At 43.3% G+C, this 72,089-nt stretch overlaps 3 protein-coding genes and 1 pseudogene across 3 annotated transcripts; 2 read left to right on the plus strand and 2 right to left on the minus strand.

Annotated features, from left to right (window-relative positions):
* Positions 1-22,840: 22,840 nt before the first annotated feature.
* On the plus strand, positions 22,841-22,991 carry LOC123163282 (uncharacterized; annotated as a pseudogene).
* On the plus strand, positions 22,859-29,531 carry LOC123161138 (uncharacterized). Its single transcript, XM_044578988.1, has 9 exons — positions 22,859-23,547; positions 24,168-24,229; positions 24,350-24,499; positions 25,247-25,423; positions 25,999-26,214; positions 26,303-27,984; positions 28,089-28,154; positions 28,256-28,325; positions 28,441-29,531. Exons 1-9 carry the CDS (start codon positions 23,283-23,285, stop codon positions 29,080-29,082), a joined length of 3,330 nt encoding a protein of 1,109 aa, XP_044434923.1. The 5' UTR covers positions 22,859-23,282; the 3' UTR covers positions 29,083-29,531.
* Positions 29,532-29,720: 189 nt separating this feature from the next.
* On the minus strand, positions 29,721-34,157 carry LOC123161270 (AT-hook motif nuclear-localized protein 4-like). The gene is made up of 6 exons (XM_044579123.1): positions 33,918-34,157; positions 31,967-33,843; positions 31,668-31,720; positions 30,882-31,010; positions 30,429-30,590; positions 29,721-30,073 (listed from the first exon to the last, which is right to left on the minus strand). Exons 2-6 carry the CDS (start codon positions 32,088-32,090, stop codon positions 29,939-29,941), a joined length of 603 nt encoding a protein of 200 aa, XP_044435058.1. The 5' UTR covers positions 32,091-33,843; positions 33,918-34,157; the 3' UTR covers positions 29,721-29,938.
* A 13,981-nt stretch (positions 34,158-48,138) lies between these two features.
* On the minus strand, positions 48,139-51,541 carry LOC123155590 (AT-hook motif nuclear-localized protein 4-like). The gene is made up of 5 exons (XM_044573749.1): positions 50,677-51,541; positions 50,367-50,419; positions 49,562-49,690; positions 49,111-49,272; positions 48,139-48,755 (listed from the first exon to the last, which is right to left on the minus strand). Exons 1-5 carry the CDS (start codon positions 50,798-50,800, stop codon positions 48,621-48,623), a joined length of 603 nt encoding a protein of 200 aa, XP_044429684.1. The 5' UTR covers positions 50,801-51,541; the 3' UTR covers positions 48,139-48,620.
* Positions 51,542-72,089: the final 20,548 nt, after the last annotated feature.

The raw sequence follows: 72,089 nt of genomic DNA on the forward strand, positions 1-72,089 counted from the left end.
CCCTAAGATAGTTTCATGAGCTAACTTGAGAGTGTTTAGTTCTTTAGTTAGGAGCTCAATCTTCTCCTTATCATCGTTATTTGTTTTATCTTGATTAGCATGATTAATTGACATTTCATCATAGTATTCATCACTAGAGTTGTCAATAAGTAAATCATCATCACCTAGCAAGTCATCTTCATCACTATTGAAATCAACATACTCGGGATGTGTTACCTTTGGGCCTTTAGCCATGAAGCATCTTCCAGTTCCTTCATTTGGTGAATCAAATATGTCATAGGATTTGGTTGACACAAGTGCTAGACCGGCAACACCTTCATCTTGAGCGGAGTCAGAGTGATAGCTTCTCTCGGAGTGATGCTTAGAGTCGGAACCGGATACCCATTCACCAACATCAGCTTGATGTCTTTGTTTTGTGTAGCTCCTTGATGACTTGTCCTTCCTTTCCGAATCCTTTCTTCTTCGGGATGTTCTTCGTTCATAACGATCATCTCTACTCCTTCTCTCTCTTGGCGGTGATTCTTCTCTTCTACTTCTCCTTTTAGGTGAATCTTCTCTTCTTTTGTAGGGAGCCGTACACTCATTGGAATAGTGTCCAGGTCTTCTACAGTTGTAGCAATTTCGCTCTCGACTGGAAGATCTTTTGTCATTGTAGGACCTTGACTTGGAACTTCTTTCCTTGCTTCTACTCTTGTAGAATTTGTTGAAGTTCTTCACCATTAGGCTCAATTCTTCGTTGAAGGTCTGTTTCTCACTTGATGATGTGGGAGCTTTACACGAGGCTTTGTAAGCACCACTTGACTTGTTGTGCAGCTCCTCCTTATCCTTGAGTGACATCTCATGAGCAACAATTCTTCCGATGACCTCTGTTGGCTTGAGATTCTTGTAGTTGGGAATCATTTGAATCAATGTGCACACGGTATCATATTTTCCATCCAAGGCTCTTAGGATCTTCTTGATGATGAATTTGTTGGTCATCTCTTCACTTCCTAAGCCAGCAATCTCATTTGTGATGAGAGCAAGCCTAGAGTACATTTCAGCGATGCCTTCACCATCATTCATCTTGAACTTGTCAAGTTGACTTTGAAGCACATCCAATTTGGATTCCTTGACGGAGTCGGTACCTTCATGCATATCGATCAAAGTGTCCCAAATTTCCTTTGCATTCTCAAGATGGCTGATTTTGTTGAATTCTTTAGGGCACAATCCGTTGAAGAGGATATCACAAGCTTGAGCGTTATATTGTAGCATCTTCAACTCTTCCGTGATAGCTTCACGGTTTGGTTCTCTCCCATCAAAGAATTCACCTTGAAAGCCAATACACACAATAGCCCAAACGGCGGGGTTATGTCCGAGAATATGCATTTTCATCTTATGTTTCCAACTAGCAAAATTAGTACCATCAAAGTAAGGACCTCTACGGTGGTAGTTTCCCTTGCTAGACACCCTCTCCTAGGTTGTGAAACCAAGGCTATGACCACCAAAAGCTATGGAAATCAAAGCAAATGGAGACCAAAGCTCTGATACCACTAGTAGGATCTTGAAGTATGTCTAGAGGGGGTGATTAGACTACTTGACAAAATAAAAACTTAACCTTTTCCCAATTTTAGTCTTTGGCAGATTTTAGCAAACTTAGCACAAGTCAAGCAATCTTAACACAATTCAAGCAAGCATGCAAAGAGTATATGAGCAGCGTAAAATATAGCATGCAACTTGCAAGAATGTAAAGGGAAGGGTTTGGAGATTTCAAACGCAATTTGGAGACACGGTGATTTTTGAGCCGTGGTTCCGATAGGTGGTGCTATCGTACATCCATGTTGATGGAGACTTCAACCAACGAAGGGTAACAGCTGCGCGAGTCCACGGAGGGCTCCAGCCAAGAAGGGTCCACGAAGAAGCAACCTTGTCTATCCCACCATGGCCGTCGCCCACGAAGGACTTGCCTCACTAGCGGTATATCTTCACGAAGTAGGCGATCTCCTTGCCCTTACAAACTCCTTGGTTCAACTCCACAATCTTGTCGGAGGCTCCCAAGTGACACCTAGCCAATCTAGGAGACACCATTCTCCAAGAAGTAACAAATGGTGTGTTGATGATGAACTCCTTGCTCTTGTGCTTCAAATGATAGTCTCCCCAACACTCAACTCTCTCTCACATGATTTGGATTTGGTGGAAAGAAGATTTGAGTGGAAAGCAACTTGGGGAAGGCTAGAGATCAAGATTCATATGGTAGGAATGGAATATCTTGGTCTCAACACATGAGTAGGTGGTTCTCTCTCAAAAATGGTAAGTTGGAAGTGTAGGTTTGTTCTAATGGCTCTCTCCATGAATGAAGAGGGGGTGGAGGGGTATATACAGCCTCCACACAAAATCTAACCGTTACACACAATTTACCAATCTCGGTGGGACCGAATCAACAAACTCGGTCAGACCGATTTAGTAAACCTAGTGACTGTTAGGGTTTTCGGTGGGACCGACATGCAACTCGGTAGGACCGATATGGTCAGGGTTAGGGCATAACGTAATATTGGTGAGACTGATTACACAAACTTGTGAGACCAAATTTGGTAATAAGCTAGCTAGAGAGTTGGTCAGGTAAACTCGGTGGGACTGGTTCGCTCTTTTCGGTGAGACCGAAATGTTACGAAAAGGAAACATAGAGTTTACATTGCAATCTCGGTGGGACCGATCGCTCATATCGGTGAGTCCGAAATGTTACGAAGGGAAACAGAGAGATTACAATCCCATCTCAGTGAGACCGAGATCCCTATCGGTGAGACCAATTTGCCTAGGGTTTGTGGCAGTGGCTATGACATTTGAACTCGGTGGCGCCGGATAGAAAGAATCGGTGGGGCCGAGTTGGACTTTAGGTTTAGGTCATATGTAGATGTGGGAAAGTAGTTGAGGGTTTTGGAGCATATCACTAAGCACTATGAAGCAAGAGACTCATTAAGCAACACCTCATCCCTCCTTGATAGTATTGGCTTTTCCTATAGACTCAATGTGATCTTGGATCACTAAAATGTAAAATGTAGAGTCTTGAGCTTGAAGCTTGAGCCAATCCTTTTATCCTTAGCATTTTGAGGGGTCCACTTTTCTCATACATGCCATGCCATTCATTGAGCTTTCCTGAAATAATTGTCTTGGAATAGTATTAGCTCAATGATCTATATGTTGTTAGGAATTACCAAAACCACCTAGGGATAGTTGCACTTTCAGAACCAAGTGGATTTTCAAGAACAAGCAAGATGCTCATGGGAACATCATTCGCAACAAGGAAAGATTGGTAGCACAAGGCTACTCCCAAGTCGAGGGTATCAACTACGGTGAAACCTTTGCTCCCATTGCTCGCCTTGCATCCATTCGTTTGTTGATTGCGTATGCTTCCCATCACAACTTTAAGTTATAGCAAATGGATGTGAAAAGTGATTTTCTTAATGGTCCTATTAATGAGTTGGTTTATGTCAAGCAACCCCCCAGGTTCGAGGATCCCTACTTCCCGGATCATGTGTATCAACTTGATAAGGCACTCTATGGCCTTAAACAAGCCCCACGTGCGTGGTATGACCACCTTACCGAGTTGTTACAAGATCGTGGATTTAAGGTGGGGCAAATCGATCCCACTCTTTTTACTAAGAAGGTCAAAGGGGAGTTGTTTGTATGCCAACTATATGTTGATGATATTATCTTTGGTTCCCCTAACAAAGCTTTCAATGAGGAATTTGCCTCTCTCATGACCTCTAAGTTCAAGATGTCATCGATGGGAGAGTTGAAGTTCTTCCTCGGTTTCGACATCAAGCAAAGAAGAGAAGGTACTTTCATCAATCAAGCCAAATACACTCAAGACATGCTAAAAAGATTCAAGCTAAGTGATGTCAAGCCGGCTTCTACTCCAATGCCTACCAAGTGCCAACTTGACATTGATCCCAATGGTAAAGTGGTGGTCAAAAGGTATATCGCTCCATGATTGGCTCCTTGCTTTACCTTTGTGCATCTAGACTGGATATCATGTTGAGTGTGGGAATGTGTGCACGGTTTCAAGCCGCACCGAAGGAAAGCCACTATGTGGCGGTCAAGCGAATCTTTTGATATTTGGCTCATACCCCAAACTTTGGCTTATGGTACCCAAGAGGAGCAAACTTCAAGCTTGAAGGAGATACAGATTCCGATTGGGCGGGAGACAAAGTGGATAGGAAGTTCACTTCCGGAGGGTGCCAATTTATTGGTTGCTCTTTGGTGAGTTGGTCTTCCAAGAAGCAAAGTTGTGTGTCTCTCTCGTCCACCGAAGCGGAATATGTGGCGGCGAGTAGTTGTTGTGCACAACTCTTATGGACGAGGCAAACTTTAAAGGAGTACGGTGTCATTTGTGACAAAGTGCCTCTTTGGTGTGATAATGGAAGTGCCATCAAGATTTCTCTCAACCCGGTGCAACATTTCAAGACGAAGCATATTGAGATTCGATATCACTTCATCTGGGATCACATTAGGCGAGGGGAGATCGAGCTCAAGTATGTCAACACTAATGATAACCTTGCAGATATTTTCACCAAGCCCTTGGATGAAGCAAGATTTTGCGAGTTAAGGCATGAGCTAAATATCATTGACTCGAGCAATGTATGTTGAACCCATGCACATCCCACCACATTCAACGTGTTGTCTAGTTTAGGTGTAGGCATGGACATAGAGGGAGTGTTGTTCTCTCAATGAACTCTCCCTCCCCCCATTATGCATAAATTGATCAAGTCTTTCACTTTAACCATCTTCGATGGTACTTGTGCTTCAAGGACGAGTTTTGGTCATGGGCCCAAGGTTAAAATCTTCGCGGTGCCATACCTCTTGACTCAAACATAGGTGGCCTCGGCCACCGCCCTCTCTTGAAGAGGTGTGTCTTGGCTCCTTGCTAGTGTGTTTGTTGCCTAGTCGTTTTGTCGTTGGTTTCTCTTTTTTTTAGCTTAGTCATTTTTGTCTAGTTGTCGTGGCGTGCTGGGCGGTACTATAGCTGGTGGTGCGCGGTACTACCGCTTATAAGCGGTACTACCGCCCACCAGCGCGGTACTACCGCTACGGGGCGGGATCAGGGGGTTATATCGGGGCAGGGGGAGGTTTCTCTTCCCCATACCCATTCGCTTCGCCCCCTTTCTCCTCTTCGTCTCTCCAGTAACGTCTCGCCGCGGGAGGGCTCTGGCGGATCTTCTTCTCCGAGGCATCCCTCTCCATTTCCTTCGGTGGAGTCGATCCCCACCTTGTCCTCTTGCCATGGATGCCGGTATTGCCCCTGTTCCCTCTCTCTTTTTGTATAGATTTCAGATCTAGCGTCTTAGGGGAAATAGTGGTTGCATCTCTAGATTTTTGGCTAAATCTAGGCTTGAGTAGGGTGGAGAAGGCAACTAGGCATTTTGGATTAGCGTTTGGTAGGAATATTTTTGAATTTGGTAGGCCGGTAGTGCCGGATCTGACCACGGTAGTAGTAAACCGCTGTTTCCCCGCTTCGAGCGGTACTACTACTCTCATTGGAGCGGTACTACCGCTTGGAGCGATACTGCCACCTCCAGGTCGCGGTACTACCGCTGCCTGCCAAATTCCATCATGTTTCTACTTTTCATTGATCCTTTTGTTGTGTTTGGTGGCTTATGCTCGTTCTTTCTTGTTGTTTCGCGTGTTCTTGTGTTTGGTTCCAGGTGATGAACATCCTGAGCATCAAGCTCGCCGTGTCAACCCTGGTCGTGCCACGTCGAAGCACTACCGCACATCTGAGTCAGCAGGAGGTTCCTCTAGTGCTCCACCCCCACCTCAACTCCAAAAGAAGTCTGCCGTCAAGCCGAAGCCAAAGGGCAAAACTGTGCCTCAAATGAATGCCAAGGAGTTCTGGACAAGGCGTCGCCGCAACCCCTATGTGGAAGACCAAGAACCCACTTTGGTCAACCGTCCATTCTGGAACCACTTTCAGTTTGCCATTTTCTTTGATGTGCTCAAGGCCAAGAAGAATCTCTATGTTAATGTGCGCTCCATTGACACAGACTATATGGAGAAGGATCCCGAGTACTTTGGTGAAGCTCTTCAGATATGCTCTTAGCCGAACATTCTCAAAATCATGCAGTTCAACAAGGACTATGAAGCAGATATTGTGGCTCAATTCTATGCCACTGTCCATCTAGGGACTGATGAGGACAGGACTCTGACTTGGATGACCAATGGCGAGTTGCTTTCTGTCAAGTGGAAGGCATTCATGGAGTTACTTGGGGTGGAATATCACGGGCTTGAGACTCCGGTCGGCTTTCGCCCTCACCGCAATTCAACCTCCACTCACAAGCAAGCCCTCTGGCCCTACTGCACTCAGAAGATCAACCCTGACACTAAGAAGGTAACATATGAGCTGCCTGCCTTTCTGGACATTCTTCACCGAGTCTCCGTGAGACTCTCTTCCCTCGTATCGGGAATCTGGATATGGTTCACTCCTATCTCGTGGACATGCTTCTCTTCTGCCAGCATGAGAAGGAAGCAAACACTGACGAGTCCCTGGACATTTCCCATGTTATGTGGTCTGAGCTCCTATCTGCTATCTCTGAGCGCAAGTGCCCGATATATGGTCCGTTCATCATGCTGCTCATTGAGAAGGCCTGGGATCAGGTCTATCCCAAGGTTATGCTAGAGACTGGAGAGTTGGTGTCTCATGAGATCAAGCATCTGAGGAAGAAGGACAACTGGGGCACTCAGGTCCCTAAATCTGGGGGTACATCTTATGTTGCTGCCATGGAGACCGAGGAGGAGGCTGAGGCTGAGGATGATGATGACTATGAGCCTTCTGGGGCAGAGCCCTCTTGGGAAAAGAAGCTCAAGCTCAAGATGAAGAAGCTGCTCTGCATGGAGTCTCACGGTCAGTACATGACTCATGTGGCTGAGAAGAAGGCCAAGGGACGTCACAAGGAGCTCATGCGTCAGTTGGGTGCCACCGTTAACAGTGGATCTAAGGACCAGCTTACTGAGGAGGAGGAGTGGATTCAACAGCACTGCCCGTGGACAGATTCTGATGCTGAGCAGTTCCCGACCGACGACGGCAGTGCAGATGATCCCGCTGGGATATGATGTTCGAGACCCTCGCTTGCTATCACCTAGAGCCGTAGCAACACTCTTTCTCTTTTTGGTGTCTCGATGCCAAAGGGGGAGAGAGTTTAGGGATTTGTGTTGTTGTTGTCGTTGTCTGTTTTGCGAGTGTGTCTTGTGTTGTTGTTGTCGTTGTCTGTTTTGCGAGTGTGTATTCTTTGTGGTGTGTTTTCTCACTGTTTGCTTTGCTTGGTTTTGTGCCAGTGAGACCTAAGTTCCAGACATATTGTGTGAGACATATGCTACCTTATCTTTATATTATCATTCTCTATGTCTATCTAGTCCTTCGGTACCTTATGAGTTGCATCCTTACCCTGTTATATACTTTGCTCTCATATATCCTGCTTAGGTTGTTGGTCTCTAAAATGTAGGGGGAGTGTTGATCCTAGTATGTGTGCCGTGTAGACCAAAGCACTTATCTAGATAGCACACATCTAGGGGGGGGCATCTACATTTTAGAGTTGTGGGGATTGCGCATGTCCTATGTCTTTTCCTGTTTGTGCAAATCCCGTATTGTCATCAATCCACCAAAAAGGGGGAGATTGTAAGGGCATATTTATCCCCAAGGTGTTTTGGTGATTGATGACAATGCTTTTGCGGACTAATCGTGTGCGTTGAGATTTTCAGAGATTCATCCTTTGGCACGAGACGATTCCCTCCCCTCGGTGTTTTATTCAAGACAGTGCAGCTCCTTCGTTTCTCTGTTGGTGGACTAGTTTCGTAGGAGTCACCGTACTATCTAGAGGGGATCCGCTTTGGTAAGGCTAGGGGGAATCAACACGTACACATCCTTATCGCACCCGCTGATTCTTCCCGCTTCAATGGAGTTTTCCTTCCCTTCCTGGCTTGCACTGTTTGGTCCCAGCGGTAGTACCGCGGGCCACAGCGGTAGTACCGCCGAAGCACAACAAGCGGTAGTACCGCTCTCGGTGGTAGTACCGCTTGCTGTCTTCCGCTGTAGTACCGCTGTGGCCTCGTTTTCTCGTGTCGGGTTCTGCGGCACTAGCTGCGGCAGTAGTGGCGGTAGTACCACTCTCGAGCGGTAGTACCGATCTTACCACCGCGGTAGTACCGCTCTGGGTCCAGGACCTTGCTCCCCTCATGTGCGCGGCAGTACCACTAGGTGGCACGATAGTACCGCTGGCTCAGCGGTAGTACCGCCCACCCAAGCGGTAGTACCGCTCTCTGCGGGGCTGCTTGGGGGGTAATAGTTGGATTGTTCCCCCCACTATATAAAGGGGTCTTCTTCCCCAAAGTTGACCTACCTCTTCCCCCAAAAGCTCCATTGTTGCTCCAAGCTCCATTTTCGCCCGATCTCTCTCCCTAGCCAATCAAACTTGTTGATTTGCTCGGGATAGGTTGAGAAGGCCCTGATCTACACTTCCACCAAGAGAAATTTGATTCCCCCACTAATCCCTAGCGGATCTTGTTACTCTTGGGTGTTTGAGCACCCTAGACGGTTCAGGTCACCTCGGAGCCATAGTCCATTGTGGTGAAGCTTAGTGGTGTCATTGGGAGCCTCCAATTGAGTTGTGGAGATAGCCCCAACCTTGTTTGTAAAGGTTTGGTTGCCGCCTTCAAGGGCACCAATAGTGGAATCACGGCATCTCGCATTGTGTGAGGGCGTGAGGAGAATACAGTGGCCCTAGTGGCTTCTTGGGGAGCATTGTGCCTCCGCACCGCTCTAACGGAGACGTACTTCCCCTCAAAAGGAAGGAACTTCGGTAACACATCCTCGTCTCCATCGCCTGCACTCTTGGTTATCTCGTGCCTTTACTTGTGCAAGCTTTTTGTGTTGTATCCCTTGCTTGCTTGTGCACTTATTGTTGTTGCATCATATAGGTTGTTCACCTAGTTGCATATTTAGACAACCTACTTTGATGCAAAGTTTAATTTGGTAAAGAAAAGCTAAAAATTGTTAGTTGCCTATTCACCCCCCCTCTAGTCAACTATATCAATCCTTTCAGAGGACAAGATCAATCTAAAAGAGGGAAATTTTGAGAACAATGAAAGGTACCATGGTCCACAACCGAGCAAGTGAACAAAGTTATCTTGATTAGCCAGCAACGACACCCTCCTCCGCTCACTTCTCACCCGCACTGCTACCCTTCGGTATTGATCGCCGCTCCAGGAGACAAAATTAGGGCATTTCTGTATGTTAGGCAACTCAAATAAGACAACCATAAAAAATCAAACATTGTTTTTTGTATACTTCTAGTCAGTTCCAGCTAATAGCAAAATTTGTCTCCCAACTTGTCCATGTGGCATAGCAGATAATAATCTATGTGCAGAGGACAATGAAGAAGTTACAGAATACAAGGGATTCGTGTGTGCCATGTTATCAAGATGTTAGCAACAGAAAAAAGGTGGTTGGCTATAGTAAGTAACCTCACACTGTTTCCCTGGTACTTACAATCTAAAATAAAATGAAACTGACTCACTCATTTGTACAACCTTGTGATATTTGCAACACCTAGAACGAAGCACCAGCAACCACCCTACATGTCACCGGCACGATAGCATAAATCTGCACAAGATCAATAGATGACATAATTCTTAATTCAGATCCTGTACGCAAGGATTCATGGAGATCCAGATACCATATAACAGTATAATTTTCCTTTAAAATTAAATAGAACAATAGAAATCAACCTGCAGGAGTCCCATGAAGAGAAGAAAACACCAGTAAGTCCCCTTGATTCAGTTGAGCCACTCCACTTCAATCTTCAGTATCATGTTGTAGGGCACCATGGCCGTCTCATGGTACTTGGCGGCCACTGCACAGTAAGTCAGACAAAGAAGGTGGGGATAAAAAGGAACTCATCAATTGAAGGTTGCTAAGAGCCATCTGATGGTGATTGAAGTTCACCTTTGCATGCATAATTAATACCCTTCAGAAATAACTCACTTCCTTCTCAGTAAAGTTACATTACCGTATGAAAATTCAGATGAAATCATAGAGAGGAAAGTAACATGGCCTCTGATTGCAGGTGGAAAAGGAGGAACATAGGCCTCTTCATAGTGTGCGTTGTGCTGGGCATGCTGCATGCGGTGCCGTGATCTAGGGGCACGACTGGTTCAACGATGGGCAGCCGGGCAATAGTACACTAAATGGAAAGAAGGGAGGAGTTGTTGCAGGTGGGTGTACATGCGCTGCACATGGCGAATGGAAGGGGAGAAAGAAGGTTTCAGGGGTGGTGGAAGAACTCACCTGAGACGTTGTTCTCCTCCTGGCCATGCTCCGTGGGGTCAAGCTCGTGCGCTGGCACCAGCGCCCGTTGACATCCTCGGCGGCGGGGATCTCGAGCCGCTGCTCCAGGCCTGCCCCGCGCTCACCACGCTCGTGTGCTGGACGGAGGATGTCCTGTCGCCGCTTGACGCGCACCCGTCCTGCACCGCTAGACTCACCGACCTCGACCTCAGCCTCGCCGGCGCCTCCAATGGCTTCCATGCCGCCGAGCTCAGGGCCGTCACGGCCGCGCGCCCCGGCCTCCGGGGGCCATGGCGTCTCGCGGGGTGGGAATGGAGAGAGGGAGACAGATTAGTGAGGGGATGAAGAGAGAAGGGAGGGCGTTGGGCGTGGCTGAACGATAGTGTTAGGGAACGTAGTAATTTAAAAAAATTCCTACGCACACACAAGGATCATGGAGATGCATAGCAACGAGAGGTGAGAGTATTGTCCACGTACCCTCGTAGACCGAAAGCGGAAGCGTTATGACAATGTGGTTGATGTAGTCATACGTCTTCACGATCCGACCGATCCAAGTACCGAACGTACGGCACCTCCGAGTTCAGCACATGTTCAGCTCGATGACGATCCCTGGACTTCGATCCAGCAGGGTGTCAGGGATGAGTTCCGTCAGCACGACAGCGTGGTGACGATGATGATGTTCTACCGATGCAGGGCTTCGCCTAAGCACCGCAACGATATGACCGAGGTGGAATATGGTGGAGGGGGCACCGCACACGGCTAAGGAACGATCACGAAGATCAACTTGTGTGTCTTAGGGTGCCCCCCTGCCCCCGTATATAAAGGAGGGAGGGGGAGGTGCGGTCGGCCCCCTAGGGGTGCGCCTGGAGGAGTTCTACTCCCACCAGGAGTAGGACTCCCCCCTCTTGCCTTGTAGGAGAAGGAAAGGGGGAAGGGGAAAGAGGAAAGGGCCCCCCTTCCTTGTCCTATTCGGACTAGGGGGGGAGGGGGCACGCGTCCTGCCCTGGTCGGCCCTCCTCTTCTCCCTTAGGGCCCATGTAGGCCCATTAACCCCCCGGGGGGTTACCGTAACCCCCCGGTACTCCGGTAAAATCCCGATTTCACCTGGAACGATTCCGATATCCAAATGTAGGCTTCCAATATATCAATCTTTATGTCTCGACCATTTCGAGACTCCTCGTCATGTCCGTGATCATATCCGGGACTCCGAACAACCTTCGGTACATCAAAACTTGTAAACTCATAATAAAACTGTCATCGTAACGTTAAGCGTGCGGACCCTATGGGTTTGAGAACTATGTAGACATGACCTAGAACTGTTCCCGGTCAATAATCAATAGCGGAACCTGGATTCTCATATTGGCACCCACATATTCTACGAAGATCTTTATCGGTCAGACCGCATAACAACATACGGTGTTCCCTTTGTCATCGGTATGTTACTTGCCCGAGATTCGATCGTCGGTATCCAATACCTAGTTCAATCTCGTTACCAGCAAGTCTCTTTACTCGTTCCGTAATACATCATGTCACAACTAACTCATTATTTGTAATGCTTGCAAGGCTTAAGTGATGTGTATTACCGAGAGGGCCCAGAGATACCTCTCCGACAATTGGAGTGACAAATCCTAATCTCGAAATACGCCAACCCAACAAGTACCTTCGGAGACACCTGTAGAGCACCTTTATAATCACCCAGTTACGTTGTGACATTTGGTAGCACACAAAGTGTTCCTCCGGTAAACGGGAGTTGCATAATCTCATAGTCATAGGAACATGTATAAGTCATGAAGAAAGCAATAGCAGAATACTTAAACGATCAAGTGCTAAGCTAACGGAATGGGTCAAGTCAATCACATCATTCTCCTAATGATGTGTTCCCATTAATCAAATGATAACACATGTCTATGGTCAGGAAACATGACCATCTTTGATCAACGAGCTAGTCAAGTAGAGGCATACTAGTGACACTCTGTTTGTCTATGTATTCACACAAGTATTATGTTTCCGGTTAATACAATTCTAGCATGAATAATAAACATTTATCATGATATAGGGAAATAAATAATAACTTTATTATTGCCTCTAGGGCATATTTCCTTCAGTCTCCCACTTGCACTAGAGTCAACAATCTAGATTACACAGTAATGATTCTAACACCCATGGAGTCTTGGTGTTGATGATGTTTTGCTCGTGGAAGAGGCTTAGTCAACGGGTCTGCAACATTCAGATCCGTATGTATCTTGCAAATTTCTATGTCTCCCACCTGGACTAGATCCCTGATGGAATTGAAGCGTCTCTAGATGTGCTTGGTTCTCTTGTGAAATATGGATTCCTTCGCTAAGGCAATTGCTCCAGTATTGTCACAAAAGATTTTCATTGGACCCGATGCACTAGGTATGACACCTAGATCGGATATGAACTCCTTCATCCAGACTCCTTCATTTGCTGCTTCTGAAGCAGTTATGTACTCCGCTTCACACGTAGATCCCGCCACGACGCTTTGTTTAGAACTACACCAACTGACAGCTCCACCGTTCAATGTAAACACGTATCCGGTTTGCGATTTTAGAATCGTCCGGATTAGTGTCAAAGCTTGCATCAACGTAACCATTTACGATGAGCTCTTTGTCACCTCCATATACGAGAAACATATCCTTGGTCCTTTTCAGGTATTTCAGGATGTTCTTGACCGCTGTCCAGTGATCCACTCCTGGATTACTTTGGTACCTCCCTGCTAGACTTATATCAAGGCACACATCAGGTCTGGTACACAGCATTGCATACATGATAGAGCCTATGGCTGAAGCATAGGGAACATCTTTCATCTTCTCTCTATCTTCTGCAGTGGTCGGGCTTTGAGTCTTACTCAACTTCACACCGTGTAACACAGGCAAGAACCCTTTCTTTGCTTGATCCATTTTGAACTTCTTCAAAACTTTGTCAAGGTATGTGCTTTGTGAAAGTCCAATTAAGCGTCTTGATCTATCTCTATAGATCTTAATGCCCAATATGTAAGCAGCTTCACCGAGGTCTTTCATTGAAAAACTTTTATTCAAGTATCCCTTTATGCTATCCAGAAATTCTATATCATTTCCAATCAGTAATATGTCATCCACATATAATATCAGAAATGCTACAGAGCTCCCACTCACTTTCTTGTAAATACATGCTTCTCCAAAAGTCTGTACAAAACCAAATGCTTTGATCACACTATCAAAGCATTTATTCCAACTCTGAGAGGCTTGCACCAGTCCATAAATGGATTGCTGGAGCTTGCACACTTTGTTAGCTCCCTTTGGATCGACAAAACCTTCTGGTTGCATCATATATAACTCTTCTTCCAGAAACCCGTTCAGGAATGCAGTTTTGACATCCATCTGCCATATTTCATAATCATAAAATGCGGCAATCACTAACATGATTCGGACAGACTTAAGCATCGCTACGGGTGAGAAAGTCTCATCATAGTCAATCCCTTGAACTTGTCGAAAACCTTTTGCGACAAGTCGAGCTTTGTAGACAGTAACATTACCGTCAGCGTCAGTCTTCTTCTTGAAGATCCATTTATTTTCAATTGCTTGCCTATCATTGGGCAAGTCAACCAAAGTCCACACTTTGTTCTCATACATGGATCCCATCTCAGATTTCATGGCCTCAAGCCATTTTTCGGAATCTGGGCTCACCATCGCTTCTTCATAGTTCGTAGGTTCATCATGGTCTAGTAACATGACTTCTAGAACAGGATTACCGTACCACTCTGGTGTAGATTTTATTCTGGTTGATCTACGAGGTTCAGTAACAACTTGATCTGAAGTTCCATGATCATCATCATTAACTTCCTCACTAATTGGTGTAGGTGTCACAGGAACAGATTTCTGTGATGAGCTACTTTCCAATAAGGGAGCAGGTACAGTTACCTCATCAAGTTCTACTTTCCTCCCACTCACTTCTTTCGAGAGAAACTCTTTCTCCAGAAAGTTTCCGAACTTAGCGACAAACGTTTTGCCTTCGGATCTGTGATAGAAGATGTACCCAACAGTCTCCTTTGGGTATCCTATGAAGACACATTTCTCCGATTTGGGTTCGAGCTTATCAGGTTGAAGCTTTTTCACATAAGCATCGCAGTCCCAAACTTTCAGAAACGACAACTTTAGTTTCTTTCTAAACCATAGTTCATAAGGCGTCGTCTCAACGGATTTTGATGATGCCCTATTTAACGTGATTGCGGCCGTCTCTAAAGCATAACCCCAAAACAATAGCGGTAAATCAGTAAGGGACATCATAGATCGCACCATATCAAGTAAAGTATAATTACGACGTTCGGACACACCATTACGCTGTGGTGTTCCGGGTGGCGTGAGTTGTGAAACTATTCCGCATTGTTTTAAATGTAGACCAAACTCGTAACTCAAATATTCTCCTCCACGATCAGATCGTAGAAACTTTATTTTCTTGTTACGATGATTTTCAACTTCACTCTGAAATTCTTTGAACTTTTCAAATGTTTCAGACTTATGTTTCATTAAGTAGATATATCCATATCTGCTCAAATCATCTATGAAGGTGAGAAAATAACGATATCCGCCACGAGCCTCAACATTCATTGGACCACATACATCTATATGTATGATTTCCAACAAATCTGTTGCTCTCTCCATTGTACCGGAGAACGGCGTTTTAGTCATCTTGCCCATAAGGCACGGTTCGCAAGTACCAAGTGATTCATAATCAAGTGGTTCCAAAAGCCCATCAGTATGGAGTTTCTTCATGCGCTTTACACCGATATGACCCAAACGGCAGTGCCACAAATAAGTTGCACTATCATTATCAACTCTGCATCTTTGGCTTCAACATTATGAATATGTGTATCACTATCATCGAGATTCAATAAAAATAGACCACTCTTCAAGGGTGCATGACCATAAAAGATTTTACTCACATAAATAGAACAACCATTATTCTCTGATTTAAATGAATAACCATCTCGCATCAAACAAGATCCAGATATAATGTTCATGCTCAACGCTGGCACCAAATAACAATTATTCAGGTCTAAAACTAATCCTGAAGGTAGATGTAGAGGTAGCATGCCGACCGCGATCACATCGACTTTGGAACCATTTCCCACATGCATCGTCACCTCGTCCTTAGCCAATCTTCGCTTAATCCGTAGTCCCTGTTTCGAGTTGCAAATATTAGCAACAGAACCAGTATCAAATACCCAGGTGCTACTGCGAGCATTAGTAAGGTACACATCAATAACATGTATATCACATATACCTTTGTTCACCTTGCCATCCTTCTTATCCGCCAAATACTTGGGGCAGTTCTGCTTCCAGTGACTAGTCTGCTTGCAGTATAAGCACTCAGTTTCAGGATTAGGTCCAGACTTGGGTTTCTTCTCCTGAGCAACAACTTGCTTGCTGTTCTTCTTGAAGTTTCCCTTCTTCTTCCCTTTGCCCTTTTTCTTGAAACTAGTGGTCTTGTTAACCATCAACACTTGATGCTCCTTCTTGATTTCTACCTCCGCAACTTTTAGCATTGCGAAGAGCTTGGGAATAGTCTTTTCCATCCCTTGCATATTATAGTTCATCACAAAGCTCTTGTAGCTTGGTGGTAGTGATTGGAGAATTATGTGAATGACGCTATCATCCGGAAGATTAACTCCCAGCTGAATCAAGTGATTATTATACCCAGACATTTTGAGTATATGCTCACTGACAGAACTGTTCTCCTCCATCTTGCAGCTGTAGAACTTATTGGAGACTTCATATCTCTCAATCCAGGCATTTGCTTGAAATATTAACTTCAACTCTTGAAACATCTCATATGCTCCATGACGTTCAAAACGTCGTTGAAGACCCGGTTCTAAGCCGTAAAGCATGGCACACTGAACTATAGAGTAGTCATCAGCTTTGCTCTGGCAAACGTTCACAACATCCGGCGTTGCTCCAGCAGCAGGCTTGGCACCCAACGGTGCTTCCAGGACGTAATTCTTCTGTGCAGCAATGAGGATAATCCTCAAGTTACAGACCCAGTCCGTGTAATTGCTACCATCATCTTTCAACTTTGCTTTCTCAAGGAACGCATTAAAATTCAACGGAACAACAGCACGGGCCATCTATCTACAATCAACATAGACAAGCAAGATACTATCAGGTACTAAGTTCATGATAAATTTAAGTTCAATTAATCATATTACTTAAGAACTCCCACTTAGAAAGACATCTCTCTAATCCTTTAAGTGATTACGTGATCCATATCAACTACACCATGTCCGATCATCACGTGAGATGGAGTAGTTTCAACGGTGAACATCAATATGTTGATCATATCTACTATATGATTCACGCTCGACCTTTCGGTCTCCGTGTTCCAAGGCCATATCTGTTATATGCTAGGCTCGTCAAGTTTAACCTGAGTATTTCGCGTGCGCAACTGTTTTGCACCCGTTGTATTTGAACGTAGAGCCTATCACACCCGATCATCACGTGGTGTCTCAGTACAAAGAACTTCCGCAACGGTGCATACTCAGGGATAACACTTCTTGATAATTTTAGTGAGAGATCATCTTAAAATGCTACCGTCAATCAAAACAAGATAAGATGCATAAAGGATAAACATCACATGCAATCAATATAAGTGATATGATATGGCTATCATCATCTTGTGCTTGTGATCTCCATCTCCGAAGCACCTCCATGATCACCATCGTCACGGACGCAACACCTTGATCTCCATCATAGCATCATTGTCGTTTACGCCGTCTATTGCTTCTACGACTATCGCTACCACTTAGTGATAAAGTAAAGCAATTACAGGGCGTTTGCATTTCATACAATAAAGCGACAACCATATGGCTCCTGCCAGTTGCCGATAACTTCGGTTACAAAACATGATCATCTCATACAATAAAATATAGCATCACATCTTGACCATATCACATCACAACATGCCCTGCAAAAACAAGTTAGACGTCCTCTACTTTGTTGTTGCAAGTTTTACGTGGCTGCTACGGGCTTAGCAAGAACCGTTCTTACCTACGCATCAAAACCACAACGATAGTTTGTCAAGTTGGTGCTGTTTTAACCTTCGCAACGACCGGGCGTAGCCACATTCGGTTCAACTAAAGTGAGAGAGACAGACACCCGCCAGTCACCTTTAAGCACGAGTGCTCGTAACGGTGAAACCAGTCTCGCGTAAGCGTACACGTAATGTCGGTCCGGGCCGCTTCATCTCACAATACCGCTGAACCAAAGTATGACATGCTGGTAAGCAGTATGACTTGTATCGCCCACAACTCACTTGTGTTCTACTCGTGCATATGACATCTACGCATAAAACCTGGCTCGGATACCACTGTTAGGGAACGTAGTAATTTAAAAAAATTTCTACGCACACGCAAGGATCATGGTGATGCATAGCAATGAGAGGTGAGAGTATTGTCCACGTACCCTCATAGACCGAAAGCGAAAGCGTTATGACAACACGGTTGATGTAGTCGTACGTCTTCACGATCCGACCGATCCAAGTACCGAACGTACGGCACCTCCAAGTTCAGCACACGTTCAGCTCGATGACGATCCCCGGACTCTGACCCAGCAGGGTGTCGGGGATGAGTTCCGTCAGCACGACGGCTTGGTGACGATGATGATGTTCTACCGATGCAGGGCTTCGCCTAAGCACCGCAACGATATGACCAAGGTGGAATATGGTGGAGGGGGGCACCGCATACGGCTAAGGAACAATCAAGAAGATCAACTTGTGTGTCTTAGGGTGCCCCCTGCCCCCGTATATAAAGGAGGGAGGGGGAGGTGCGGCCGGCCCCCTAGGGGTGCGCCTGGAGGAGTCCTACTCCCACCGGGAGTAGGACTCCCCCCTCTTGCCTTGTAGGAGAAGGAAAGGGGGAAGGGGAAAGAGGAAAGGAGGGTGCCCCCCTTCCTTGTCCTATTCGGACTAGGGGGGGAGGGGGAGCGCGGCCTGCCCTGGCCGGCCCTCCTCTTCTCCCTTAGGGCCCATGTCGGCCCATTAACCCCCCCCCCCGGGGGGGGGGGGGTTCCGGTAACCCCCCGGTACTCCGGTAAAATCCCGATTTCACCCGGAACGATTCCGATATCCAAATGTAGGCTTCCAATATATCAATCTTTATGTCTCGACCATTTCGAGACTCCTCGTCATGTCCGTGATCATATCCGGGACTCCGAACAACCTTCGGTACATCAAAACTTATAAACTCATAATAAAATTGTCATCGTAACGTTAAGCGTGCGGACCCTACGGGTTCGAGAAATATGTAGACATGACCTAGAACTGTTCCCGGTCAATAACCAATAGCGGAACCTGGATGCTCATATTGGCTCACACATATTCTACGAAGATCTTTATCGGTCAGACCGCATAACAACATACGTTGTTTCCTTTGTCATCGGTATGTTACTTGCCCGAGATTCGATCGTCGGTATCCAATACCTAGTTCAATCTCGTTACTAGCAAGTCTCTTTACTCGTTCCGTAATACATCATCTCACAACTAACTCATTAGTTGTAATGCTTGCAAGGCTTAAGTGATGTGTATTACCCAGAGGGCCCAGAGATACCTCTCCGACAATCGGAGTGAAAAATCCTAATCTCGAAATATGCCAACCCGACAAGTACCTTCAGAGACACCTGTAGAGCACCTTTATAATCACCCAGTTACGTTGTGACGTTTGGTAGCACACAAAGTGTTCCTTCGGTAAACGGGAGTTGCATAATCTCATAGTCATAGGAACATGTATAAGTCATGAAGAAAGCAATAGCAGAATACTTAAACGATCAAGTGCTAAGCTAACGGAATGGGTCAAGTCAATCACATCATTCTCCTAATGATGTGATCCCGTTAATCAAATGACAATACATGTCTATGGTCAGGAAACATAACCATCTTTGATCAACGAGCTAGTCAAGTAGAGGCATACTAGTGACACTCTGTTTGTCTATGTATTCACACAAGTATTATGTTTCCGGTTAATACAATTCTAACATGAATAATAAACATTTATCATGATATAGGGAAATAAATAATAACTTTATTATTGCCTCTAGGGCATATTTCCTTCACAGAGGAGGTTGGCAGCGGCTCGCAGGAGCGCGGCGGCGACGGAGGCAGGGTCAACTCGGGGTGGATCAGGGGTAGCGCGCGAGAGGAGGGAAAGGGAGGAGCAGCGGCGCAACATGCGTATCGGATCTTCTGGAGGCCAGGGAAGGCAACGATTCAGATGGAATCTATCTGAAAATTAGGGAGCCGCGGAGGGACGCGTAGTAATCGATTGTGGCAGACGACAGCGTCTGCCGGGCAGAACATTTAATTTAAGACATTCATCTAGATGGCAGACTATTGACATAATACGGACCATAGGATGTGTTTAAGTTTATTTGATCGGAGGGTCTTGGTTGTCCTCCTGTGTATAGTTTATTGTGTGACTTTAGAAAAACATATGTTTGCTCTTTTAATAGTAGTATAGATAACGGTGCAGCTAGCTGCAGGAGCCACGTTTGCCTCACGTTTGAAACGGTGACGATAACCGTCTAACGTGTACCCGAGGTGGAGGCGATTTGCCAACGAGATAACGCTCGCACCGTTTCCACGTCACGTGTATCTTCTGGTGCTGTGAAATCAAGAAGAATGGCTGCTCGTCAATTAGGAAACCCGGTATGATGCTGTGAGCCCTGAAGTCATCTCCAGTGCAGGCCAACCAGTTTAACCGTGCGAGTGGTCAGAAGAACTTGCAAGGGCATGACAAGAGTTTATCCACTCTAAAGACTACTGTAGCATCATTACCAATAAGCTCCGTACATTCCTTCGAAGTGGCAAATAAGATGACAACATACCGAGTCGGTTCTCGCGTCACAAGTGGTCTACTTCATTACGCCTTTTGTCCTTCGTCCAAGCATTCTACGCACCATCGACAAGCTAGAGAGGGTGTTTCTTTAGGCCGGCTCGGACAGGACGACCAGAGCCAAGTGCAAGGTGAATTGGGAAACGTTGACTTAGCCATATAATTACAGTGGGCTTGGGGTGCTCAACACGGAAAAATTCGCGCATGCCTTGCGTTTGCGTTGGCCATGGTTTAAATGGAAGGAGCCTTCTAAGCTCTAGGTTGGGCACGGGAACCCATGCGATGCCGAAGATCTCAACTTCTTCTATGCTTCTACCACCATCAATGTGGGTAATGGTGCGCGAACGCCATTCTGGGACTCTCCTTGGCTCCTTGGCCGCAAGCCCAAGGACATTGCTCCGCTCATCTTCGAGGCCGCGTCACGAAAGAATTGGATGGTGCGGGAGGCCCTCAGGAACAACGCTTGGATCCTTAGGATCAAACCCCCATCAGCAGCTGTGTTCGCCGAGCATATTAGACAGTTGTTCTCCCTTCGGATGCTCCGCGACGAGGTCCAGCTTGATGAGCTTACCGATGATGACATCTTGTGGAAGCACACGACCTCTGGCCAGTACACGGCGGCCTATGCTTACAAGGCACAATTTTTGGGCCCGGTTCTCTCCCCCATGGACCAAATGGTTTGGAAGGCATGGGCGCCACCGAAAGTGAAGTTTTTTGCTTGGCTTGCGCTTCAGGACAAATTTTGGACTGCCGACCGGTTGGCCAAGCGAGGGTGGCCAAATTGCGGTCCTTGTCCATTGCGCAAGGGTGTGCAGGAATGTGGACCACATCTCCTCTTCAAGTGCCGCTATTCCCTGAGGCTCTAGAGATTGGTCATTTAGAGATTCGGCATTGACGACATGGACACAACCTCATGGCAGTTGATGGACTCAGTTGAGAGCTGGTGGGCGAGTACATGCGACGTCGGCACTTCGGACATGAAAGCCAAGGTGTCGATTATCATGCTTGTGTCATGGGTAATATGGAACGAGAGAAACGCAAGAGTGTTCCGGCACAAGAGCGCTCCTCCGCCAATTCTGCTCAACACCATTGTAGCTGAGGCAAACCTTTGGGTCACCCCAGGGCAAAGAAGTTAGGCTCTTTTATTTTGCGAGAGTATTTGCCATGTCGCGTTAAGGGTGTGTGACGTAAAAAAACCCCTCAATTCTCTCCTTAATTAATAGTACATGAGGCAAAGCTTTTGCCTCCGTTTAAAAAAAAAGCTACGTACATCTTCTCTATCTCTACTACTTTCTCTACTACTTAAAAAAAATGTAAAATTCTCATTTCATCTTTCTTTTCACTACATCTTTGTTCAATCTTTCATGTATATGATAATCAATCACTTTAATTTACTTACCAAACTTTTAATCAAAATATAAGGTAATTCACGAGCAGAATTCGATGAACATTTATTTACACAATCGCATTATTTTTGACAGGTAAATCATAAATTAACATAATAGAATATTTATATCCCGTTGTAAGGCACGGACATTGTTCTAGTCTAAGGAAAAAGTGGGCACTGGGTGCGGGTGGTGATAGCTCCATCTACGGCGTGAACCGAAAGTTCTCTTCCGAAAGTTGAGAGGTAACAAAACGATTGAACAAAATGCCAAGGCACAGCCTGAACTGGAATGGATGACAGAGATGGCCGCACGTACTGCCCCTGCCTGCGTCTCCCTCCTCCAGCTAGAACCGGATAGGAATAGGATAACACCGGCTTCATCAGCAGCCCGCCCTGTAGGAGGATGATGACATGCTGAGGAGGTTGCCGTCCGAGCTGGCCCGGGCAATCCACGACGGCGACGCCGAATGCTGTCGTGCTTGTGCAGCTTGCATTGCACCCCTGCAGAGGTGGTTTGCAAATTGCAACTGACTGACAATGACTAAGCTAATCTTGCCTAGCTTTATCAGCAAACCTAGTAACCCATCCCGTCGATGTACCACTCGCTAATAAACTAGTACTCCCTCCGTTCCTAAACATTTGTCTTTCTAGACATTCAAATGAACTACAACATACGGATGTATGTAGACATATTTTAGAATGTAGATTCACTCATTTTACTTCGTATGTAGTCACTTGTTAAAATCTCTAAAAAGACAAATATTTAGGAACGGAGGAAGTACTAGTATCCCGTACCAACTTGCCACTACTAATAAGCAAAGATCAAACGGAAAGCGGCCGCTGGATGATACTAAACGTCCTGGACAAAAAGTTCTTCTCACAAAGAACATAAAAAATCGCGGGCCCCGACCAGAATGATGCGCGCATGCATGCCACTTGCGATTCTCCCAAAAAAAAAAAACCCAAAAAAACACACGGCCTTCGAACCCTCGATTTCTCTCCTTCGTTCTCTTCTCAATGTCCCAATTTTTTTTTCGAGGGGAGGCGTAGGCTGCAAGTGGCAATGTTGTCCCATATCAGGCCCACGGTACTCGGCAGCCCACGCGCGAGCGGAGAAGCGGCCCACGCTCGCTTGCCCGTCCCGTCCGTGAGGGACGTCGGTTGGCTTGCTGGTGGTGCGATTAGTCCCACCTCGCTCGCGGAGGTGGGTGGCGAGGGGCGAGCGGGTATAAGATGGGGTTGCGGGCGGACCGGAGAAGGCATCTTTGCGCTTGGGGCAATGACGCAGCTAGTGAGGTTATACCGAGGCGCGTCAATTGCTGGTTGAAAACTATTTCCAAACCCCCTCTTTGGCCCTTATGGGCCACTGAGAATTTCTGGAAGGGCTCCCTCTCTTCGGAGAGGGGAAAGCCCTACAAATCTAATTCAAAATTTACCTCTGACCTGATTGAACTCTGCTATGGCATGATTCTGAAACTAAGATGCATTTAAGTTTTTTCTGTCAACGTGTATACTCTTGAGCGAGCCGTCGTGGGATACGTACGGTCGGAAAAACCGCTTCCCATCTAAACGAAAAGCCGCTTACCCTGCTGTGTTGGCGTAGTGCCCGTTGCCGCATACGCATCTCCGACGACTGGACCAACTAACCCCAAATTCCCAAAACGTTCTCCCTTTCGCGCCTCCTCCGCACCGCACCAGCCTCCATGCCGCCGCCGTCGGTGGCGCGGCAGGTGGCGGAGATTGCGGCGGAGCCCGACCGCGCCGCCGCGTACGCGCGCCTCCTCCACCTGCAGCGCGCGTGCGCCGACGACCCCTCCGCCGCGGCCGACCTCGCGGCGGCCTCCCCCTCCGCCCTGCTCCCGCTCCTCCTCCGCGACGCCGCGGACCATGACGAGGGCGTCGCCGCCTCCGCGCTCAAGTGCCTCGGCTTCGCGCTCTACCACCCCGTCCTCGTCTCCACCATACCAGGTAGCAGCGCGGCACCCGCACCCATTTCGTCAGTTGAATGTGCTGTTCGGGTTCTGCCGGGCTAGGGTTGGAAGAAGCCGAGGTAGAATGCAGATAGCCCGAAGATCGATTTAGTTGTCAGACTATTGTGCGTTGTTCAGTCCAGCATTGCCCTTGGGGCTAACACTCGCTATGTCGTTCTGCTTCGTCGATGTCCTTGTTCGGCTGTACATTCACTTCCAGTATTCTTCCACTAGATGTATCGATAGTAAGCTCTTGGGTCAAATCCATTTTCCTACGATCTTGCAGTATCAGGCTGACGTATTGGCCTTTTTCCAATAAGGTACTCCGTCTACATATGTTAGAAGTCAGAGCTGATAATTTCTTGTTTTGACAGTTCATGATTTTCTACAATTAAAGAGACTGTCTATTTTGCTAGTATTTTAAATCACTATCCATTGCTGTCTCTTATTTTTTGATTGCCCTCGAACCGATTAATGTGCTCAGTTGCTCATGCATGCCCCTGAACCATCAAATTACTTTGTATAAAGCAGGGCGCTGAGCCATTCATCTAACAAAACCATCAAATAACTTGCTGCTTTAAAGGATCAGTTATAATATTTATTTTTCGTACCCTGCAGGACAGTTGGCTCAATTGGTATTGGCTACTTTGGTTCGGCTGATCATGACCACCAAGATGAAGGTTTGTTCTGCTCACCATTTTTTGTTTTCAGGTTCTTCTTTTGTTCAGTTTTACTGTGGAGAATGTGTGTGCTCGTTCAGTAATTGAGTTCCTATTTCTTGTCTTAATTTGTTATTACAGGCTATTTGTAATCTTGCAGTCTGGTGCATTTCTGTTCAACAATTGGAGGCTTCGGTGGTAGAGGATGGAGTAACTCCCTTGCTCAATGCTATTGTTTATGCCCTTGATAATCCATTTGGTTCTTTGTCTACAACATTTGAGGCTGTTCAGGTTTTCTTCCCACTTAAACTGCGTTCTATTGCATTACCTCTCTTTTGTTTGGTGAACTAAGTAATTAATCTCATAGTATGCCTATCTGGTTTGTTGAACAGAGTAATTAATCTCATAGTATGTTTCTTATAGCAATAAAACAGTTCATGTGAATGATTTCTTTGCAGCATAATGTATTGCCAGTGATCAACATAGTTGGCATCTTTTTACAATTGCTGTAACTGAAGGGGTTTACCTCCAACCCTGCAAGACATCTGTGTAACCTTTTCCAAACAGGCTCAAGTGTTAAGACTGCCGTATTAAGATACATTTTTTCTTATGAAAACAGTTTAAGTTACTAATTAATATATGCCCACTCTCTTGCTAATGAACTTTGAGTGAATCTGTTTAATTCTTTCATCACTTATAATTGCAAAGGCAACACTCTTCCTTGAGAAGTATGTTAATTTAGTAAAATATCTCGGTAATTATTAGATTTCATTACTCTTATATTTCACGTCTTCATCAGGAGGAAAAACAAATTGTTCGTAGATGATGTCATTAGATTTTTTCCATGCCTCACTAGTTTATTTTATGTTGCCGCACCAGCTAGAAAATCATCCAAGTCGGAGGGTTTTACCTTTTAGTATGAGCACTTTTGGCATAAATGTGAAGCACACACTTGATTGTTGTTCCTTTTTTGTGGTTTAATGTTTTACCTGCTAGTAATACTTGAACTAAGCCCTTCTTTGAAACCTCTTTCTCAAGGCTACCATGAAACTTGCTAGTCAATATCCAAAAGGAATGAGAGACCAATCAAGCATATGGGTTCCCCCAATATACCGAAGACTCTTAAGTGCTGACAAGCCGGAAAGGGATATGTCTGAAAGATGCCTCATTAAGGTGTCATCAGTTATTTTACCTCCTCAATCTCCTCTTTCTAAGGTAATTGAATAATGACTCCTATAATGATTTGGAGTTAGATGTTTCTAACTGCTGACATTAGTTTCCTCATTGCGAACTATAGTAACCAGATTGTGTCTTTATAACTGTAAGTCAGGTATCACAGACTTAGTTGCCACTAAGCACTTGGCTGTTAACTGTTGAAAATGTTTTGGATCGAGTCTGTTACTGAATACAAATATGCTCTGGGAGCTTCATAGAAAAACAAAAGTCAACATATGCTTTTCTGTGTAGCACTGAAATGGCCTGCAGTTTTATTTAGTTTGATATGATCATAGAAATCATTTAAGAAAGCAGACTGAAAGTTACAACAGATTAACCAAGGCCAGTTTATATCTGGCACAGTACAATAATGCTTCTCAGTTACATTAATGTTTATGCTAGATTTGAAATGTTGTATCTTCATATCGTTGAATGATTTAGTCATCTCCTACTACTTTCCCCGTTGCAATGATCCTTGTGTTATTACAACAGTTGTTTACCAACCTCTTATTGTACCGTTTTACTTGCTAGTGTAATAGAAAATTCCAATTTCAAATCCTTTATGTATTGTGCAGGAAGTAGCTTTTGACCTTGAGCAAAAGCTACTCTGTTCTATGCTTGATATGCTCAATGACCCTTCAAAGAAAATTCAAGCAGTAAAGTCATGGGGATGGTTCATATCCTTACTTGGCGCAAGTGCAGCGAGCACTAGACCTCTACTTAACAAAATGCTTAAAGTCCCTGAGCAATTATTTACTGATCCTGATCCTCAAGTTCAGATAACCACAATCGTGAGTTAAACCATTTCCTTAAGTACAGTTGTTTTCTTTTAAAACAAATATATTCCAGTATAAAATGATGATATTTTCAGAATCGCAGGTTACCTGGAGAAATTTGGTGGATGCATTTTTTGGGCCACAAGCTTTAGAAAATATGGATCAGGGGACAGTGATGTCTCCTATTGAACCCAGAGCACAAGCTAGTGCTCAGATGAAAAAGATAAGGCTAATTATGATGCCTTTATGTGGAGTTCTGTCAAGAAGTCATAATATTGCTTTAAGTTCCTCCTGCTTGAGCACATGGCATTACCTTTTATATAAACTTGGTGATTTGATTAACCATTTATCCATTCTGGAGGCTGCTTTTGGGCCAGTACTCAAGATAATTTTCTCCATTGGACTTGCTAATCAGAACAAGCCACTGTGGTCATTTTGCATCAATCTGTTTCATGACTTTATTTCAGTAAGAGTTAGGCATTTGATCTCACATGATGAGAATGTGTGTGTTCCACTGAATCAGAACTTGCTATCCCAAACTTGTACGCATCTCAAGGCCTTGTTTGATGTTTCTCAGATCAAATGGTTACCATGGGATGTTACTAGCTTTGATTTTCAGTTGGAGATCCTTGGCTCAATTGTGAATCCAGAACTACTTCATAACATGACTGCTGACATGGTCGTAACTATTATGGACTCCACAACACAAACTTTCAGGTTGCTTCTACAGGGAGTTCGAGTTCAGTGTAACTCAAAGTTTGCTGATGACAATGTCATGATATGCATTACTAAGGTATGCAAGTTTGTAAAGAAGGTGTTTCTGGATATGGTAGGAAAGCAAAAGAGTAACAGTTCCGCAGTGTTGGTACAGTTTTGTCTTCAGTTTGTGAAGTGTACTGTAGAGGAACTGGATAATTCTCTGTTGGCTTCTGGAAAGTACGAGTTATGCTTAGACATCGAACAAATAAAGGAGATTGAATATGCAGAATGCAGTCCGAAGTTATCTCATCCAAGAATCAGGCCACTTGCTTACCTGGAGTTGGTTTCTCCAGCAGTTTACTTGACTGCATTATCTCTGTCAATCGTAGCTCAGTTTACTGGAGAATTATCACCTGGAGATGCCGAGCAATTGGCTTCAATTATCTGTCCACCTGATCTACCGGAGAACTTTCATGCTGTCGTTGCTTTTTTGTATATGCAGATCATGCGTCCAGTAGATAGTCGGCTAAGAATAAAATGGTTGGTGGTGTGGAACAAAGTGTCAAAGCGCTTGAATGAGCAAATGATCTCTTACTTAAAGGTTGGCTGTGGTGCAAGTGGCCATGATGTACTCTGTCAGTTCTTCTGTTACCCATTTTTTGCTCTCGTATCCCCTGGGAGTATATCTGCTCATTGGAATGCTGAAATTAGTTCCGAGGGTTACCTTAACATGACACAAGACTTAGAGGTGGAGCTGGTTATTGAGGTTTATCTATCCTTTTGTACAAACTCCAGTTATTGTTCAGAGCCTGCTTACATGGTTTTCCTAGAGCACTTTTTTGAATATTTGATCCACATAGTTGATAAAAACATGTCCTCAATCCAAGCCAATCTCAAGTATTGCTTAGAGAATAAGTCTAAAAACATTAATATCCTATCTGTTCTTGGCAACGTAGTTATTGGACTACTAGAGAATGCCCAAATTTTTAATTATGCTAACAAAGAGAGAGAAATAACGACAAATGAGGATCCTGCTGGATGCAGCGGACCTAACCTTTTCTTGGGTAGCTTGAAGCTTGCTAACAGGTGCGTTGAATCACACTTCTAGATGAAACACATCTAGTTATTCTGCCTACCTTAAAAAGATGCCAAGCTCAGTAATCTCTAATCACTATGTAATATATATGCAGGTTTATGAAGCTATCAGGTCTTGCTTTCAAAGAAAATCCAGCTGCACAATACCAAGTCACAAGCAGGTAAGTAACCAGATTCACAATATTGTAGATTAATTTCAATAGCAGCAAGCTGGACTTAGTCTATTACTCTATTTACATCTGTGCCTTCCGTTATGCTTCAGGTATTTCTCATCTTTATCTGATTTTGTTGGACATCTTACATCGACCAAAGACATTCTTCTACTCTTTGAGGTTTGTGCCATCTCCCCAGTCTCGAAGGGCATCATCTTCATATGTGTTGAACTAATACAAGCATATACTTTGTGTGAATGCTAACTGCATGATAAACATCACATCATCCGTGCAGATAATTGGGGATCAATTTACTGAATGGCTCACCTTATCTAGCACATCGTACGGCATAATACGTCAAGGAGAAACCATTGACCAGCTTGAGAAACTCTGGCTCAACACTGTCACATGCCTGACGACGAGCCGGCTCATCAGTGACTGCCCCTTCCTTGAGAAGCATCATCTGCTTCTCCAAGCGGCGATTAATCACCCACATGGCCCCATTTCAGCTGCAACCACGGCAATGCGGAGATCGCCAGGATCCAGCAACGCAGGCCTGCGACACGCTGGACGTCGGTCAGTTTCCAAGGCAGATGAGCTGTCTCTAGACAGGTCAGGGAAGGATCCTAACTGCGCCAGCGACGCCGAGAGGGCCTTCGCGCTCGAGGAATTCAACATTTCAAGGATGTCCGTGGCGCCTGTGGTGTCAGGTAGAGGGACTGTCAGGTCAAGCACGACTGACCGCGGCCAGAGTAATGGTGAATCGCTCAGGGTCTCCGCTGGTTTGGGGAGGAAGAGGCTGAAGATTATGAGGTACTCAGGTAACGGGAAGGGGCTTGGCAAAGTTACCGACGCCTCCTTCTCGCCGGGGTGGGCGGAAGGTGAAGTTTGCAGGAAACCAGAACTGATATTGGAAATGCTCAAGAGGAAGAGATAGTAGCTTCAACCCATCGCCATGTATGTATGCCATGGTTGTGTACTTGTATATGTATCAACGTGAAGCCTACGCCTGACCTCCATTAGGAAAATAGTGTACGCCTAACAAGAAGTGATGCCAAGAAATCACTGCGCTTTACGCCATCATCCAGCTAGCAGGGCGAGGAGCGATGCCGTCTCCAACCTGCTTCGCATTGTCCGCTCTCCATTCGTCAGCATCATCAGCACCAGCCAGGGTTGAAAAACATCATGCTCACGTATAGATTCAAATTCAGCATCATTTTCCAGCGACTTCACATTTTTCGCATGCTTCACTTCTTATTATTGCTGAGTTTGTTTTTCTCGTAGCTCCCTGAGCGAGATTGATTTGAAACTGAAATTTTACATGTTTGCAGAACATCAAACTGTCCAACACACTATTTTCTTCCAGAATTTTTGAGAGATCATTTCGACGAGATAGTTCCTCTTGACTTGTGAGCAGTTATCAGTTGCTACTTGCAATTGATACTGAAAAAGCTAAGTGTTTGGAGCTAGGAGTTATCTAAGCATTTCAGAACTGATACACATCAGATGTGTAGGAGTTATCTAAGCATTTCAGAACCGGTACTCATCAGATGTGCGCAATACGACCATGAAACATTTCATAATAACTATAATAATATCATGAAGCATCATCCAGTTACAGAAAACATAACTTGACCACATCCAGGGTCCATACATCATATAACGGCACTGAAAAGTTCAACAAGTACGAGCAGAAAGCTAAGCATTTGGTAATAATAGTAGGAACGAAAAGCTAGGAAATTAAGCTGGCTGGCATCTGGAAATAGGAAGCTGGTGTTGAATGTGCGAGCACTCTAGTTTGATGGGCTTGCTGGACCACTAGAGGATCCACTCGCAGAACCACTCGATTCAGTAGCACCTGGAGTTCCACTGGCCACATCCTGTTTCATCTCCTCTTTTTCATCAGCTGCAAACCTTCCAATGACCACCTGCGCATCAGCACAACAAAATGCAAACCATTAAGAGAAAGCACAAGGTTCTCAATTGCAATATATGTATGTTTTCGTGAAACGATGCTATTTCCCAAACAAGCTATTTACCATAAAAAGAAGCACATCATTGATTTTCAGTAGGAATATTAATACATGTACAATGTAACTCATTTGGCAGCACACATTTTGTTTTCGAAACATAGGAAGCACATATAGACTTAATAAATACTTGAACAAACGAAGCAAGATACAATGGAAGCTATTGGTATATATGGAACAAAGATCTTAGTTGGTCTTTTGGTAATCTGCTATTGGTATATATGGAGCAAGATACAAGGTGAAAGATGGCAACCTGAACAGGTGATGCTGCAATCAGAGGTCCTGCTAACCCACCGCCGAAGATGCGGCCATCAGCACCGACAAGCGAAATAGCGAACCCACCTTTTAGAGAGCTCACTCCATCAGTTTTTGACGGCAGATACGAGCCGGTCATAGAGACAATGTCAAAACAACCCTGCATATTACATGCTAAGGATTAGACAGTGTTTAGAGCTGGTAACAAATCTAGAGGCCAAACACCGATATTTCATTTTTAGAAGACCAGAACTACAAAACGCTATGTTTCCCTTGCGATATTCTCTATGCTGGTAAAGGAAGCAATTAGACAATCTCACTACTACCTCACATTTCATTTTGCTTTTATAGTTCTCTTGATTTGGTTGGAGCTGAACTTTTATTTTGAAAATATACCAGAAAAAACGGGATTTCTAGCGTATAGATTCCAAGCTAAAACAATAGAGCAAACCTCATGAATAACTGTTTCAAGCGGAGAAGCTGGTTGATGCAGTGTCACATTGGACACGGCGCCCTCGGCAGACATGATAAAAACTGCCCAACCATTCCCACCATACGACTTGACTTCCATTGCTACATCCTGAAACCATGGGTTCCTTATTAGTAGAATTTTACAATACATGCATAATATGGGGTGGAATAGAGAACTTATGAAAATGATGCGAAAGGCAATGAAAAACTGGAAAAGAGAGGGACAACACCAAGCTCTCTTCAACATATTGTAGGATGGATATAGACATAACCGGTTGAAAAAATGTGCTGAACAATAAATCAAGAAAGAGCCAAATGTTATCTCCAAATTTTACACCAAATAAGCATTGCTATCCCGATATTTTTTCTCCGCTTCTAGTCTGAGTCCGATCCGGATCCGGTCGTTATCCACTTCGAATCCAATAAAATAAATATGGTAAAGGATATGTGGAAATCATTACTAATCCGATCCGATCCTTTACATCCCATCTGCCCAGAGCCAAAAAGTCTCTCCCGCTTTAAAAAATATATCAAGTGCAAGTCATTTCAATATACATATGTACGACGCACATATCGTTAAGTAGAGGCAACTTTGGTCAATTTTTTCTAATATTTAACAATAAATACATCCACAAAATAAACTTTATTTTTTCTAAAAGGAACCACTTCAATTGGATATTCTAATATCTAGTATCCAGATACTATGACGAAATATTAATAGAGCACTGAATGTCTCTAGGAGCATTACAAGAGTAGGAAAATTTACCTGTCCACCTTGAACTATGATGATCCGAGGAACTATTTCAGTCCCACACGGCTCTGCCAGATAAAAAATCCATTTCAAATTAGTTTTTTTGGGAAATATATTGTAATTAATGCTGGCGAACTGATGATAGCACTCATGTGCATGCGCCTATAAACAGTACTACATGATCTGAAATAAACTAACATCCTAGAAATACAATTTCAAAGCTTCAGGAAATACGCCGGGTGACTCATAGCTCGTGCAGCGCCGTTGGGAGCCGCAAGACACGACGAACATGTTGCAGGAGTAGGAAGAGCTACCTTGTTCAGCATTGACCAGGCGGGCCCCGACGATGGGCTGTGGCTGTGGATGAAGTGGACTCTTGGGCATTCCAGCGCCATAGGCCGCCTTGCCCGCACCCGCCGGGATGGCTCCTCCTTCCATTGCCTTCACGAGCAAAAACAACACACACACTGACACAAACAAAAGAAACCGTCACTTGTTTTACTGGTAACTCGATACCTGAAAATGCACAAACCCAGGGCTTTTTATAGGGCAGTGGGTGGGATGCGATTTTGACGTGGGTATTCTTTGGGGTGCCTTTAGATTCATTAATTACTTGTTTCCTTTTGGTTCTCAGAGGAAGTTTTTTTTGGAAATTTCTTGATTGGTCACTATGGATGTGTTCAGAACTTCAGATGATGAGCTAGGTTATTTTCTTCCTATTTCATGGACTTTCAAACGCAAACATGACAGAACTATAAATGAAAAATCTAAAGTTGGCAAAACAATTAATGAAACTCCAAAGATAACACAACAGTGTAAATGAAATCCCAAAGATGGAAAACAATAAATGAAAATCCAAAGATAACCCTATCTTTGGATTCTCATTCATTGTTTGCCATATTTAGATTTTCATTTATTACTTGCTATCTTTGGATTTGGATTTATTGCTATGCCATTTTTTGAATTTCATTTATATGTTGCGCGATATTTGGACCTTTCATTTATTATTATGCCAAATTTAGATTTTCATTTATTATTATGCCATTTTTGGATTTTTAATTGTTGTTATGGACTTTGGATTTTTATGGGCATTCCTCCGCTCGAGTCCACCTATTGCTATCTTTTCAAGTGGGCCATGTTTGGATTTACAATGCATGAATGATATGTTAGAGGGGGCAGTTACCGTGCACTCTCAAGCCGACTTTATACATGAGATGGTTTAGGTTCGGAAGGATCGTAATTTTTCGTAGTAATCGTGCATCTTCATTACTAACTAACAAGTGCACACAAAAACACACTAGAGACTACTAGAGACCGAGAGAAGGCATGCAAATTGGATTTTTTGTCTAGGAAAGCCCCCAAAAAATAGAAAAGTAATATTAGGTGCTTTAGAGGTAGTCGCACACACCACAACCATCGGCTGCCACCAACCTCATTCACCATTGAGGTGCTCATTGGAAGAGATTCCAAGCCTCCATTGTCGGAACTAAGGAAGTGCCATCGCTAGAGAGGATTTGAAAGGCGAAGAATACACACTTGCAAGTAGTCAGGCAGATTGAATTGTAGAACAATCCCGCGTTGACTTGGGCTTAGATCTGTCTATATATCGTCCCAATGACATTATGAAAGAACGCTAGATCCGCCAACTTTGAACGACTGTCGCTCCAAAGCCACTATTGATTTCCTATCGGTTGCTTGCCTCCGAGAGGCAACAACTACCATCAACAAATTAAAAAACAAATCTCGCTACCTAGCGGAATAATGAGCCCACGAGGCCACCAGATCTTTGAAGTCACCATGGCAAGGAAGAACCGGGGCAAGATTATTAAACACTAGAGAAGCAGGTTTCCCCCACCCATCGTGGGAGCGGTGGACATGCGAGGGGGGGGGGGACTCAGGTTTTCAGCCGAATTTTCTAGATAGAAGGGGAGAGAGTGAATAAAGACCCAAAAACATAAGAATTGTATCAAGTAGGTGTTCTAATGCCAGAAAAAAAATTACTCCACTGGCCTATTCCCCTTATGCTTCATCAATGACTTTACTCTTCAATACCTCCATAGCAGGTCGTTGCAATATTCCACAATACAAATAAAGAGATGCAAAAGAGTAAGGATATCACCAAGTTTATAGTGTTGCCGAAGAGATTGGAGGTGACACCCTTCCTTAATTCCGTAATATGATCATCGATGAGCTGATCCGCCATGAGATTAGAAATCTTGGAATCAAATATCTAAACATCAATGAGTCGATCCACCATATGCTTACCCGCCTTAAACTCAACAATTTGATTGCAGAGACAAATTTTATGTGGTTGTACACCTTGTGCTCGCAACCATTGTGACGGGGCGGATCTACGTTGTACTGACATAATTAAACTAGGAGAGTTGATTCTTTTAAGATGCAAGGAAGAAGTGACTTCAAACTTAGATGGGATGGTGTCAGAGTCGAGATTGAAAGTGGAGAACAGGAGGTTTGGGGCGAGATATTAGGGGCTGCGGCGGCGGCGGCGGGGGGGGGGGGGGGGAGTTTTGAGGGAACACTTAGGGTTGAGGGGAGCGGTGAGTCTTTTATAATACTCGGTATGCGGTGGCCCCACCTAGAAGAAGGCAATGAAGAATTATTTTTATGTGTCGTATGTCGGCTACATTGTCAAGAAAACAGTATGACATGGCAGTAAGGTGGAATATGACATGAGTTCTTCTTTCGATTTTTCGACGGGTAGTCTGGTCCAACTTGCCTCATATGCATGATAAGCTTTACGATCCTAAGGAACATATGACCCAACCATTAGAAGTGGACGATGATGGTGGGGATTGCAGACTAGGAGGGGAGTATAAGATAATAATTGCGGGATGGGCGATCTAGTGACACCAGTTCACACTATTTTTCTTTGAATGGGAATGGTTGGAGTGTTATATTTTGTTAAGATATATGTGATATGGTAAGCTTTTCATTTCATAGACACCAAGAGTTTACCATTTCAAATGGGACAATCAACCTTCTTTGAAAGACTCCGGAATCAATCTATTAAACTCATTTGAGAGCTAAATCAAACATGTAGAGTTGTTATAAGTTGTTGAGAAAATGCAACATACCAAAAACTTCCAAAATTTGGAATGTTATGAATTATTAATAAGTTAATTTTCTCTAGGTTTTAGAACATTTTAGAGGACTTGCTGAAACTTTCTGAGTAGATGAACGTGGCTCTCTTATATATCCTTGATGAGAGGTTTACAACCAAGTTCCAACTTTGGTTTTGAGACACTAAAATTGAAAGTGCTAGTTATGGACTAGAGGGGGGGGGTGAATAGGCGATTTTCCTGAAAGTCTTCAAAACAAGCAAAGTTTTCGAAGACATACGGTGAAATAACACCTAAACATGATGCAGTGGAAGATAAACTACACTAGCCATGCCATAATCAAATAAACAGTATAGAGAGAAGCACGAAGACAAATAGCAGCTAGGTAGAACAAATCAGAATGGGAAGACAATATGAATCCAAATACACAATCAAAGTAGAATGTATTCACACAGTGAATTCAATGAAAGTAGGCAAGCAATGACTTCACAAAGCTAAACAGTAAGTAAAGGGTGAAGTGATAGAACCAATAGCTTGACGAAGATAAGGATTTGGTAGACCAGTTTTAGTTGCTGTGACAACTGTACGTCTGGTTAGGGAGGCTGAGTTTGAACTCAGAAGACCACGTCTTCACCTTATTCCCCTTGAGTTAAGGTCACCTAGTCCTCGCCCAATCACTCAGGTAAGTCTTCAAGGTAGACTTCCAAACCTTCACAGACTTCGTTCACTGGCAATCCACAATGACTCTTGGATTGTCGTCGGAAACCACGTCCACCTATGCAGCCATGAGCCCCTTTTGGTTTGGTAGGGGGAATGAGCACGTTGCACAAAGAGTAGAGAACGTCGGGAAGCATGACAGAGATCACACGAGCAGTTTTTACCCAAGTTCAGGCCGCCGCAAGGCGTAAAACCCTACTCCTGCTTTGGTGGATTGATGGTGGACTGTGGTGGAGAACGCAGTGCTCTTGCCCGACAGGGTTGCCTTGGGGCAGGAGTAGCTACGCACGTATGAGTGTAAAGGGGTGCGAATCCTTTCTACGGTTGCCATGTGCCTCCTTTTATAGATCAAGGGGTCACCATAGTGGCAAATCAGTCATGATGCACTGATTAGACAGCTAACAGTGCTATATACCTAACTCTGCAGATAGGGCAGAGCGCATTAAATGCGCCGCTTAGCATCACATCATGGAATGCCCAGCAAGCCTTGCCGGGCTGTTTTGCCACCTTCTTGCCTGTCTGCTTGACACGTTGCTGGACGGGTGTCATTTGGAGGTGTTTTCCGTAGGAAGTGGCTTCCATGTGGCAGAAAACAACCACTTAGTCACTTGGGGGATTGACACTGCACCGTTCAAAGACTTGTGTCGCTGTGAGGTGGAGTGGTGGAGCCTTGGCGGGGTGGTTTGCCTTCGTTGTGCCCGGTAAGACTGCTGGGACGACCTTGATGCTTACTCTTGGGGCCACCTCAACCTCACCTGGCTCGCCTGCCCGGCAAGGGAGGTTTTCTCTTAATGATATCTTGCTTCCTTTGGCTTGACTTGGTCCTCTTGTTCTGCACTCTGACTTGTCAAATAACTGATCTCTTGTGCTTGGACTTGTTTTGGTCATTTCAATCTTGCTCTTTTAGGCCTGTGCACGGTCTGGGCAACAAACCAAGGGTTTGTTGCACAGACAGAAACCCTCGGGCCTGGCTCGAACGCACTGCCGTGCGTCATCGGGGTAGGCCCTAACCAGTTCATATGCCATAGGGGAGTAACTATGCTTCTTCATTAACCTGTGCCCAGGTCAGTTTCCGGTTCTCCGGCGCATCGTGTAACACCAATTTTAGCGGGACCATTACAACCGTGAATGACTTTAACGCATGGGTGAGTAACTGCCAATTCACTCTTCCCACCACACCCTTATACTTGGACACATATGTTGCATGCATTGTGTGGGGTAGGTAGCGGAGGCGCGTGGTGCGGGAGAGCGTCAAGGCAGGGCCCCGACCTTCTTGGATTGGTGGAGGGATGGCGGTTACCCACCGGGGATCTGCCCTTAGTCCAGCCTTGTCTATAAAAGGAGGGGAGGGGGAGGAGCGGGAGTATTCATCTACACACCCCCTCCTCCTTTCATTGCCTTCTTTCGGTTATGCCGAAAGGGAGAGCCTGGGGCCATGCACACCCTGGCCGTCTGGTTCTCTGGCCACTCCTCCAGGGAAGGCGATGGGCCAGGAGCCCGATGCCTCCCTAGAGTGGTGGTGATGGAGAGAAAACGAGGGAAGATGGAGAAGGCGGGTGGCAGGGCGTCAGGTCGGAGTACGATGGTACTGATGCCTTCATCTCCTACTGGTGACCTGCCGCCTCAGCTTTTCGGTCTTCCCCTCCCTCCCCGACACCATCATCACCGGCCTCTTGGCTGTCGGGGAGGGGATCGGTCTCTGGGTGCCTTCGCCTCCTCCAACAGTCTTCCACCTGAGCTTCGGCGGGTCCTTCCGCCGGCGCCCGTGCTGCGGCTTTTCGCTAGTCCAGTAGGTGGTGACCAGGGCAGCGCCGAGCTGCTCCTCCCGTCCCTCTCCTTCGCAGCCTCACCACTCCCGATCTTGTCAGGCTGCGCTCGGCAAGCCTCTGACGAGACCGGGTGGGGCGTCCGCTTCTCTTCCCATCATAATACCCAAGGGAGGAGGAACAAGAAGGGGGATTACGGGGCACTTATCTTTTTCAATCTAAAACTTTTAGGCACTTGCCAAATTTTAGTTCAAATTATGTAATCTCTTTTATCCATGTTTGTGTTCTGTAAGATGTGTACTCATTGATCAGCATATTAATGAAAAAGATAAACCTTGCTGGGTACCTGTGCATGTAACATGTCAATGCAGAGGTGGGATGCCTCTATACATTTAAGTAAACAAGTTTCCCCCGGTAGGCTATCCTGCCAGTACCCTCAGTTTGTTGCCATGGGGCTAGGCTTGCCGGGCAGAAATTGTAAAGAGGGACCAGCCCCCCGCTAAACCCTTTCGTCAGAGGTGGCTGCGACCATCCTGACCGAAGCAACATTTGAGTCAAGGGATTGGAGCACATAAGTTTTAAAGGCAGCGAGGTTTTCCTATGCACAAGTCCTGTCTACAGAACACGTATGGATAAAAGATAGAATTTATCTGTTTGGCTTGCCGGGTATCGCAACATGGGCTCGTCTTCTCTTCTCTTCTTGAGACCAAGTCCACGGCAGGAGCCTGCAATTTTGTGCAGATGAAAATGATGCCACATGCAATCTTATCTATGTGAACATACATGCTCATGATATGTGATACGTCTCCAATGTATCTATAATTTATGAAGCATTCATGCTATTATATTATCTGTTTTGGATGTTTATGGGCTTTATTATACACTTTTATATTATTTTTGGGACTAACCTATTAACCGAAGGCCCAACCCATATTGCTGTTTTCTTGCCTATTTTAGTGTTTCGAAGAAAAGGAATATCAAACGGAGCCCAAACGGAATGAAACCTTCAGGAGCGTTATTTTTGAAACGGAAGCGATCCAGGAGACTTGGAGTTGAAGTCAAGGAAGCTTCAAGGTGGCCACAAGGGTGGGGGGCACGCCCCCTACTGGGCGCGCCCCTGTCTCGTGGGCCCCTCGAGGCTCCCCCGACCGACTTCTTTCGCCTATATATTCCCATATACCCTAAAACATCAAAGACAATAATAGATCGGGAGTTCCGCCGCCGCAAGCCTCTGTAGCCACCAAAAACCTCTCGGGAGCCCGTTCCGGCACCCTGCCAGAGGGTGGATCCCTCACCGGTGGCCATCTTCATCATCCCGGCGCTCTCCATGACGAGGAGGGAGTAGTTCACCCTCGGGGCTGAGGGTATGTACCAGTAGCTATTTGTTTGATCTCTCTCTCTCTCTCTCGTGTTCTCTCTATGGCACGATCTTGATGTATCGCGAGCTTTGCTACTATATTTGGATCTTATGATGTTTCACCCCCTCTACTCTCTTGTAATGGATTGAGTTTTCCCTTTGAAGTTATCTTGTCGGATTGAGTCTTTAAGGATTTGAGAACACTTGATGTATGTCTTGCCGTGCTTATCTATGGTGACAATGGGATATTCACGTGATCCACTTGATGTATGTTTTGGTGATCAACTTGCGGGTTCCGCCCATGAACCTATGCATAGGGGTTGGCACAAGTTTTCGTCTTGACTCTCCGGTAGAAACTTTGGGGCACTCTTTGAAGTACTTTGTGTTGGTTGAATAGATGAATCTGAGATTCTGTGATGCATATCGTATAATCATGCCCAGAGATACTTGAGGTGACAATGGAGTATCTAGGTGACATTAGGGTCTTGGTTGATTTGTGTCTTAAGGTGTTATTCTAGTATGAACTCTATGATAGATTGAACGGAAATAATAGCTTCATGTTATTTTACTACGGACTCTTGAATAGATAGAGCAGAAATGATAACTTTGAGGTGGTTTCGTACCCTACCATAATCTCTTCGTTTGTTCTCCGCTATTAGTGGCTTTGGAGTGACTCTTTGTTGCACGTTGAGGGATAGTTATATGATCCAATTATGTTATTATTGTTGAGAGAACTTGCACTAGTGAAAGTATGAACCCTACCCTTGTTTCCTACCATTGCAATATCGTTTACGCTTACTTTTATCATTAGTTATCTTGCTGTTTTTATATTTTCAGATTACAAAAATCTATATCTAGTATCCATATTGCACTTGTATCACCATCTCTTCGCCGAACTAGTGCACCTATACAATTTACCATTTTATTGGGTGTGTTGGGGACACAAGAGACTCTTTGTTATTTGGTTGCAGGGTTGCTTGAGAGAGACCATCTTCATCGTACACCTCCCACGGATTGATAAACCTTAGGTCATCCACTTGAGGGAAATTTGCTACTGTCCTACAAACCTCTACACTTGGAGGCCCAACAACGTCTACAAGAAGAAGGTTGTGTAGTAGACATCAAGCTCTTTTCTGACGCCGTTGCCGGGGAGGTGAGTGCTTGAAGGTATATCTTTAGATCTTGTAATCGAATCTTTTTGTTTCTTGTTTTATCACTAGTTTAGTCTATAAAAGAAAGAAATGGAATTGAGTTTGTCTCATACACTTCATCTTTTTAGTATCTTTCGTAAGTATGATGAAAAGGAAAATTGTGCTCAAGTTCTAGAAGAAGAAGTCTATAAAATGTTTGATACTAAATCTTTGAATGATGAGCATGATTGCAATGCTGTTAGTATGAATTCCTTGAATATTCATGATGCTAATGATATGCAAAGCCACAAGCTTGGGGATGCTATGTTTGATGAAGATGATATGTTTAGTCCCCCAAGTTTTGACGAGAATATTTATTATGATGATAGCATGCCTCTTACCTATGATGATTATATTGATCAAAGTGGGTTTGGAAGAGTGTCAACTTTAGGAAGTAATGATCCCACTATTTTGTAGGATGTGAATCTTATTGTGATGAATATGAAAGTGGATTTGGAAGAGTGTCAACTTTATTTAGTGATGATTCCACTATTTTGGAAGAGGTTTCAATTGATTATGATGAGAACCAAATTGCTACTTATGATGATTATTGTGATGAAACTTATGCTATAAAAAGTAGTGATGATTATATTTATAAAACTTGTCATGATTATGATTACCCTTTTCTGAACATTACTCTTTTATTGTGGAAACAATTTTTAGTATTCAAGTCTCTTATGATACTCTCACTATTTCGAATGAGAAGAATTTTGCTTATGTGGAGAGTAGTAAATTTTATATGCTTGTAGATCATGAAAAGAATGCTTTAGGTGCTGGTTATATTGTTGAATTCATTCATGATGCTACTGAAAATTATTATGAGGGAGGAACATATGCTTGTAGGAATTGCAATAATGTCAAGTTTCCCCTCCACGTGTTGAATATCTTGAAGCTATGCTTGTTTTGCCTTCCTATGCTAGTTGATCATTGTTCCCATAAATTGTTTGCTCAAAAAATTCCTATGCATAGGAAGTGGGTTAGACTTAAATGTGTTAGCATATTCTTCATGATGCTCTCTTTATGTTTCAATTCTTATCTTTTATGTGAGCATCATTGTCATCATCATGCCTAGCTAAAAAGGCATTAAAGAAAAGCGCTTGTTGGGAGACAACCCAATATTTATCCTTACTGTTTTTGTGTGTCCACATGATTATGCTACTGTAGTAATCATGTTTTATAGCTTTTGTTTCAATAAAGTGCCAAGTAAGACCTTTAGGATAGCTTACGGTGATACTTGTGTTGATCCTGCTGAAAATCAGAAACTTTTGCATCCAGTAAATTAGTTTTGATAATTAACAGAAACGTGCTTTTGATCTGATTCTTTTTGCTCTGGATTGGTACACAAATTGCTTAGGACTTCCTAATGTGGTAGAATTTTTGGAGTTCCAGAAGTATACGCTTGATACAGATTACTACAGACTGTTCTGTTTTTGACACATTCTGTTTTCTATGTGTTGTTTGCTTATTTTGATGAATCTATGAGTAGTATCGAAGGGTATGAACCATAGATAAGTTGGAGTAAAGTAGATATTACACCAATATAAATGTAGAATGAGTTCACTACAGTACCTAAGTGGTGGTTTTATTTTCTTATACTAACGGAGCTTACGAGTTTTCTGTTGAGTTTTGTGTTGTGAAGTTTTCAAGTTTTGGGTAAAGATTCGATGGACTATGGAATAAGGAGTGGTAAGAGCCTAAGCTTGGGGATTCCCAAGGCACCCCAAGTTAATATTTAAGGACAACCAAGATCCTAAGCTTGGGGATGCCCCGGAAGGCATCCCCTCTTTCGTCTTCGTTCATCGGTAACTTTACTTGGAGCTATATTTTTATTCACCACATGATATGTGTTTTGCTTGGAGCATCATTTTATTTTGTTAGTATTTGTTGCTGTTATTTATAATAATGTTTTGCATCTTTAGTTTCAATAAAAATGTCAAGGATAGCCTTTACCATGCTTATTTTGCTAGTATACATGTTGCTGTTTGAAAACAGAAAGTTTACCACTGTTGGAAAAATTCCCTAGAAAAGTCAGAGAATGGTATAATGTTGAAACATTTTGCATAATGAGATCTGATAAATCTTCTACAGCGTATATTTTTCTCATAATTTTTGGAGTTAGGGAAGTATGATGAATCTTGCATTCTTTACAGACTGTACTGTTTTGGCAGATTGCTGTTATGTTTGCATTATTTGCATATGTTTGCTTGTTTAATGATTCTATTTGAGGATAGGAGTATTAAATATGCAGAGAAATTTAGTATGCAATGTGTAACAATAATTTTAGTGATTTGTTACAGTAGACAATGATAAGGTTTTGCATTGGTTTATACTAACTTATCTCACGAGTTATTGTTGAGTTTGGTGCGGATGAAGCTTTCGAGATTTAGGAAACCGAGATATAAAAGGAATTAAGGAGACACAAAAGCTCAAGCTTGGGGATGCCCAAGGCACCCCAAGATAATATTTCAAGAAGTCTCTAGCATCCAAGCTTGGGGATGCCCCGGTAGGCATCCCACCTTTTTTCTTCAACAACTATCGGTTAGTATCGGTTGAGCCTAAGTTTTTGCTTCTTCACATGAGTTGTGCCATCCTTGCAATGTCATTGTATTTTGCTTTGCTTGCTGTTTGAATAAAATACCAAGATCTGAAATTCTTAAATGAGAGGGAGTCTTCACATAGTTACACAATTATTTAGCTACTCATTGATCTTCACTTATATCTTTTTGGAGTAGTTTGTCATTTACTCGTGTGCTTCACTTATATCCTATGAGTAAATGGTTGAATGAGTTGAATGTCATAAATCTGAAATTATATATGTTTCATTTGCTTATCCCATGGGGAGTAATGACTTCACATCTAAGAAGTAGAGGTTGTAAATTTATTGAAGGTTAGCAAGCATTGTATTGGTCATTTGAACAATTCATGAAAGAATATTGAAGGAAGAGAAATTTCACATATAAATATACTATCTTGGACTTCTTTTATAATTGTGAGCACTCATTAAGTATGACATGCTAAAGAGTTGATGTTGGACAAGGAAGACAATGTAATGGGTTATGTTTTCTCACATCTCAATTAAAGTATATTGTCATGGATCATTCAAACATGTTGAGCTTTCCGTTCCCCCTCATGCTAGCCAAAATTCCTTGCACCAAGTAGAGATACTACTTATGCTTCCAAATATCCTTAAACCCAGTTTTTGCCATGAGAGTCCACCATACCTACCTATGGATTGAGTAAGATCCTTCAAGTAAGTTATCATGTTGCAAGCAATAAAAATTGCTCTCTAAATATGTATGACTTATTAGTGCGGATAAAATAAGCTTTATACGATCGTGTGATATGGAAGTAATAAAAGCGACAGACTGCATAATAAAGGTTCATATCACAAGTGGCAATATAAAGTGAAGTTCTTTTGCATTAAGATTTTGTGCATCCAACCCTAAAAGCACATGACAACCTCTGCTTCCCTCTGCGAATGGCCTATCTTTTACCTTATGTCTTTTACTTTATGCAAGAGTCAAGGTGATCTTCACCTTTCCCTTTTTCATTTTATCCTTTGGCAAGCACCTCGTGTTGGAAAGATCCTGATATATATATATCCAATTGGATGTAAGTTAGCATGAACTATTATTGTTGACATCACCCAAAGGTGAATACGTTGGGAGGCAACACTATAAGCCCCTATCTTTCTCAGTGTCCGATTAAAATTCCATAACCATAAGTATTGCGTGAGTGTTAGCAATTGTAGAATACTATATGATAGTTGAGTATGTGGAGTTTGCTAAATCAAAGCTCTGACATAGACCCTTCTTGAAAATAAGATGAATTGCAATTGTTTGATGACTGAGAACATATTTTGCTAGTTTTTAAGAAAGTTTATGGTCTATGCTTTAATATGTGAATAGCTTGTTACTTGATCTTGAGAAGTTTTATGAGATGAACTACTATTATGACATATAATCATGCTATAAAGGTGATTGAAATTATCATTGATCAAACTTTTGCACCTGCTAGCATTCACACTTCATAAATTCTTTCTTTTATCATTTACCTACTCGAGGACGAGCATGAATTAAGCTTGGGGATGCTGATACGTCTCCAACATATCTATAATTTATGAAGCATTAATGCTATTATATTATCTGTTTTGGATGTTTATGGGCTTTATTATGCACTTTTATATTATTTTTGGGACTAACTTATTAACCGGAGGCCCATCCCATACTGCTGTTTTCTTGCCTATTTCAGTGTTTCGAAGAAAAGGAATATCAAACAGAGTCCAAACGGAATGAAACCTTCGGGAGCGTTATTTTTGGAACGGAAGCGATCCAGGAGACTTGGAGTTGAAGTCAAGGAAGCTTCGAGGTGGCCGCGAGGGTGGGGGCGCGCCCCCTACTAGGCGCGCCCCCTGTCTCATGGGCCCCTCGAGGCTCCCCCGACCGACTTCTTTCGCCTATATATTCCCATATACCCTAAAAACATCAAAGACAACAATAGGTCGGGAGTTCCGCCGTCGCAAGCCTCTATAGCCACCAAAAACCTCTCGGGAGCCCGTTCCGGCACCCTGCCAGAGGGGGGATTCCCCACCAGTGGCCATCTTCATCATCCCGGCACTCTCCATGACGAGGAGGGAGTAGTTCACCCTTGGGGCTGAGGGTATGTACCAGTAGCTATGTGTTTGATCTCTCGCTCTCTCTCTCTCTCTCTCTCTCTCTCTCTCGTGTTCTCTCTATGGCACGATCTTGATGTATCACGAGCTTTGCTACTATATTTGGATCTTATGATGTTTCTCCCCCTCTACTCTCTTGTAATGGATTGAGTTTTCTCTTTGAAGTTATCTTATCGGATTGCGTCTTTAAGGATTTGAGAACACTTGATGTATGTCTTGCCATGCTTATCTGTGGTGACAATGGGATATTTACGTGATCCACTTGATGTATGTTTTGGTGATCAACTTGCGGGTTCCGCCCATGAACCTATGCATAGGGGTTGGCACACATTTCCGTCTTGACTCTCCGGTAGAAACTTTGGGGCACTCTTTGAAGTACTTTGTGTTGGTTGAATAGATGAATCTGAGATTGTGTGATGCATATCGTATAATCATGCCCACGGATACTCGAGGTGACAATGGAGTATCTAGGTGACATTAGGGTTTTGGTTGATTTGTGTCTTAAGGTGTTATTCTAGTATGAAATCTATGATAGATTCAACGGAAATAATAGCTTCATGTTATTTTACTACGGACTCTTGAATAGATAGAGCAGAAAGGATAACTTTGAGGTGGTTTCGTACCCTACCATAATCTCTTCGTTTGTTCTCCGCTATTAGTGGCTTTGGAGTGACTCTTTATTGCATGTTGAGGAATAGTTATATGATCCAATTATGTTATTATTGTTGAGAGAACTTTCACTAGTGAAAGTATGAACCCTAGGCCTTGTTTCCTACCATTGCAATACCGTTTACGCTTACTTTTTTCATTAGTTACCTTGCTATTTTTATATTTTCAGATTACAAAAACCTATATCTACTATCCGTATTGCACTTGTATCACCATCTCTTCGCCGAACTAGTGCACCTATACAATTTACCATTGTATTGGGTGTGTTGGGGACACAAGAGACTCTTTGTTATTTGGTTGCAGGGGTGCTTGAGAGAGACCATCTTCATCCTATGCCTCCCACGGATTGATAAACCTTAGGTCATCCACTTGAGGGAAATTTGCTACTGTCCTACAAACCTCTGCACTTGGAGGCCCAACAACGTCTACAAGAAGAAGGTTGTGTAGTAGACATCAATATGCTTATGCATGCATGCAATTTGTTGGGTGCCCCCAGCGCTTCATTTTTTTCTCTGTTGCTCAGGGTCTACATCTGGCTTTGTACAAGGGGTTACATGCAAATGAGGCAAGGCCTGTACAAAAGGGTGGCTGCCGGGAAGGGCCCGACTGCTGTGCCTTACGGGTAGAACTTGCGGAGATGCTCAACGTTCCATGAGTTTTGTGATTTTGTGCCATCTCCAGTCTCCAGACGGACTGTGGCAGGTCTGGTGACTCGTACTACCCGGTAAGGGCCTTCCCACTTTGGCGTCAACTTGTTTGCACCTTTGGCGGACTGAACCCGCCTAAGGACAAGGTCGCCGTCCTCAAAACACTGGGCATGAACCCTGCGGCTGTGATAGCAACGTAGGGCTTGTTGATAGCGTGCAACACGCGTAGCAGCCCGGAGACGGTTCTCCTCGAGTAGCACAGCATCGTCACACCAATGCTGTTCCTGCGCTACTTCATCGTAGGCAAGCACTCAAGGTGACCCGTAAATGAGTTCCGTGGGGATAACTGCTTCTGCCCCGTATACCAGGGAGAAGGGAGTCTGCCCAATAGCTCGATTTAGTGTCGTTCTAAGGGACCAAATAACCACCAGCAGCTCGTCGGTCCACCGCCTGCCACACTTCTGCAGCTTATCAAATGTTCTCGTCTTGAGTCCCCGCAACACTTCAGCATTCGCCCTCTTAGCTTATCCGATGCTCTTTGGGTGAGCAACAGAGGCGAACGAGATCTTGGTTCCGAGGGCATGAACGTATTGCATGAAGGAGCGGCTCGTGAATTGGGTGCCATTGTTAGTGATGATCCGAGCTGGGACTTCGAAGCGGCACACAATCCTTTCAAGAACTCGATAGCTAACTGAGGAGTCACCTTTTTCACGGGCTCTACTTCCGGCCACTTTGTAAACTTGTCGATTGCAATGAACAAGAATTCAAAACCCCCGACAACATGACAAAGGGATTATCTGAAGAGCTTGGGCATGCAGGTGGATATTCTTGGAATGGAACTAGCAGGCTTCATGTGACCAACTCAACTGCATCTTGGAGGGCTGTGGGCCAGTAAAATCCTTGCCGGAAGGCCTTCCCAACCAGAGCCCTCGATCCGATGTGTGAGCCGCACATGCCCTTATGTATTTGTGCCAGCAGTTCCTTTCCTTCTTCCCGGCAAATGCACTTCAATTTCACACTGTTGGGCCTTCTTCTATACAACGTGTCATCCTTGAGCGAGATTGATTTGAAACTGAAATTTTACATGTTTGCAGAACATCAAACTGTCCAACACACTGTATTTTTTTCCTGAATTTTTGAGAGATTGTTTCCAGCAGCTATCTGTTGCTACTTGCAATTGTTACTAAAAAGCTAAGCGTTTGGAGCTAGGAGTTATCTAAGCATTTCAGAACTCATACTCATCAGATGTGTGCAATATGACCATGAAACATTCACAACTGTATTATCACAAAGCATAATCCAATTACAAAAGCAAATAACTTGACCACACCCAGGGTCCATCCATCATCCAATTAGACTAAAAAGTTCAACAACAAGATAGGAGCGAAAGGCTAAGCAATTGGAAACAGTAGAGAAAACTAAGCATTTGGAGGTGGGGAGCGAAAGGCTAAGAATTTAAGCTGGTTGGCATTTGAAATGGCAAGCGACACTCTAGTTTGATGGGCTTGCTGGACCACTAGAGGACCCACTCGCAGAATCACTCAATTCAGTAGCACCTAGAGTTCCACCAGCCACATCCTGTTTGATCTCCTCTTTTTCATCAGCTGCAAACCTTCCAATGACCACCTGCACATCAGTACAACAAAATGCAAACCATTAAGAGAAAGCACAAGGTTCTCAATTGCAATATATGTGTGTTCTCGTGAAACGATGCTATTTCCCAAACAAGCTATGTACCATAAAAAGAAGCACATCATGATTTTCAGAAGGAATATTAATACTTACAATGTAAATCATTTGGCAGCACACATTTTGTTTTCGAAACGTAGGAAGCACATATAGACTTAAGAAATGCTTAAACAAACAGAGCAAGATACAATGGAAGCTATTGGTATATATGGAACAAAGATCTTAGTTGGTCTTTTTGTAATCTGCTATTGGTATATATGGAGCAAGATACAAGTGAAAGATGGTAACCTGAACAGGTGATGCTGCAATCAGAGGTCCTGCTAACCCACCGCCGAAGATGCGGCCATCAGCACCGACAAGCGAAATGGCGAACCAACCCTTTAGAGAGCTCACTCCATTAGTTTTTGACGGCAGATACGAGCCGGTCATAGAGATAATGTCAAAACAATCCTGCATATTACATGCTAAGGATTAGATATTGTTTAAAGTTGGTAACAAATCTAGAGGCCAAACAACGATATCATTTTTAGAAGACCAGAACTACAAAACACTATGTTTCCCTTGCGATATTTCCTATGTTGGTAAAGAAAACAATTCAACCTCATAGCTCCCTGAACTGCACATTTTTTGCATGCTTCACTTTTTGTTATTGCTGAATTTGTTTTTCTCATAGCTCCCTGAGCGAGATTGATTTGAAACTGAAATTTTACATGTTTGCAGAACATCAAACTGTCCAACACACTGTATTTTTTTTAGAATTTTTGAGAGATCATTTCCAGGAGATAGTTTCTCTGGACTTATGAGCAGTCATCAGTTGCTACCTGCAATTGATACTGAAAAAGCTAAGTGTTTGGAGCTAGGAGTTATCTAAGCATTTCAGAACTGATACACATCAGATGTGTAGGAGTTACCTAAGCATTTCAGAACCGGTAATCATCAGATGTGTGCAATATGACCATGAAATGTTTCATTAACTATAATATCATGAAGCATCATCCAGTTACAGAAAACATAACTTGACCACATCGAGGGGCCATACATCATATAACGAGACTGAAAAGTTCAACAAGTACGAGCAGAAAGCTAAGCATTTGGAAATAATAGCAGGAATGAAAAGCTAGGAATTTAAGCTGGCTGGCATCTGGAAATAGGAAGCTGGTGTTGAATGTGCGAGCGGCACTCTAGTTTGATGGGCTTGCTGGACCACTAGAGGATCCAGTCGCAGAATCACTCGATTCAGTAGCACCTGGAGTTCCACTGGCCACATCCTGTTTCATCTCCTCTTTTTCATCAGCTGCAAACCTTCCAATGACCACCTGCGCATCAGCACAACAAAATGCAAACCATTAAGAGAAAGCACAAGGTTCTCAATTGCAATATGTGCGTTTTTCGTGAAACGATGCTATTTCCTGAACAAGCTATGTACCATAAAAAGGAAGCACATCATGATTTTCAGTAGGAATGTTAATACGCATAATAATGCAAATCATTTGGCAGCAGACATTTTGTTTTCGAAACATAGGAAGCACATATAGACTTAAAAAATACTTACACAAATAGAGCAAGATACAATGGAAACTATTGGTTATATATGGAACAAAGATCTTAGTTGGTCGTTTGGTAATCTGCTATTGGTATATATGGAGCAAGATACAAGTGAAAGATGGTAACCTGAACAGGTGACGCTGCAATCAGAGGTCCGGCTAACCCACCACCGAAGATGCGGCCATCAGCACCGACAAGCGAAATAGCGAACCCACCTTTTAGAGTGCTAACTCCATCAGTTTTTGACGGCAGATACGAGCCGGTCATAGAGACAATGTCAAAACAACCCTGCATATTACATGCTAAGGATTAGATATTTTTTAAAGTTGGTAACAAATCTATAGGCCAAACAACGATATCATTTTTAGAAGACCAGAACTACAAAACGCTATATTTCCCTTGCGATATTCCCTATGTTGGTAAAGAAAACAATTCAATCTCTCTAACTACTATCTCACATTTCATTTTACTTTTATAATTCTCTTAATTTGGTTGAAGCTGAACTTTTATTTTGAAAACATGCCAGAGAAAAGGGATTTCTAGTGTACAGATTCCAAGCTAAAACAATAGAGCAAACCTCATGAATAACTATTTCAAGGGGAGAAGCTGGTTGATGCAGTGTCACGTTGGAAACGGCGCCCTCGGCAGATATGATAAAAAATGCCCAACCATTCCCACCATACGACTTGACTTCCATTGCTACATCCTGAAACCATGGGTTCCTTATTAGAATTTTACAATATATGCATATATGGGGTGGAATAGAGAACTTATCAAAAAGATGCGAAAGACAATAAAAAACGGGAAAAGAGAAGGACAACACCAAGCTCTCTTCAACACATTGTAGGATGGATATAGACATAACCAGTTGAAAAAATGTGCTGAATAATAAATCAAGAAAGAGACAAATGTTATCTCCAAATTTTACACAAATAAGCATTGCTATCCCGATATTTTTTCTCCGTTTCTGGTCCGAGTCCGATCCGGATCCGGTCATTATCCAGTCCGCTTCGAATCCAAAAAAAATAAATATGGTAAAGGATATGGGGAAATCATTACTAATCCGATCCGATCCGTTTACATCCCATTGCCCAGAGCCAAAACGTCCGCCCCCCCCCCCCCAACCCCCTTAAAAATATATATCAAGTGCAAGTCATTTCAATATAAATATGTACAACACACATAGCGTTAATTAGAGGCAACTTTGCTCAATTTTTTTCTAATATTTAACACTAAATACATCCACAAAATAAACTTTATATTTTTCTAAAAGGAACCACCTTCAATTGGACATTCTAATATCTAGTATCCAGATACTACAACGAAATATTAATAGAGCACTGAATGTCTCTAGGAGCATTATAAGAGTAGGAAAATTTTACCTGTCCACCTTGAACTGTGATGATTTGAGGAACTATTTCAGCCGCACATGGCTCTGCCAGATAAAAAATCCATTTCAAATTAGAATTTTTTTGGGAAGTATATTGTAATTAATGCTGGCAAACTGATGATAGCACTCATGTGCATGCGCCTATAAACAGTACTACATGATATGAAATAAACAAACATCCTAGAAATATAATTTCAAAGCTTCAAGGAATACGCCGGGTGGCTCAGAGCTCGTGTAGCGCCATTGCGACCATTGCAAGCTGCGGGACACGATGAACATGTTGCACGAGTAGGAAGAGCTACCTTGTTCAGCATCGGCCAGGCGGGCGCCGACGGTGGGTTGTGGCTGTGGATGAAGTGGACTCTTGGGCAATCCAGCGCCATAGGCCGCCTTGCCCGCACCCGCCGGGACGGCTCCTCCTTCCATTGCCTTACGAGCACAACAAACACACAGACACAAACAAAAGGAAACCCTCACTTGTTTTACTGGTAACTCGATGCCTGGAAATGCACAAACCCAGGTCTTTTTATAGGGCAGTGGGTGGGATGCGATTTTGACTTGGGTATTCTTTGGGGTGCCTTTAGATTCATTAATTACTTGCTTCCTTTTGGTTCTAGGAGGATGTATTTTTTGGAAATTTCTTGATTGGTCATTGTGGATGTGTTCAGAACTTCAGATGATGAGCTAGGTTATTTTCTTCCTATTTTTTGGATTTTCAAACGCAAACATGACAGAACTATAAATGAAAAATCTAAAGTTGGCAAAACAATTAATGAAACTCCAAAGATGGCACATCAGTACTAAATGAAATCCCAAAGATGGATAACAATAAATGAGAAAAAAATCCAAAGATAACCCTATCTTTGGATTTTCATTCATTGTTTGCCATATTTAGATTTTCATTTATTACTTGCTATCTTTGGATTTTGATTTATTGCTATGCCATTTTTTGAATTTCATTTATGTTGTGCGATATTTGGACTTTTCATTTATTATTATGCCAAATTTGGATTTTCATTTATTATTATGACATTTTTGGATTTTTAATTGTTGTTGTGGACTTTGGATTTTTATGGGCATTCCTCCGCTTGAGTCTACCAATTGCTATCTTTTCAAGTGGGCCGTGTTTCGATTTACAATGCGTGAATGATATGTTAGAGGGGTGGGTTTACCATCCACTCAAGCCGACTTTATACATGACATGGTTTAGGTTCTAAATGAACAGAATTTTTCGTAGTAATCGTGTATCTTCATTACCAACTAACAAGTGCACACAAAACACACTAAAGACTACTAGAGACCGAGAGAAGGCATGCGAATTGGATTTTTTCCAGCAAAGCCCCCACAAAATAGAAAAATAATATCAGGTGCTTTAGGGGTCGTTGCACACACCACAAGTCCACGACCATGGTCTGCCAACAACCAATCACAACCGAGGTGCTCATTGGAAGAGAAACCAAGCCTCCACTGCCAAAACTGAGGAATTGCTATCACTAGAGAGAATTTGAAAGACCAAGAATACACATGTTGCAAGTAGTGAGGCACATTGGTTGTGGAACAATCCCACGTTGACTTGGGCTTAGATCTATCTATATATCGGCCCAATGATATTCTGGAAGAACGCTAGATTTGCCAACTTTGAACCACCATCGCTCCAAAGCCACTATTGATTTCCTCTCGGTTGCTTGCCTCCGAGAGGCAACAAATTCCATCAACAAACTGAAAAACAAATCTCGCTACCTAATAGTACGATGAGCCCACTAGGCCACCAGATCTTTCAAGTCACCATCGTGGGAGCGTTGGATGCGCTGGGGGGGGGGATTCACGTTTTCAACCGAATTTTCTAGATAGAAGGGGAGAGAGTGAAATAAAGACCTGAAAACATAAGAATTGGATCGAGTAGGTGTTCTAATGCTAGAAAAAAAACTACTCCATCGGTCAATGACCTTACTCTTCACTACCTCCATGACAGGTCGTTGCAATATTCCACAATACAAATAAAGAGATGCAAAAGAGTAAGGATCTCACCAAGTTTATAATGTTGCCGAAGATATTGGAGGTGGCACCCTTCGTTAATTTCGTAATATGATCATTGGTGAGATGATCCGCCATGAGATTAGCAATCTCTGAATCAAATATCTAATCATTAATGAGTTGATCCACCATGCGCTTGTCCGCCCTTGAACTCAACAATTTGATTGCAGAGACAATGTTTTATGTGGTTGTCCACCTTGTGCTCACAACCATTATGACGGGTGGATCTACGTTGTACTGACATAGTTAAACTAGGAGAGTGGATTCTTTTGAGATGCAAGGAAGAAGTGACTTCGTCGGAACTTAGATAGGGATGGAGGTGGTGTTAGAGTCGAGATTGAAAGTGGAGAACAGAAGGTTTGTGGCGAGACATTAGGGGCGGCGGCGGTGGGGGAGGGGGGGGGGTTGGGGGAACATTTAGGGTTGAGGGGAGCGGCGAGTCTTTTATAGTACTTGGTATGCGATGGCCCCACCTAGAATAAGGCGATGAAGAATTATGTGTCGGCTACATTGTTGAGAAAACAGTATGACATGGCAGTAAGGTGAAATCTGACATGAGTTCTTTTAATTTTTTGACGGGTAGTCTGGCCCAACTTGCGTCATATGCATGATAAGCTTTACGATCCTAGGGGACATATGACCCAACCATTAGAAGTGGACAATGATGGTGGGGATTGCAAACTAGGAGGGGATGATAAGATAATAATTGCGGGAATGGGCGATCTAGTGACACCAGTTCACACTATTTTTCTTTGGATGGCAACGGTTGGAGTGTTATATTTTGTTAAGATATATGTCATATGGTAAGCTTTTCATTTCAACGCCAAGAGTTTACCATTTCGAATGGGACAATTAGCATTCTTTGAAAGACTTCGGAATCTATCTATTAAACTCATTTGAGAGCTAAATCAAACATGCAGAGTTGTTATAAGTTGTTGAGAAAATGTAACATTCCCAAAAAATTCCAAAATTTGAAATGTTATGAATTATTAATAAGTTATTTTTCTCTAGGTTTTAGAACGTTTTAGAGGACTTGTTGAAACTTTCTAAGGAGTAGATGAACGTGGCTCTCTTATATATCCTTGATGAGAGGTTTACAACCGAGTTCCAACGAATGAGTTCTCCGTCATTAAATATGCTATGCATGATCAAATAGTTGACATTGGACAATGAAGACAACATAATGAGTTTTGTTTGCTTATATTCATATAGAAGTTATATTGTCACGTATCCTCTAACATTTGGTGCTTGCTCATACTCTTTTGCTAGCCAAAATTCGTACTAAATAGAGATACTAATTGTGCATCCAAAATCCCTTGAACCTAGTTTATTGCCATGAGAGTCCACTATATCTATCTATGGATTGAATAAGAGCCTTCAAGTAAGTTATCATTGGTGTAAAAGATAATAAAAATTGCTCCTAAATATGTATGATCTTTTATTGTAGGGGAAAATAAGCTTTGTACGCTCTACTGGTGGTAAAGAAATAAAAGCGACAGACTGCATAATAAAGGTTGCTATCACAACGTGCAATATGAAGTGACGTTCCTTTACATTAAGAGCTTGCACATAAAAAAAGCGCATGACAACCTCTACTTCCGTTGCAAAGGTCCTATCTTTTACTTTTCTGTATTTACTTTTATGCAAGAGTCAATACCGTTCATCTCTATTCCATTTTTATTTTTTTTCTCTTGGCGAGCGTCATGTGATGGGGAAAGATCCAGACACATATATCCAGTTGGATGTAGGTGATCATGAGTTATTATTGTTGACATTATCCTCGATGTAAATGAGTTGGAAGGTGAAACTATAAACCCCCATCTTCCTATGTATCTGGCTGAAACTTTTGTTCAATCAATATGTCGTGAGTGCCGGCAATTGTAGAAGACTAAATGATATTTGAGCATGTGAACTTTCTAATCAAAGCTCTTACATAGACTCTTTCTGATAATATAAATTACAATTATTTCAATGATTGAGATCATAGTTTGTTAGTTTTCAACGAAGTTTATGGTACAAACTTTATGTTGTGAATGAATTGTTAATCGATCATGAGAAGTTTTATGATGATATATTGTTGTTATGATAATGATCATGATGCTTTCAGGTCCATATTTTGCTTTATCGACACCTCTCTCTATAAACATGTGGTCATGATGATTATCAATTTCGGCTTTCGCTTGAGGACAATGAGGTCTAAGCTTGGGGGAGTCAATATGTCCATTTTGCATCATGTTTCCGTACTGTTATTTATAATATTTTGGTCATTATTTCACTTCATGATGCAATTCTAATGCCTTTTCTCTCATAATTTGCAAGATTTACATGGAGATGGAAATTACAGGTAGCTAGAATTCTAGACCTAAAATAGCTACAACAGAGATAGCTATTCTACATAGCTCCAATTGGCCTGAAACTTCACAGAGATTTTTTATTGAATATATAAAAAAACTGGAGCAAAGAAATAACAGAGGGGGGCCACCTACTGCTCACAAGGCGACAAGGCGCGACCACCCCCTGGGCGCGCCCTGATGCCCCGTGGGGCCCACAGTCGGCCTCTGCCCCCTCCTTCTGCTATATGAAGTCATTTGCCCTAAAAAATTAAGAGGAGGACTTTCGGGATGAAGCACCGCCGTCTCGAGGCGGAACTTGGGTAGGAGCACTTTTGCCCTTCGGTGGAGCGGTTTTGTCGGGGATACTTCCCTCTGGGAGGGGGATATCGAAGCCATGGACATCCCCAACGATCCTCTCATCGTGGGAGGACCAATCTTCATCAACATCTTCACCAGCACCATCTACTCTCAAACCCTAGTTCATATCTTGTATTCAATCTTTGTCTCAAAACCTTACATTGGTACATGTGGGTTGCTAGTAGTGTTGATTACAACTCGTAGTTGATGCTAGTTGGTTTATTTGGTGGAAGATCATATGCTCAGATCCTTAATGATATTCAATACCCCTCTGATCTTGAAAATGTACATGGTTTGTGAGTAGTTATTTTTGTTATTCAGGACATGTGAGAAGTCTTATCATAAGTAATCATGCGAATTTGGTATTTGTTCGATATTTTGATGATGTGTATGTTGTTCTTCCTTTAGTGGTGTCATGTGAACATCGACTACATGACACTTCACCATACTTGGGCCTAAGGGAAGGCATTATGGAGTAATAAGTAGATGGTGGGTCGCGAGGATGATAGAAGCTTAAACACTAGTTTGTGCGCTATTCCGTAAGGGGCTGATTTGGATCAATATGTTTCATGCTATGGTTAGATTTATCTTAATTCTTCTTTCATAGTTGTGGATGCTTGCGAGGCGGGGTAATCATAAGAGGGTTGCTTGTTCAAGTAAGAACAACACCCTAGAACCGGTCCACCCACATATCAAATTATCAAAGTAGTGAACGCAAATCAACTAAACATGATGAACATGACTAGACAACAATTCCCGTGTGTCCTCAAGAACGCTTTGCTTTATATAAGAGAACTTTTCATTCTGTCATTTACTATAAAAAGGATTGGGCCATCTTGCTCCACCTTTGTTACTATTGTTACTTGCTACTTGTTACGAATTACCTTACTATAAAACTATTTGTAACCGCTACTTTCAGTACTTGAACAGAATACCTTGCTGAAAACCGCTTATCATTTCCTTCTGCTCCTCGTTGGGTTCGACACTATTACTTATCGAAAGGACTACTATTGATCCCCTATACTTGTGGGTCATCAATGGCTTTACAAAAAGCCACCAAAAAGGGGTTGTACCCTAATAGTGTTGCCTGCATCATCATCCCATGATTCGTGGGATCTTGTCCCCTCACACTGGGACAAGATTTTTCCGTGATCATTCTCTCTGGAAAAATTCCTGAAGGTTCAGAACATTTTCGACTCCCCCTTAAATAATTCTAGACGCATTCCGAAACATTTTCGATATGATGATTTTACTCCAAAACCTTTTTGATTTTCCTTCCCAAACTTCTTGGTTGTTTGTGAAAATTTTCCGGTTTCTTCCTCTTAGACTCCCTGTCTAGTAATTAGCAGATATATGAACCTTAAGTGGGTGACCTAGTAGGTTTGGTGAAGTATAAACATGACCAGAACACTTTCCGATCAATGATCAATAGAGGAACCGTGGACAACCATATTGATCCATGTACCTACACGAATAAATATTCGAGCGAACTTGAACTTGTAGTTATTGAATGTTTTTCCTGTTGATTCGTGATATGTTAAAAATACCCAAGGTGAGATTTAATTACATTCCCATGAAACAACAACTTGTTCATTATGCCAGTTACCTCATTACCGGTTTTGTTCTCTTTTCTTGTTCTGGCGTCCCTGTGGTCATCACATTGTGTCTGGCTAGACGATGATGGATACTTGATGAGTGATGATATGTTTACACTCATCTACCCTCTGTTTAAACCAAGATATTCGCTCCGATATTGCTACTAATGACTAGATTCCATGAATCCTCTCTTTATCGTGTTTCCAGAGGAAATGGGCTAAATATGTACGAAATCAAGTGAGAACATGGAAAGGAGTGAAGGAGGAGATAGAAGAAATCAAGAGGAGGCGCACTAGAAGAAACCATGCAAAAGACGATATTCCATGCGATACCGCTCACATGAGTAGTCGTATGGCATGAAAACCGAGGCCTCTCATCCACTTGAACAACTTTTATAAAGGGGTCGAGGCCGAAATGTCAACAGAAGATCTGCGAGCTAAGCCAGAACAGAGTCATCCTCATCCATGTTCATCAACCCTAGTCACTGCCATTTCCATCTCCATAGCCACCATCACCACCATAGTTCTTCTTCCGCTAGATCATACTTGTAATCATGCAGCTCACACGACATTCATTGTAAGACATATTACCAATCAATCAATCTCCATGATGTGTTCTTCATGTGATCCTATCTCCATGTGTGAGTAGTTCAGTAAAGTATGGATTGAGGCAAGAGCCTTGTAACCCTCTGTATTTCTTGTGCAGATCAATGGAAGTGCTTTGAATTAACATCTTGTATCTGTGAAATAGAATTGTTCCGTAGATGTCTATTGTCTTGTCTGCGTTCTTCATCCCTGCAGGTACTCAGGATCATGGAGAGCGAGTCACAGAGAGGCTAAGGGAAGGGAAAACGGGAAGTGTTATTCTTAACATCAGTGATAGAAGGGTTTAGTGCAGTAACACGGATCCTATCTCTGGCGATTCAAGAGGTGTAGTCATTAAACGTCCAAAGCTCACTACTGGAATCAGCTACTTTGCCATCTGCCAGCTCTTTGCCGTCAGCTAGCAGACGGCAAAGAAGCTCTTTGCCATCAGCTACCCGAAAGCAGACAGCAAAGAACAGGCTGATGGCAAAGAAAGCCTTTGCCATCAGCCTGTTCTTTGCCGTCCGCTAGCTGACGGCAAAGAATCTTTGCTGTCCGCTAGCAGACGGCAAAGAGGGAGGGGGGGCCCCACTGAGGAGCTGGTTAAAAAATACTTAACGTCCCCCCGCTTTGCCGTCTGCAGCAGACGGCAAATATGAACAAAAGCGGACGACAAAGGAGGGCGGACGGCAAAGGCTACCCTAACTAACCTAACTAACGGCCGAGCCCCCTCCCCCGCCCGTTACTCATCTCTCTCCCTCGACCTCCTCCGCCCCCGCCCCCGCCGCCCGGCGCCGCCCCGCCCTCGCCGCCCCCGCCACCGCCCCGCCACCGCCGCCCCCCACCCCCTCCCCCACCCGCCACCGCCCCCACCGTCCCGCCGCCCGGCGCTGCCCCCGCCCCTCCCGCCCCCGCCCCCCGCCCCTCCCGCCCGGCGCCGCCCCCGCCCCCGCCGCCCGGCCATCCCACTGCCCTGGAGCCCGCCGCCCCCCACCCACCCACCACCCCGGCGCCAGCGTCGCCCCCTGCTCCGGTGAGTTTTTTTTCTTTTTTTCTTTTTTTGCTGTTTAATTCTTGTTTAATTGTTAGTGTTAGTGTTAGTGTTAGTGTTAGATTTAGTGTTAGAAAAGAAGAAAATTTAGTGTTAGTGTTAGAAAAAAGAATATGTAGAAGAAAAGAAGAAGAAGTGGAAAAAAGATGAAAAAGAAGAAAAGAAAAGAAGTAGAAAAAAGATGAAAAAGAAGAAGAAGAAAAGAAGTAGAAGAAGAAGAATAGAAGAAAAGAAAAGAAGTAAAAGAAGTAGAAAAAAGATGAAAAAAGAAGAAGAAGAAGAAAGGAAAGAAGAAGAAAGGAAAGAAGAAGAAGAAGAAGAAAGGAAAGAAGAAGAAGGATAGAAGAAGAAGAAGAAAGGAAAGAAGAAGAAAAAAGAAGAAGAAGAGAAGGAAAGAAGAAGAAGGATAGAAGGAAACACCCCGACCACTGACCCCGACACCCCGACCCCGACACCACACCCCGACACCTGACCCCGACACCCTGACCTTGACACCCCGACCCCAACACCACACCCCGACACACAGACCACGACACCACACCCCGACACCCCGACCCCGACACGACACCCTGACCCCGAAACAGCACCCCGACACCGACATGACACCCCGACCCCCTAAACCTCCCGAAAAGGTGCTCTTTGGCCTTCCAGAGGCCGACGGGGTTATATATTTGTGAATTATTAGTTAGGTCATATATTTTTCGATTTTGTTATGAAAAACATCATATATAATTGTGTTGATCGGGTAGATTTAAATGTGCAGTTGTTTCATCGCTGCGAGGTTTGGTGTTCGACGACCTCGCCGTGCGTTTGACGAGCTCTGCCCCTTCGTTCGTGGGTGAGCACAAATGACATGTCCTTCTCCCCCATTAATTATTTGCACAAATGACATGAAATTTGGTAGCTAGCTATATATGTGTCTTGAATCATCAGTATGCGTAACCAATATGTGTCTCCCGTTCGAAAGCGTCATAGTTATAAATATGCATGCATTTGCATATTTATAACCTTGATTCTTTCGAATTGTCCAACGCTATCCATGGACAGCCCGAGTATGTGTAGATTGGGTTCGTTTTCCCATATGCTTTGCTCCGGATCCGACGCATAAATTTCGTCAGTGCCTCCCCTGTTGTTCTCCGGGTACACATCCTCTCTGTTTATTGCAGAGACGTGTATCAGGAGAACAGCGGGGAGGTGCTGCCGAAATTTTGCGTCGGATCCGGAGCATAGCTTGGGAAAATGAACCCAATCTACACATACTCGGGTGGGATTAGGACCTATCATTACCTATTAGAGTGTAGGTTGCATGGACGTAATAAAATTGACAAAGTAGATCAACTGATGAATATATACATGGTGAATTATATATATAATTGTTGTGTGTCCAGTAGCTCTGAAAGTCAAGATGAGTGATCGTGCGTGGATGTATACCGGTCACACTGGTCAGAACAAATGGAGCGCTGAATGGTTCACAAAAACCAAGGGGTTTGTGCAAGCCGCATTTGCAAATGGCCAGAGGAAAACTTGGTGCCCCTGTTTCCGATGCGGCAATTGGGAAAAGAGGACAGAGGCTGAAATGGGTAAACACCTGCAGAAGAATGGTTTTACGCCCGATTATACGGTGTGGACATTTCATGGTGAGTCTGCCCAACGTGACCGAGCTGAGGTGGATCATCGTCGCACCGACGAGCATGGTACCGGGATGGAAAACATGGTGCAAGACTATGATGATGCTCGGGATTCGGACGAGGAGATGGAGGAATCTGCAAAGGCCTTCAATGAAATGTTGGAGTCTTCAAAACGTCCGCTCCACGAGCACACTGAGCTTTGTCAGTTGGATGCCATCTCACAAGTAATGGCTTTGAAGGCTCAGTTCAACTTGGGCAGAGAATGCTATGACGCAATTATGACAGTATTTGGACGCTTTCTACCCAAAGGCCATGTAATGCCTGCAAACCTGTACCAGTCGGACAAAATCCTCCGTGCACTGAAGATGCCCTATGAGAAGATACATGCCTGTGAGAAAGGATGTGCCTTATTTAGGCTTGACTATGCGGACTTGAACTATTGTCCCATTTGCAAGTGTTCCAGGTATATTGTGGTAGACAACGGTATGGGTGAGAAGACACAAACCAAAATCCCTGTTAGTGTTCTTCGGTATATGCCAATCGTACCAAGACTTCAACGTCTTTTCATGGTCGAAGAGACGGCCAGACAGATGACATGGCACAAAACAGGCAAAAGAACCGAACTAGATGCAGATGGTAATCTGATGATGGTACACACATCGGATGGTGTTGCGTGGAAAAAGTTTGATGAATTACATGCTGACAAAGCGGCAGATCCGAGGCATCCTCGAGTCGGCATCAGCACCGATGGGTTCAGTGTGTTTGGTATGACGGCAGCCCAATACAGTTGTTGGCCCGTATTTGTCTTTCCACTCAATCTCCCCCCCGGACAGATTATGCAAAGAAAGAACATTTTCCTGACGTTGATAATTCCAGGGCCCAACTATCCGGGGAAAAATATGAATGTGTACATGCAGCCGCTTAAGGACGAATTGCAAGAAGCCTGGGATAATGGGTTCAAGACATACGACGCCTATAGCAAACGAAACTTCATAATGCGTGTCTGGTACATGTACTCGACGCATGACTTGCCGGCGTATGCGCTATTCGTTGGCTGGTGTGTGCATGGAAGGTTCCCGTGCCCCACATGCAAGGGAGCTCTTGAGTTTCGTTGGCTTCAGGCCGGTCGCAAGTTTTCTTGCTTCGACATGCATAGACAGTTCCTGGATCCTCGCCATAAGTTCAGGAAAGACAAGAAGAACTTCATCAGAGGTAGAGTTGTAAAAAACTCTGCACCACCTGCGTTGACAGGCCAACAGACCCTGGATCAGTTAAACGCTCTCGAGCCAGATCCAGAGCGTCCAGGGTACTTCAAGGGGTATAATTCTGAGCACGCCTGGACTCACAAAACATGCTTATGGGATCTGCCTTACTTCAAAGACCTCCTTTGCCCACACAACATCGACGTGATGCACACTGAGAAGAATATCGCCGAGGCACTTTTTGGTACATTGTTCGGCATAGATGGGAAGTCAAAGGATAATACTAAGGCTAGAGTCGATCTGGAGGCGCTATGTGATAGGCCGTTACAAAACATGAAAGAACCGAAAGGAAAGCAGAACTGGACGAAGCCAAAGGCATGGTTCAATCTTGGAAGGCCAGCTATGAGGGAAATTATCTTGTGGGTGAAAATGCAGTTGATGTTCCCCGATGGGTATGCAGCGAATCTAAAGAGGGGAGCGAGTCTTGATAAATTGAAGATATTTGGTCTCAAGAGTCATGATTGGCACATATGGATTGAGCGGGTAATGCCGGTGATGTTGCGTGGCTTCATCCCTGAGGATGAATGGCTAATACTGGCAGAACTCAGCTATTTCTTCCGTGTTCTTTGTGCGAAAGAACTATCGCCTGGCGTGCTAGAAGAAATGGAAGAGTTGGCGCCAGAGTTGATCTGCAAGTTAGAGAAGATCTTTCCACCGGGCTTCTTTAATCCAATGCAGCATTTGATTTTGCATCTCCCGACCGAGGCAAGATTGGGGGGGCCCGTGCAAAATCGTTGGTGCTACCCAACTGAGAGGATGCAGAAGACGCTTCGAGAAAAATGTAAAAATAAACGTAGAATTGAAGCGTCTATGGCTGAGGCATTCATCACTGAGGAGGCGGCAAACTTCGTGACAGCACACTACGAAACCAAAAATCGTCATTTGCATAATCCGAAGCCTCGGTACAATGCTGACGAGCCTAAAAAGGGTGGATCCAACCTCAGCCTATTCAAAGGCAATCTCGCACCAGCCAGTGTTTCAAATCCAGTATCTTTGGATAACGAAGAATGGCGGACCATTTCGTTGTATATCTTCAACAACCTGATAGAAGTGCGGCCGTACATCGAGTAAGTTCTCGGTACATTGTTTCGCAACTTCTATTTCCTTTGAACTGCTCTTATTCCTGGATATTTCATACAGTCGATACGTCGCCCTATTCTCGTATGGAGCGGTGATCCAAAAGGATTCCGTCGAAGAGTATGAGCTTCTCGCAAAGCAAGGAGGCGGCTATCCCGGTTTCATCTCTTGGTTCAAACAAACGGTAAATTCTATTAGACAATTTCATTTCATTCGCTAATTTGTGCGTAATGCAACAATCCTTTCATATTAAACTTGTAGGCTAATTCAGAGTCTATGGACGCCGAATTGAGACAAGTCGCTAATGGTTTTGACTATAAGGTCCGTTCATTTGACAAATACGACATCAACGGGTATCGTTTTCGTACCTATGGCAAAGAGCTATCTATGGCCGACCGAAAGTCTACAAATTGTTGTGTATCTGCTATCGGCGAAGGAGGTACCGAGTATTATGGGAGAGTTGAAGCAATTTATGAACTTCTATTCTATGGTGAAAACCCACCGAATGTCGTAGTCTTCAAATGTTATTGGTTTCAGCCGAAGGAGACTAGAAGGACTCATGAACATATAGGGCTAGTTGAAATCAACCAAAGCACCCATTTAGATGTTCCTGATGTCTATATTATGGCTCAACAGGCGACCCAAGTATTCTATCTACCCTGGGCCTGCCAAACTAATCCAAATCTGAAAGGTTGGGATGTCGTTTATGAAGTGCCGCCACGTGCTAGACTATCTCCCCCAAAGGAAGAGGATTATGAACCTCACATTAACCCAGACACATATGAAGGAGAATTCTTCCAAGAGACACGTCTTTCCAAAAAGCGTTTCAAGAACCGGTATACTTCACCCCAAAACATTGAAGTAGACAGCGACAGTGAATCCCACATCACCCCAGAGGAGGAACAAGAAGAGCCGGAACAAGAAGAGGTTACTGCTGCGGACGACCTCTCAATGCTTGACCGATTACGTAAAGGTGGCCTTCCACATGTTGATGCCACTGAACCCTATGAGCCCGTCATTGATTATAGTGATGATGATGATTATGCATTTATTGATGATACTGATCGAGATTATTAGTAGTGTCAGGTATTCAATTTTTTTATGTTGTACTTGATGATGATACACTTAAGTGATATACATATTATTATTCATGTCGGTATTTTTTTTATGTTGTACTAATTTCGTTTACTCTTTGTCATGGCAGGTGTTGAAAGATGGAAGGGGAGCCGACTGAGGCCAAGGACAAACGTGCCCAAATTGAAGGTGTGCCACACCATCAAGGTAGCTCCAGCTTATATCAGTTCGGGCGGAATTGGGTAATGTGGTTTGCTTCATTATTAATGCAATTCATTCATCATGCTAGCTTGAGCCCTTTAATTACTAATTTACTTTGTTTCTCTCTTTCAGGCATGCTACAATAAGACGGATAAGGTGCCAGAGGGGTACGACCTGTATGCCATGGCCCACACTGCCTCTTACAAGCAAGTCAAGGGGAAGGCGAGGAAAGGGGAGGAGTTTAACCCGAGCCAGATCCCCTACAATCCAGAGCAGGTGATGATATCTAGTGGCGGGAGGTCCCGTGGCTCCATAGCCATTGATCCAGAGATTGCTCCTGAGACCACGGTGAGTTTAATTTGAATGGACGTTACTTGCTAGTCTTAACATTTGAGTGTCATCATGCTAACGAAACATTGGAAATGATCTTTGGTGCAGCGTTACTCCACACAAGCATCACACGATCCTTCTCCAGCTACTGGCCTGAGCCAGCCCGCTCCCACACCTCCATGATCAAGGTAAGTTTCTCTAGTTTTTTGCTTAACAAATGCATAAAGACCTAGACTTAGCTTTATTTCATCCAATATGCTTACCTTAATGACCTAGACGTAGCTTCTTTTCCTGCAAAATGACTTAATAAGCTTACTGACCTCCAAAACCAGCCATTTTACCTAAGTTAGCTCTAAAACGATCTATACTTAGCTTTGTTTCCTCCAAAATGACCTAAGTTAGTTATAATATGCTTAGTTAACTAGGTTTGCTCAATAATGACATGTACTTACCTTACTTATGTAAAAAACGGCATAATTAGCTTAGTTAGCTCATAAACGATCCATTTTACCTACATTAGCTCTAAAATGATGCATTTTACCTAAGTTAGCTCATAAACGATCCATTTCACCTAAGTTACCTCACAAACGATGGCGTGCTTCTTCTTCTAGTCTTCTTCTTCTAGTCACCTTTTCCTAACTTTCTTATTTGCCATTTTGCAGATTTCATTCACTTCTCGGAAGCTAGCTTGCTATGATGGAGTGCTTGTTTTTAATTTCATTCTCTTCTAGTATTCTTCTAGCTTGCTACGATGGAACTTCCTATCTTGATGAAACTTTGCATTGTAATATGTATGTGCAACTTTGCTATCTTGATGGAACTTGCTATGTATGAGTGGATGGAACTATATATGTATGTACGATGAAACTTATGTGCTGTTAAATAGCTCTGTGAAATATATCTATATATGTCATATATATTTGCTGTGAAAATTGTTGGATTTAAAAAAACAGAAAAAAGAGCCAATATGCAGGCTCTTTGCCGTCATCCACCGACGGCAAAGGTCTCTTTGCCATCAGCAGCGGACGGCAAAGAGGCCACGTGGCAGGCAACTGTGCTTCCTGGGAGGCTGACCTATTTGGTCAGTTTGCCAACAGTGGCTGACGGCAAAGAGAAAAAAACTTTGCCTACAGCGGCGGACGGCAAAGGCCTTCCGATGTTTGCCGTCAGCGGCCGACGGCAAAGGCTTGCCGTTAACCACCTAACGGAGTAACAGCGCAATTATTGCCGTCAGTATTCTTTGCCGTTGGCAGCTGATGGCAAAGGATCCTTTGCCGTCAGCCGCCCGAAGCAGACGACAATGTAGCTCTTTGCCGTCCCGTACGTTGCCGTCCACTTTTACCGTCCGCGGCGGACGGCAAAGACCTTTGCCGTCCGCCATCCATGCCTTTGCCGTCCGCCGTGGCTGATGGCAAAGTAGTTGATTCCTATAGTGGCTCTTGTATGATTATTAGAATCTTAATTATCGAGGCAAACCTATGAGGCGGATAGGGCCTTCGGTTGGACAACTGATTCTTCATGCAGGACGCGTGTCGATCATGTTGTAATTGGACACATCCCCCACTTTGGTTCGTAACAAGCACGTCTCGATGGGTAACTTCCAGCGCACAAATTAATATCATGTTTGGTCCTAGCACAAATACATGGTTGTAAGCTTTAAGTGTTGGGAAACGTTGCATGGAAAACAAAAAATGTTTTACGCAGACACAATGATATATCCATGGAGATGCATAGCAATGAGGGCGAGAGTGTGTCTACGTACCCTCGTAGACCGTAAGCGGAAGCGTTTCACAACGCGGTTGATATAGTCGAACTTCTTCTCACGTCAACCGGTCAAGTACCGAACGCACGACACTCCGCATTCTGCACACGTTCAGCTCGGTGACGTCCCTCGCCTTCTTGATCCAGCAAGTTGTCGAGGTAGTAGATGAGTTTCGTCAACATGGTGATGATGATGGTGAAGTGATCCTCGCAGTGCTTCGCCTAAGCACTACGAAGATGTGACGGGGGGTGTAAACGGTGGAGGCGGGGCGCCGCACACGGCTAACAATTGATCTGATGTGTGCTAGGGCGCCCCCGCCATATATATATATAGGTGGGAGGGAGAGGGGAGACAGCCAGGAGGCGCCCCAAGTAGGCCGAATCCTACTTGGGGTCCTCCCAAGTGGCGTGCCCCCTGCCTTATTTGTCGGAGGGGGAAGGAAAGAGGGGGAGGGGGAAACGAAGGGGGAATCCTATTCCCTTTCTTTCCTTTCCTCCTCCCTGTTTCCTTCTCCACCTTGGCCGGCCCATATGGGGGGCGCAAGGGCTGGTGCGTTTCCCGGAATCTCCCATTTGACGCGCTCTGCGTTAATTTGTCGGGGCGCCGCACAGGTATCGACCGAGGCGGGCCAGCCCATTTAAAAGACAAGCGTGTGTTGCATTGATCCTGGTTTTGGGAATGTTCTGGAAAGTTCCACCTAGTTTTCGCGGTATTGGGAACCTTCTAGAATGTTCCTGAACCGGATTTTTTTCTGTTTCTTTTTCGGTTTTCTTTTTTTCTAGGTTCTTTTTCTTTTCCATCATTTTTAGTTTTTCTTTTTTGTTTTCCTTTCCTTTTGCATCTCTATTCTTTTTTGTTTCACTTTTCATTTCTTTTAGCTCCTTCTTTATTTTATATTCATTTTCAAGTTCATTTTTCTTTTTCAACCAATTATCAGAAATTTAAAAATGTATCCATCTTGTACATATTTTAAAAATGTTCCTATTTTGAAAATTTGTTAAGAAATTCCAAAAGAATTAGGATTTCAAATATTTGTTTGCTTCTTATAAAAATGTTCCAAAACTTTCTATATAGAACTTGAAATTTTAAAATGTTCATGTTTTTAAAAAAATCAAAAAAATTTCCCACTTCAAAAATTTGTTCAGAAATTTAAAAAATGTTCATGTTTTTAAAATATATTTGCAAAGTCAAAAAATGTTTGGAAATTTCAATAAATGTTCCCACTTTCAAATTTTGTTCACAAATTGTAGAAATGTTCATGTTTTGAAAATATATTTGCAAATTCAAAAATTGCTCGGGAATTTCAATAAATGTTCCCACTTTCAAATTTTGCTCAAAATTTTAAAAATGTTAATGTTTTGAAAATGTTTGGAACCCACTTTCAAAATTTGTTCACAAAGCTAAAAAATATACATATTCCCAAACAATTTTTAAAAGTGTTCTCATTTTCAAATTTTGTGCACAAAGAACATTTGTCGCAAATTCAAAAAATGTTCCAGCTTTCGAAATTTGTATTTTTTTCATGTTTTCAAATTTTGTTCGCAAATTAAAAAATGTTCATATTTTGGAAAATGTTTGCATCTTTTTAAAAATTGTTTGTAATTTCAAAGAATGTACAGTGTTTTAATTTCATTCCTTTTTCATTTCTTTTGAGAATCCCAAAAAATGACGCTTGTTCATAAAATGTTTGAGTTTTTAAGTTTTGTTCACAATATTGAAAATTCGCATTTCAAAATATATTTACCTTAAAAAAGGAAATTCACGTTCAAAATTTAAATAAAGCTTAAATCTGCCGCTGCTTATAGTTCATACTGAAGGGGCTGCCATTTGAGACGTAGATACGCTAGAGTTATAGTGGCTAGCGACCATGATCAGTACCAGGAGGGCGAATGTTCAGCTTTTGGTCGGTGTTGTCCGTTGCTTCATGTGTTGCGCTGTCTGCCTAGCACAACACATAGAAAACAAGAAGTCATGGGTTCGAATCACAGCGGTAGCACTCTCACATTTTGTCGTTTTCCCATTTTTCCACCTCGTGAACGTCAAATGGGCCGGCCCAGGCGAGCCGCCCCCTGTGTGAAGTGTCCACTCTTTGACGCAAAGAGCGTCACATAGGATCTCCCACGTTTCCCCTCTTGTCCCATAAGGCCCATATCTTTTGCCGGGGGTGCCCGGAACCCCTTCCGGTGACCCGATATGTACCCGGTACCCTCCGGTACATTTATGGTGTCTGAATACCATCGCCCTATATATCAATCTATACCTCTCGACCATTTCGAGACACCTCCTCATGTCCGGGATCTCATCCGGGACTCCGAACAACATTCGGTCACCAAATCACATAACTTATATAATACTATATCGTCATCGAACATTAAGCGTGCGGACCCTACGGATTCGAGAACTATGTAAACATGACCGAGACACCTCTCCGGTTAATAACCAATAGCGGAACCTGGATGCCCATATTATCTCCTACATATTGTACGAAGATCTTTATCGGTCGAACCGTTATGACAACATACGTAATTCCCTTTGTCCATCGGTATGTTACTTGCCCAAGATTCGATCACCGGTATCTTCATACCCAGTTCAATCTCATTACCGACAAGTCTTTTTACTCGTTCCGTAATACATCACCTCGTGACTAACTCCTTAGTCATTTGGTTGCAAGCTTATCATGTGTATTATCGAGAGGGCCCAGAGATACCTCTCCGATACTCGAAGTGACAAATCCTAATCTCGATCTATGTCAACTCAGCAAACACCTTCGGAGATACCTGTAGAGCATATTTATGATCATCCAACGTTGTGTCGTTTGATAGCACACAAGGTATTCCTCCGGTATCTGGGAGTTGCATAATCTCATAGCCGAAGGAATATGTATTTGACGTGAAGAAAGCAATAGCAGTAAACTGAACGATCAATATGCTAAACTAACGAATGGGTATTGTCCATCACATCATCTACTATATCTAAATAGCTAGCCCCCACTACCAATAATTCTCTGCCTTCTCCTTAAGCCACATCATCAAAATTAATTTGGCCATTGGATATACTAGCTGAGTCTATAATAGCCATTCGATATTACATGTTGAGAGCATCCACATTCAGAAGCATGCAAGCATGCAGTAACCGACGCTTGCATGTAGGAGACTTAAGTGTGTTTGAATTAATATATGTGCAGGTCTGCAGGATTGACTGGGAGCAAGAAACGCATGCAGGGAAGGCAACGATGGCCTGTGCTAGAAATGCAATGATTGACGGGAAGCAAGATACTCTAGCTTAGGATGGAAAGTGCTGTTAAATGAACCATTTCTTTTCCCCGCAAAAGAAATGAACCATTTCTTTTAAGATATAGTAATTCTGCCATTTATTTCTCCCTTTAATGTACGGGGTCTATGACACTTTGGTGTCTAATTCCTGTACAACAACGGACCCAGTGATGTGTCGTGTGGTTCTTTTGAAATATGGATGGTTCATGGTTGACGTGCATCATCGTACATGGATAGTACGAATAAGGTTGTCCAGATGGCAGTGTTCTTTAAGGTATTGAAATGCGGGTTTAGTGCATCTTTTATTTATTTTATACAAATTCCCGCAGCAACGCGTGGGGCATCCTCTAGTTCTCCTAATGTTGTGATCCCGTTATGATATGACAACACATGTCTATAGTTAGAAAACCTTAACCATCCTTGATCAACGAGCTAGTCTAGTAGAGGCTTACTAGGGACATGGTATTTGTTTATGTATTCACACATGTATTTAGGTTTCTGATCAATACAATTCTAGCATGAATAATAAACCTTTATCACGAATAATGAAATACTCCCTCCATTCCTAAATATAGGGTGTATAGTTTTTGGCACAGAAATTGAAGAACCGACGTGGAGGGAAATTTCACAAGTTTTGGGCGAGATTGCACATGACTAATTGACATGAGAAAATAGAGGAGCTTGCCCTTTATAAGGAAATGTAATCAAATCCCTTAAAAAATTATTCAAATGAGTGGTGAAACGCAATACACCTTATATTTTGGACTTTTTCTCAAAAATCTATACAACTTATATCAAGGAACGGAGGGAGTATAAAATAACAACTTTATTATTGCCTCTAGGGCATATTTCCTTCAGTCTCCCACTTGCACTAGAGTCAATAATCTAGTTCACATCGCCATGTGATTAACACCCATAGTTCACATCGCCATGTGACCAACACCCAAAGAGTTTACTAGAGTCAATAATCTAGTTCACGTCGCCATGTGATTAACACCCAAAGAGTACTAAGGTGTGATCATGTTTTGCTTGTGAGAGAAGTTTAGTCAACGGGTCTGTCATATTCAGATCCGTATGTATTTTACAAATTTCTATGTCTACAATATTCTGCATGGAGCTACTCTAGCTAATTGCTCCTGCTTTCAATATGTATCCAGATTGAGACTCATAGTCATACGGATTGGTGTCAAAGCTTGCATCGACGTAACCCTTTACGACGAACTCTTTATCACCTCCATAACCGAGAAACATTTCCTTAGTCCTAAGGATAATTCTGACCGATGTCTAGTGACCTACTCCTAGATCACCATTGTACCCCCTTTCCAAACTCATGGCAAGGCACACAATAGGTCTGGTACACAACATGCTATACTTTATAGAACCTATGGCTGAGGCATAGTGAATGACTTTCATTCTCTCTCTATTTTCTTGCCATGGTCGGGCTTTGAGGCTTTACTCAACTTTATACCTTACAACTCAGGCAAGAACTCCTTCTTTGATTGATCCATTTTGAACTCCTTCAAAATCATCGAAAGTCTTATCGAGTGTCTTGATCTATCTCTATAGATCTTGATGCCCAATATGTAAGTAGCTTCACCGAGGTCTTTCATTGAAACATTCTTATTCAAGTATCCTTTTATGTATGCCAAAATTCTATATCATTTCCAATCAACAATATGTCATCCACATATAATATTAGAAATGCTACAGAGCTCCCACTCACTTTCTTGTAAATATAGGCTTCACCGTAAGTCTGTATAAAACCATATGCTTTGGTCACCTCATCAAAGCATATATTCCAACTCCGAGATGCTTGCACCAGTTCATAGATGGATCACTGGAGCTTGCACACTTTGTTAACACCTTTAGGATCGACAAAACCTTCTGGTTGCATCATATACAACTCTTCTTTCATAAATCCATTAAGGAATGCAGTTTTGACATCCATTTGCCAAATTTCATAAAATGCTTCAATTGCTGACATGATTTGGACAGACTTAAGCATGCTACGGGTGAGAAAGTCTCATCATAGTCACCCCTTGAACTTGTCGAAAACCTTTTGCGACAAGTCGAGCTTTGTAGACAGTAACCTTGCCATCCTCATCAGTCTTCTTCTTGAAGATCCATTTATTCTCTATGGCTTGCCAATCATTGGGAAAGTCCACCAAAGTCCATACTTTGTTCTCATACATGGATCCTATTTTATATTTCATGTCCTCAAGCCATCTATCAGAATCTGGGCTCATCATAGCTTCTTCATAGTTCATAGGTTCGCTTTGGTCTAATAACATGACTTCCAAAACAGGATTACCATACCATTCTGATGTGGATCATGCTCTGGTTGACCTACGGGGTTCATTAGCAACTTGATCTAAAGTTTCATGATCATTATCATTTGCTTCCTGTCTAGTTGGTGTAGGCATCACGGGAACGGATTTCTCTGATGTGCTACTTTCCAATATGAGACAAGGTACGATTACTTCATCAAGTCTACTTTCCTCCCACTCACTTCTTTCGAGAGAAACTCCTTCTATATAAAGGACCCATTCTTAGCAACAAAGATCTTGCCTTCGGATCTGTGGTAGAAGGTGTACCCAGTTGTTTCCTTAGGATATCGTATGAAGACACACTTCTCCTATTTAGGTTCGAGCTTATCAGGCTAAAGCCTTTTGACATAAGCGTCGCATCCCCAGACTTTAAGAAACGACAGCTTAGGTTTCTTGCCAAACCACAGTTCATATGATGTCGTCTCAACAGATTTAGACGGTGCCCTATTTAATGTGAATGCAGCTGTCTCTAATGCATAACCCCAAAACGATAGTGGTAAATCGGTAAGAGACATCATAGAGCGCACCATATCTAAAAAAGTATGGTTACGATGTTCAAACACACCATTACGCTATGGTGTTCCAGGTGGCGTGAGTTGTGAAACTATTCCACATTGTTTTAAATGAAGGCCAAACTCGTAACTCAAATATTCGCCTCCATGATTAGATTGTAGAAACTTTATTTTCTTATTATGACGATTCTCCTCTTGACTCTGAAATTCTTTGAACTTTTAAAATGTGGACTTGTGTTTCATTAAGTAGATATACACATATCTGCTCAAATCATCTGTGAAGGTCAGAAAATAACGATACCCGCCACATGCTTC

This window comes from Triticum aestivum, chromosome 7B (genome assembly GCF_018294505.1).
Source record: "Triticum aestivum cultivar Chinese Spring chromosome 7B, IWGSC CS RefSeq v2.1, whole genome shotgun sequence".
NCBI lineage: Eukaryota > Viridiplantae > Streptophyta > Magnoliopsida > Poales > Poaceae > Triticum > Triticum aestivum.

Excerpts from the sequence above, each read along its gene's own strand:
- LOC123161138 (XM_044578988.1), top strand. The coding sequence starts at position 23,283 with ATGCCGCCGCCGTCGGTGGCGCGGCAGGTGGCGGAGATTGCGGCGGAG. Across the intron at positions 26,215-26,302 it reads AAGTTCAGATAACCACAATC|GTTACCTGGAGAAATTTGGT; the intron begins GTGAGTTAAACC and ends TCAGAATCGCAG. Across the intron at positions 27,985-28,088 it reads AGCTTGAAGCTTGCTAACAG|GTTTATGAAGCTATCAGGTC; the intron begins GTGCGTTGAATC and ends ATATATATGCAG.
- LOC123161270 (XM_044579123.1), bottom strand. The coding sequence starts at position 32,090 with ATGGAAGGAGGAGCCATCCCGGCGGGTGCGGGCAAGGCGGCCTATGGC. Across the intron at positions 31,721-31,966 it reads CCTGGTCAATGCTGAACAAG|AGCCGTGTGGGACTGAAATA; the intron begins GTAGCTCTTCCT and ends TTTATCTGGCAG. Across the intron at positions 30,591-30,881 it reads TTGAAACAGTTATTCATGAG|GGTTGTTTTGACATTGTCTC; the intron begins GTTTGCTCTATT and ends TGTAATATGCAG.
- LOC123155590 (XM_044573749.1), bottom strand. The coding sequence starts at position 50,800 with ATGGAAGGAGGAGCCGTCCCGGCGGGTGCGGGCAAGGCGGCCTATGGC. Across the intron at positions 49,273-49,561 it reads TTGAAATAGTTATTCATGAG|GGTTGTTTTGACATTGTCTC; the intron begins GTTTGCTCTATT and ends TGTAATATGCAG. Across the intron at positions 48,756-49,110 it reads TTGCAGCGTCACCTGTTCAG|GTGGTCATTGGAAGGTTTGC; the intron begins GTTACCATCTTT and ends GCTGATGCGCAG.